Source organism: Thalia democratica, chromosome 8 (assembly GCF_965202585.1).
Source record: "Thalia democratica chromosome 8, ktThaDemo2.hap1.1, whole genome shotgun sequence".
In the NCBI taxonomy this organism is placed as follows: domain Eukaryota; kingdom Metazoa; phylum Chordata; class Thaliacea; order Salpida; family Salpidae; genus Thalia; species Thalia democratica.
This window is the reverse complement of record NC_139172.1, coordinates 6,930,492-7,002,580: the sequence shown is the minus strand read 5'-3', so window position 1 is coordinate 7,002,580 and position 72,089 is coordinate 6,930,492. Positions and strand designations below refer to the sequence as shown.

Below are 72,089 nucleotides of genomic sequence, written 5' to 3'. Positions count from 1 at the left end.
AATCTAATTATAAACACAGTGATGCAATGTATAAAACAAACACTTAATGAAATTTGATTCTCATTTCTTCGTCTTCTCCGGCTTCTTAAAGTATTTTTTAAACATTTTATTTCGTCTTTTGTGTACAGTAGATGGCCATTTGATGCGGTAATTTGTAAGCAACTCCCACTAATCAGTTGTAAGCAATAATCCTAGTTATGCTGAGAACTACCTGGATAGTAGATTAGAAATTTAATCACCATGATACTCAAACAAATACAAGGCGTTTTTTAAAAGCGTATTTGATCTTATAAATATTTCTTACTATTAGTTTACTAGCTTTTATAGGTTAAAAGCTGTATACATTTGGAGTAAAAGTTTTTAACTTAAATCAATTTTTACACATTTCACTTAAAATTAGCTTAAACAAATAAAACTACTTTAAAAATAAACTTCAAAAATCAATTTATGCTTTAATAAATAACGACAGTAGAAATATTATACTATATATTTCTATAACAAAATATAAACAAGAATGGATAAAAAAGTTTTAAGCTTCTGTTTACGAGTATAAGTTAAAACATAAATTAAAAAAACGAATGAAAAGTGGGAATTAGATATTAAAGAAACTTATAAAAAATTAAGTCAAATCAATGGAAAAGCTAAAAATTAACAATTAAAAGTACACTCTGTAATTACTCTAGAATGAAACCAAAACGAAACATTGTTATTTCAAACTGAATTTAAAACTTCGTCTATAGATTACATATGTTTAAGAAACCTTTTTAATACTAAAAATGACATTATTTATCGAGGTGTAAAGAATCCATAAGGTATCAATAATATTTTCAAATCGAAAAACATACAAGTATTGTAAAATATTTTTAACAAACCTATTTTGAAATTAATTGAAACACTAATAATACTTAGATGTAATGGTAAATTTGTTTGTTAAAGTTTTATGTTAAACATTTGAATATTCTTTATCTTTTGATAAGCGTTAATAACAAGATTACCTTTAAATTAACTTTAAAATTTTCAAATTTTTTAAACAAAATAGTAGAAATTTTGTTTATATACATATATCACTGAAAAATTTGAGATTAAGTTTTAGTTATATTTTTCATTAGTTGTGTTTCAAAATTAGTTGAGCTAAAATACTAAAAAATCGTTGTTATTTTTAAATAGTCACTTTTTACTTAAGGTTTTTCATTAGGCTAGTCTTAAATGCCATATTTACTTTTAATTTAGAGTTTACTTGAAAATTTAATTTTATTAAACACATCTTTTTAGAAAAAGAATATTTCCAGACGGATAACTAAAAAATACATGTAAACTATACGTCTTTAAAAAATTGGCTAAAATTTTATGTAGAAATGGATAATAAGCAGATCGGTCGTCACTGCCTTTCATAGAAGCAGACACCTTCCTAAATAGTTGGCTCGTATACGTAGTTGACAGTCTTTTCATGTAGCACTATCACAACGTAGTTATTTATAAGTTAACTTGAAAAAAAATTATAGGCTGGCAGGTCTGAAAAGATAAAAAGCAAGAACAAATTATTTGCCGGCCGAAAGCTGACGCTTAGCTTGAGCACAAAGTTTGCCTTGTTGTAAACTAATGCGATGTAAGATACACAAATCTCTGGCCCGCGACGTTTTTTCTAGCGTAAAAGCATTTTGTAATAATCAAACAAAGATGACGTTTTTAATAACATAGTGTTCTCTCAATGTGATTTTTATTACATAGTAGTGGTTGCTAAATTCCTACATCATAGAAATTTTAATTTTGAAGTGTTTTTAATCTATAAAGTGTAGCTTTTCAAAATTACCTGTCCCGTTTAGACTTCTCTAACAAGTCCGACCACCTAAAAAGATTTTTTAATAAATCTTCCCCTATTCTAATCATTTGTAAAAAACTCATTTAAATATTTTTTTATACTAAATTACAAATTCTCTGTTCATAATTCTAATATCTACTTGAAAATTACTTATTGAAACTAGCTGTAGATTTTTAAGCAAAAATATTGCAGATTTATTTTATAATTTAAGAAGTACAACTTCCAAAATAATTAATTACGATTAAGAAAAATAAATCCAATAAAAAAAAATATACTGTGCTGGAAGGAAAGATTTAAGGTAATTTTAAATTAGTTTGTATTCTGTTTTAAAATAATTTGCAATAATTTATTAATTTTGATGCAAAACTTTGTTTTGAATATATTTTCAATATTTTTATCAAAAAAAAATTAAACTTACGTACGTCATAATTAATATGTAAAAGTTTATTGGAAAGTTTCAAAAAACATTAATTTTTAATAAATCCAATCCGAATTCGTTATAGTTGAATAGAAATACTTAAACACAAGCTGTAAAAGATGAACCCTTGTTTTGCTTCAACTATGAATTTTTCCTATGGAGATCAATTTTTAGTTTATGTGAGTTTTTACTTCATTTAAGTCTTTGATAATTTAGTAAAGTATAGTTTTCAAAAAAATTTATTATCTTTAAACGCAAGATACTTCATATTTTTGACATTATTTGAATTGTGTTAATAAAATACCAAATTACAAATTAAATTTTTTATGTTTATTCTATTTATTGTAATTTTTTATTAAGTTATAAAATACACGTAGCTATTTGCATGAAAATTATTAAGAATAAAATTAACTATAGGCTAGTGAATACATGAATATGGTGAACGAGCTAGCAATGTTGAGAAGAGAGAAAGCTGCCTTGACAGACAGCAATCAAAATAAAGACGAGATAATCTTGAGTTTGAAAAATGAAAGTAGCCGTCTGTTGAAGAATCACATACGTGTCATGGTTGAGAAAAGGGAGGTGGTAAGAGAAAAGAACAAATTAAAGGAGGAGTTGGATGAGGTAAAGTGTCAGTTGGAGGAAAAGATTTTGGAAGATGAAAAAGTTAAAGACGAGTTGGTGAGAGAAAAGAAAGTATTGGAAGAGGTCAAATGTAGTTTGGAGGAAAAGGTTGAAGAAAATAAAAGAGTAAAAAAAGAACTGCTCACTGCCAGGTTTGTTACTATTTTATATAGATAAAACAATCAAGGACTTGTGTTGTGTAAGCAAAGTTTAAAAACCTAAAGTCGATTTAAAGTGTATGCGTTATTTATATAGCATCAAAACTAAATAAAAATTTTCAATGATCAGAGCGCAATACGAAGAACAAAAAAAGAAAACAGACGAGTTGTTAACAAATGCAGAACAACATGTTAAAGAACAAGTGAAAAATTCTGAACTGATAAAAAATGCTCAAGTTGAGTTGGAAAAGAAGGAGCATCTTCTTCAGCTAAAAGAAAGTGAGATTGAAGAGTGAGTTCAATTTACAAAGTTTAAACTTTCTTTAAACTGAATATAAAAAATGTAAACAGACAAGATGCGATCATTTTGTTTGCAAAAAATAACTTAAGCACTGTGATTAAATTTGTGAGTTAAACTAAATTTATAAAAATTTAGTGAGAAATTCTGGGCTGATAGGCACTCTAAAGAAAACAGAGATTTGTATCACGAACTGAGCCACGCAAAAGATGCTAATAAAAAACTTTTCGAGGAAAACATAAGTTTTGGAAAGGAGCTAGTAAGTTTAAACTATTTAAGTATTCTAAAAGTTAGCTTAAACCTTAAATTGTTAAAAATTATAATATTTATTTAAATCCAATAGACTTATACCCTTGCTTTCGCTACTTTTTTTTAAAATAGTTTAAAATAAAAGGAATAGTTACTTAGTTAATGATATTTATATAGTTTAAAGAGTGTTATAGTATTGGTGCATCGGATTAAATTTAAAAAAAACAAAACTTGAAATGTTTGCTATCAAACACAGGCTTATGAAATATTGAAAGCTTAAATTGTTTACGTTGAAATAAGAAATAAAAAAAGAAGCAAAAAATTAAATTATTAATTTAAAAAAAATCTATTGAAAAATAATGACAGGTTTACTTTCTTTTAATTATGTTTTTTTATGTATTCTTATTTTTTTAAATACACACTTTTTCTCAGGGTCGAATGAAAAAAGCAGGATGTTGGAGTTAGTTTTTTTATTGTTTTTTCTAGTTGCTAAAATAAACAATAAAAATGTTTTATAATGTTATAAGTATTTGTTTATTTGAAATAAAAACGGGTTTAAAATATATACAAATGTTTTTTTAATAAACTACGAGCCAGTGAAATAAAAAAATATGATAATTTTATTACAGAACGCCTGTTAAAAAGGTGGTGAAGTCCAAAGAAGCTGCATGTTTGATGTTTTATGTTGTTTTTGATGTATTTCTATCAAGGATATATGTCATAGATGTTTTGTCAAATACTTTTTGTCTGTTTTGTTAGTTTGCCACGACTACAACCTTGAAAAATAAAAACTTTCTAACAAAAAAAAAGAACCAAAGTTAGTTTATGTTTTTAAAATATAAATATATAAAGTTTGTATCATTTTTGATATTCTTTAAAACGATATATTTAACTGTGTTTAGCAAAAAATACTATGTAAGTTTGTTATTATTACTTAAATAAAGTTAATATTGTTGGATATAACGTTTAAAACTGAGATAAATTAATTCTGTGATACGTAAAATACTTTTTTTTTTTTAGCTATCTAAGATAATTGCTTAATAAAACTAAGACTGTCAAATTAATTAATATAAAAACCAAACAAAGTCATTCACTCAACAGGTAAACAAGCCAGTGTTTAGAGGGGTGCTAAACATCGGTTTTGTTGAAAATTACTGAAGACAAAACATCGTCTTGAACTAAACAACAGAACATAACAACAGAAGACGAAACATTGTCTTGAACTAAACAACAGAAGACAAAACATCGTCTTGAAGTAAACAACAGAACAAAACAATAGAAGACAAAACATCGTCTTGAACTAAATAACAGAACAAAACAACAGAAGAAAAAACATCGTCTTGAACTAAACATCAGAACAAAACAACAGAAGACAAAACATCGTCTTGAAGTAAACAGCAGAACAAAACAACAGAAGACAAAACATCGTCTTGAACTAAACATCAGAACAAAACAGCAGAAGACAAAACATCGTCTTGAAGTAAACAGCAGAACAAAATAACAGAAGACAAAACATCGTCTTGAACTAAACAGCAGAACGAAAGAACAGAAGACAAAACATCGTCTTGAAGTAAACATCAGAACAAAACAACAGAAGACAAAAAATCGTCTTGAACTAAACATCAGAACAAAACAACAGAAGACAAAAAATCGTCTTGAAGTAAACATCAGAACATAACAACAGAAGACAAAACATCGTCTTGAACTAAACATCAGAACAAAACAACAGAAGACAAAAAATCGTCTTGAATTAAACATCAGAACAAAACAACAGAAGACAAAACATCGTCTTGAACTAAACATCAGAACAAAACAACAGAAGACAAAAAATCGTCTTGAAGTAAACAGCAGAACAAAACAACAGAAGACAAAACATCGTCTTCAACTAAACAACAGAACAAAACAACAGAAGACAAAACATCGTCTTGAAACCAGATGTCGAAACTGAGTCGTGCTGCCGACAACCATTTCATCATTTTAAATCAAAAAAATAAATCAGGACAGACAAAATAACAACCTACAATTGAATTGTATTACATTATAAAACTGATTAAATAAAATTTAAATTGCTAATTTTCTCAAAACCACTAATAAAATATTATACAAAGCAAACTTGCGTGTTTTTTGTTACTACTCTTAGTTTAAATTAATAACTTATGTAAATAAAAAATGATTTTTGGAAAATTTTTTATAGTGTTAAACTTTTATGGTGTATTTCATAACTAATAATTTTATCAATAATGTTAATAGTTAAGCAGGTTTTACTATAGCCGAACAATAATAACATCTAAAATATGGGTCTTTGTAAATTAACGCATAATTTAATCCTTTTTACGCTTTAAGTATAAAAATTGTTATACACCTAACCAATCATAAATTCATTATTTTTCAAGTAAAATAATTACAAACTGTGTTATGTTTATTGTCACTTCTCATTTATAGAGTCTCACTTTTTGCTGTACCAGTTAAAATAAAACTTTTTACTTGTTCAACTACTGAGCTTTAAATATTTACCTTAATGTATACATTTTTTAAACCTAATGCAACAGATTCTCTTTGAGCTACTACAGTTAGTTTGGGTGCTAATTTAATTAATTTTGACGGCTGCTTTAATATTACTTTTAAGATGTACTAACTATCAATTTGTAGTTAAAAAAATTTAAAAGCAACTTACCAGGGTTGCTAAAAACACTGAATTCTTTTATAATTGCTTACATCAATTTGTAACTTATAAAACCAAAACCCTTTAATTATGTTCAATAAAATGCTTCTTTTTATAACAAAGAATAAAATAAAAAATGTAGTTGAATAGATTGCTTGCAAAAAAATATTTCCTGATTTTTATACACCCTAATACCATTTAGAAACTTAAGATTAAATTTTTCCATCACCTGAGTTTGATTGACTTATTTTTTTTATAGTTTTTACAAGCTAGTTTAATCTAACAATATTTTTCAAGTCAAATAACTAAATAACTTTCAATTTTAGATTTGTAAACCAATTTGATACTATAAATAATTATTTTATCCATTTATATTGTTTGGTTTAAAAAACTGCATTGCGTGTACACTAGTCTGTAAATTAATGATTAATTGTCTTACTTCATAACATTCCACTAATTGCAGTTAAATATAATAAAAATACTAAATCCCGATACTTTACGTTGAAACAAACAAAACTCTCAAATAATAAAGTTATTATCAATAATCAAAACAAAACTTAATGATTTTGCAATCATTACATTTGACAATAGATGTAAATTTTTAACTTTTGTCCGAAGATGTTTTATAATTTTTTGGTATTTGTTTCTAAAATCTCACTGGCTGCAAAGATTTTTTCTGATAAACAAGAAAATTAATAGATTTTTTACAAAACTGTCCTGTCACTTAAAAAACTACATACCGACTCCTCTAACTTACCTCAGTTTTTACTAATATGTACATACGTACTTTAGTCTATTTAAGTATAAAAATAACAATCTGAGTCAATTTATTAGATTTTACAAAAGTTTAATAATACTAAAAAAAAATAGAGTTTACACGGAATTAAAAGTAAGCCTAATTAAAAAAGAAAAATTTAGAGCTTTTACAGAATGATTATTTACACTAAACACTTTTAAATTCAAAAAAACATTATTCTTATTTATTTATTTATTTAATTAGAAATAAAGACAAATAACTATTTGGCTTCAATAAGTTTCTTAACTACATAAATGTTGTGAATATAATACAATAATGATTAAAGTTTTAGAGTTGAAAACCAACATATTTTCATCTTAAAGTTTGATTAATAAATAAAAATAAATTTATTTTTACGTTACGTTTATTTTCTTGAGTGGCCTATACATAATTATGGGGAAATTAATAACATAACTATAAAAAACAATAATCATTTTTTTTTTTAAGCAAAAGCTTGTTTTAATCCAATTTAAAATGGGTAGGTGTCAAAAATGCCACTTTTGCACGAGAGATCTTTTTGCACGAGTTAAAATTTTATTTATTCTTTTTATTTTTCTCTTTTTTTTACTATCACTGTTACCCCTAACCCATGATCGGTAATTAACTTTATTAATATTTTTTACTCTCGTGCAAAATTGACCCTTTGTGCAAAAGTGTTTTCGAGCAGATTTGGACCGTCCACATTTAAAATACATATTACTTATGTATACGTTAAGTAGTTTAGACTTTGTTTTTAATCGACTCCAATAAGAATTACATATTTATCATGTAAAGTTGTTTTTGTTAAAACTAAACTAAAAAATAATTTTAAACATATTTGAAGTTTATTAAATGCTATCACCAAAACAAAAATATATATTTTTCTTTTTTTTGGTCATATAATTTTTATTTTACTTAAGTATTCCCAAAAACTTTCAATTGTTGGAGTTTTTCAAACACCAAATAATTTTCCAAAACACTCTTTTTAATACAAGATATTGTTTAGGAGTTCTGTTACACTATACTTATGAAAGTTTCTATCTAAGTAATTGACCACAGGTTTTGAATTTTTTCTGTATTTTTGAAAGTACGAGTTCTTTTGTCTGTTTATACTTTATAGTAAAAAATAAAATTTTAGGTAAAAAACTGTCTTAAATAGTGTAAAATATTTAAAAAGTTACTGTAAAGCTACTTTAAATGTTTTGTATAAGCAAAGTTTTAAATGATACAAAAAAAATATTGTGTATGATATACTTTTAGTTTCAATCTAAGTTTCATTATTTTAATGAAAAATTGTTTAAAATTCTAGTTTTTCAATTATTTTTTGTTAAAAATCATTTTTTTTATTTTTAGAAAAAAAATTTAAAATTAATTTTTGTTAGATTTGAAAATATACAATATTGAGTCTTCAATAATTTTTTACAACTCTAAAAATATTACTTTATAAAAATAGTTTTAAATAAAAAACTTAACCTGATTTTATAGTCTTTTTAGCCTGTATTTTACATATTAGTTTGAAATAAAACATGATTGATAGTAAGTCGTAATTTAAGACCGTATAACAAAAAAATGTGCTTTATATAAAAAAACCAAAACTAAAAAGTTAAAAAACAAAACTTGTAAAAAAACTTAAATGTAACATAAAATAAAAAGTTTTCGTAAATCAGTTTAGATGACTATATTTGTTGAATTTTTTTTTTATTAATCTCAACACTTTTTTAAAATTATTGAGTTAACAATACTAAAACTATGATTTGATGCATTTATAAAATATATACTAATTTAAAATAAATGTAAAGTTAATCAAACTTGTTTTAAATTATAACCAATTAGTGATGATATTTGTCTATTAAGAAAAAATATATTGTTTTTTTTACAAATCATTTTTTTTAAACTGTACAAAAATACAATAAAAATATAATGAATGGCAGAAAATACACAAAACTGTTTTTCACAAAATAAAGCTACACATGTTTAACAGTTTCACAGTTTAAGTTTTTTACATTAAGCACTTAAAAATTGAAAACTTAAAAAGATAACTCATTATTTAAAACAAGTTTATAAAATGAAAAAATAAACATTCGCCAAAAAAAGTACAACTAATTATATTATTAATGTAAATAAACTGTTAACTATGATTGAAACATTACTGAAAAAATTTAAAGAAAATAAAATAATAAATACTCCGTTAATCGATGACATATTGGTTGACCATAAAAAATGAACATACAAATATTACTTTTACAATATATATATATTATTTTAAATGGTAGACACAATATTTTAGTAAGTATTTACTAATTATAAAAGTAACTCAAAAATTCTTTTTTAATAATTTTTTTAATTATAAATCAATTGAACCTTGCATTATATATAAATAAACGATATCACTATTTAGTAGAATAACTTTAGAAGAATAACTTAAAATATTTTATTAATTGGCTAATCACACAGACTTTTAATTAAAAGCACCGTTTAAAGCAATTTTTAAAGACAGGTTTTTAAAACTAAATAAATTATGCTACAGCAGTTATTATCTACAAATACTAAGTTTAAAACTAAAAACTACTCATAAATATTACTAGTAAAACAAATGTAAAGTATTACAAAATTATAATTCAAATTAAAAAGTTTTATGTCAACAGATATTTTGACACTGTCAGATGGTTCTGACAAAAGTCATTGAGAAAGTTTAATGAAAAACAAAGTGTTTTAAATTCTAACTTTTCAAATTAACACAAAAATCAACTTGAAATGTAACTTACAACCTGTCAAAAGTTAACATTATATTACAAGTAAAGTATTTCTAAATAAAACACAACAAAGCACATTGAGTTTGAAGTTTAACAACCTTGACCACCGTATCCCTCAAAACTTCTGACTTTTCCAAACTGCCTTTGAGCATTTGGTAGCTGTTGTCATATATTTTACTTTTACACTCCTCATATTTGCTTTCTTCCAACACTTCGTTTTTCAAAGCCTTCTCCACTTCTGCAGTCAACAAATCCTCCAGTGTTGCTTCTTTCTCTTCTTTTTCAAGCAATTATTTTGCCTGTTTTTTCACTTCCTCTTGCATAATTTGCACTAGACCCCTAAAACTTCTCAAAGTCTTTAACTTTTCCAGGCTTTTATTGAAAATTAACTCGTTATGCTCATGATACTTCTCATCAGTTTTCAAAACACCATAATTTTTCAAATTCCAAAAAGCAATCTTCTACAAGTAATTAAAACTGATTTTTTTTAAATTACCAGGCAGCAGCCAGAGTGACGTGCAAATATCGATGGGTCTCGTCAGTGACGACATGATGACCCCTTCCAAACACGTCGACGCGCAGAAAGCTCCCCAAAAACAAATAAGAACCCCCAAGAAAGCCGAAGCGACCGAGCATGGAAAAAATTTGATTAAAAGTGATTGTTATGAAAATAAATGATTTTTATACTGCCCACGTGTTTTATAAACGCTCGTTGTTTGTTTTGAAAGTTTTTTCTACTAATGTTTTTTAAATTAAAAATTAAAATGGTTGTCATTTTTTTTATTTTCAGAGAATGTCGTTGTAACTGCAAGCTATGTGGCTGGCCTATCAGTTAAGTTAGTGTTTTTCAATTATATTTTTAGAGTCTTTTTATTTCTAAAATAACTCAAACCTTTTTTGTTTTCTGTTGTTACAGCATTCTTGTTAAAAGTAAAAATATTTTTTATTTTGTAGAGTTGTATTTTACATGTGAATACTTAATATTTCAAAAGTTGTTGATGAACCGTAAATTATGCCTTTTCAACATTATGATAATAATATATTTTACTATATTATGTTTGCATTAACAGAGATTTTAGTGAAATAAAAGATGCAAAGACGTATAAACATTACAATGATGTTGGTGCCATGCTTGAGATACGATACAGAGAACTAGAATCAGAGGTATTTGGAAAAACGTTTGTCAGTTGTTTAAAAGTTTTATTCAATTAAAAAAAGTGTTTGTTTTAGTTATTTAAAATTGTTTTTTTCTGATAAACCAATTAGAAAATTATTTTATATAATTGAATTATTTCACTTCTTGTACAAATAAAATCTGTCAAAAAATTTCAGATAGCAGAAATTCAGGAGATCATGTGGGCGATGACGAACAAATACAGAAATACAAAAAACTTCTCTTCCGACGTCAACCGGGCTTCGTACAAGGCCAGAATTGAAAAAAACGTCAATGAAAAAAAAGAGGTTGCAGTTTTTGTGTTTGATATTTTATATCCCTAACTTGTTTCATTTTTTGATTTACTCTTGGTTTGGGTTAATATAAATGATTTTTAAACAGCATTTTAGAATAGTTGATCAATAGTATTTTATAAACCAAATTTTATCATCGAACTGAATTTTTTATAGGTTTTTGTTAAACAAGAGTTTACGTTTAAATTGTAAAAGAAATGATTTATGGACTAATGTTATGTGTACTTACAGGATTGCAACTTTAATTGGAAACCTGAAAAACATGGAATTTGACAATTTAGGCAAAAAAAAAAACTTGAAAACCTGGAATTTTAACATGTACAGTAGTAAAATTTCGATTTTACTCTAAAGATATATCATAAAAAAAAATCATCATCGAAATTTATTTTATAAAAATCATATTTAAAGTAGCTTTATAGTATCTTTTCAATGTTTTTATACTATTTAACACTGTTTCTTACTTTAAACTTAACTTTAAACTAAAAATAGACCCAAAAATGTGTACTTTTAAAAACCTGGAATAAAAGTAGAAAAAAGGATTGGCAACCCTGTACTTATTTTAATTTAGTTTTCATACAAAGTTTATCTATCTATTAATTTTTATTTTTTTTGTTTATAAAAATTAAAGCTAAACATTTAAATAAAATAGAAATGATACAAAAAACAGAATTTATTGGACAACCTTTCGACGCTTAATTGTCGTCATTTTAAATATTTGAAAGAACTATAATAGAAAAATATGCACTAGTAAATCAAAGCATATAGTATTGTTGTTTATAAAATTCAAAATTTAGTCTGATATAAACTGTAAATAAAAATGGTCGAACTAAAATATATAAACACTGTTTAACCAAATAAGTTAATACTTTTTACAAAAAAAAATAAATAAAATAAACAAGAAAAGTATATTGAAATTTATTAAAGTGTAAGGGTAATTTCTTGTTTTAAAAGTTGTTTGTTCAAACTTCGTTGTTTTATTAAGATGTTTATGTTCACAGTTTGTCCTAGTTTTCAGTTTTGTTCGACACTCTTAAAAAAAATTAAACTAAAAACCAGTTATCTTTAGATTTTTACAAACACTACAATCCCAGAGACAGTCGTTTTTAATCTTTAAAGCTTTATAATAAGTGAATGCAATGCATATATAATAATAACATACTTGGAATTTTTTTCTTAAAATCAATAATATTAAGACTACATAAGAGTTGAGTTCATGTGATATTTTATCTTTTTTGTAAAAGTGTTTGCTTGTTATATATGTGACTTTAATGTATTTAAAATACTCTGAGAGTAATTTTTACAGTTTCCATTACTACACTTTACTTAATTTACCAATACTTTCAATATTTTGTGATCCTTATTGCTCATTTTAACTTTATTTATACTTTACATCATTAATGATTCTGACGGGTTATTTTTTCTTTAAAACAGTGCTTTTGATTTCTTTATTTCCTGATAGTAAACAAAACTATTTGACAGCACAATCATTTTGTGACTACTTAAGAGAATTGTTTTGTTTGTTTTTAGCAGTTTTGTTGCAGTAAGTTTATTTCTAGCAACTTTAAAGGTCTCAACTAAAAAGAAGGGTAATCAACAACAATTATTTAAACAGGTGTTCTACAAACTCTTACTCAAATAGAATAACTTCTATAGAACAAGAGTTTATAGCTTGAAAATTCCTGTAATTAGATATATTATCGCTTAACAAGCTCTTTGAATAATTGTTATTTACTTAGTTGATACATTTTAAGTTACACTTTAAAATAGACTGACTTTTGTATGTTATAAATCAAAACATATATACTTTTATTTACTAAACACATCTATTTAATGTAATTCTAGTAAATCTTAAAAATAACCAATGAAGTGTGGAAACCTCGTCCAGTAATCAATAATCTTTTTATTGAACAATTTAAAAACTAAAGCATCTTATTCTTATAATAAAGCAAATGCTAAATTTAGTAATATTTCTATGTAAAATGAATTAATTTTTTTGAAATTCCGTAGCTAAAATTTTAACAAATATTAAAATATGGTGTGAAGAAATTCGCAGTAAATTTTAATATTTTCAAAAGAATTTCACGAAGCTCGTGAACGAGCACCGGAAGATTCACGCCAAAATAACCGCGCTGCTCGCGCTCATACGCCGCTATGACGTCACAAGGGGCTTGGAGTGCAAGGAGGAGGGGGTGGAGTGGCTGGTGCGGAGGAAGGTGAAGAGCGCGGAGAGGTGCGCCTACATCAACCAGATTTGCAGCAAGGAGCAGATGGTGAAGATGAGGGAGAAGTACGCGGCGTAGAAGAAAGTTGAAAAATCTGCAACTAGTTTGCATGTTTGCTTGCATAAGTTCTATTTTAATGTTTTTTTATTACAAGTATATTAGGAAACTGAAACAAAAAGACACATAACGAAATAATTCAAAAATAAAAATAATTTTAATTTAGTGATTTAATTTTTTTTTTTTATTATACGTTATATGTTTGGGTAAGGCGGGTTGGTGCCAGATTAAATAAAATTATGAAATGATAAAAAATTAAATGATGCAAGCTCAGCAAATGTGCAAATTAGTTGCAGGTTTTTGAAACAAGTGTTTGAAATGAACTTGAATTATAAAATGCCCGGGAACCTTTTTTGTTTGAAAAATACGTTGTTTTCCATTATTGGTTTGTTGTATTTTACTCGGTAACATGTTGGTGACAAAATTGTTTTCTTACCCCTTCCTCAATTCTTCCGTGAAAAATAAATTTAGTTTGTAAAACTGCCTTTATAGTTCATTAACTTTTTTTTTCTAAGTTATTCTTTTGCAATTTCTTGCTTTAGCTTGTTTAAACGTAGCGTAATTAATATTGAATAATGTAGTTTTTAAAATGATAGATTTTGAAAAAAATACCTTGGAAATTATTAATTTTTTTTATTACCGTCCAAAATATTTTCTTGAATACCATTGAAAAATAGTTTGTTAATTTTAAGACTAAAGTATGTACTATTGTTTTTGAATAATTTTCTGAATATTTTAATTTTTATGTTGGTTAAGTTAGAAAGTATTATTTGAGGGTAATCAAAAATAGCTAATGAACTAAATTTTGTCACTAAATACTTTTTAGATTTTGATATTAAGTTGGCTTTATGATTAACTTAATAAGACTAAACTAGAAATGGTGTAATAAATAATTTTCCATTTAATTAAATGCCATTATTCTTATACTTTTGTGAGACAAAAACTATAAAATTTTTGTTCATTTTTATACTAAAAGTTGAATAGGTTTTTATAATTTCCAAATTGAATTATTAGTGTTTTTAGTGTCTTTAAATTTAATCGGTGTATTAGTATTAATATTTGTACTTTTTTGGTGTTTTATTTACAAATAAATAGAACCATGCAATATTGTTTTTCATTTAATTTACATACTATTTTTTAATGTTTATTAATAGAAAATGTTCAAAGAATAATGAACAGCTGTTGATGGTTAAAATTTGTTTTTTTATATACATGTTTATATGATATTGTTTAGAGTATATGTAAATATCATATTTAAGCGAATGTACAATATTGTAACAAATTTTTGATTTTTTTTAATAATTGATTATTTAGTTTATTCATAAAAAAAAAGACGCTCAAAACGTTTGGTCCAAGACCTTGTGCAGGAAAAAACTTTTCGGCTATCGAGTTGAACACCCCTTGGATACAGTTTAAGATCATGTTAAGGACAACATGTTTTTTTTGTGTGCAATCAATTACTTTTTTTGTTGTTGAATTGAACATATGTAGTTAATACTATTCTTAAAATAATTGACAGTAATAATTTATTGAACAAGTTGCATTTAAACAGTACTTCAAAATAAAAAATATTATTAATCAGCTTTTTAATGGTAATTTATTAATACAAGTATCACTTTTGTACGTAAACCTTGCAGCAATAACTAACTGTAGAAAACAGAAACTTATAAAATACCTAATGTTAAGTTCTTAATAACTCCTCGTTAAAATTGTTTAAACGATACTGTTTAAAGTTAAATCAAACGAGGAGTGTTCTACTCTAAAAAGAGTATTGTACCAAAACTATAAATTAATACAAAAGTTGGACAATAAATAGTATAAAGACCATAATCGGCCAAAAAATAATTTTATCCGGTCAGCTATATTGTTTAGTAATGTAAACTGGTGCAGCCAAAAAAATAAAAAAATATGTTTAAAAACTTTTAATTTGTTAAAAAAATTAAATTTTGTTGTGAGATATTTATATTTTTAAAAGTTTTTGATAAAATAAAGTCAGGTTGCAAAAATAATACGGTACTAAAAGCTTACTAATGTGTACCAGAATAAAAATAATATAAAATACTTTTTGTTTTCAAAATTAATTTACATATCAATTTTGTTTAACTGTTTTACTAATATTAATAATAGGCCCGCTATCAGCCAAAAATGGCTATGCGTATTGTTCATAGAAAATTTCATGTACAGATTACACTGCCATAAATCTAATTATAAACACAGTGATGCAATGTATAAAACAAACACTTAATAAAATTTGATTCTCATTTCTTCGTCTTCTCCGGTTTCTTAAAGTATTTTTTAAACATTTTATTTAGTCTTTTGTGTACAGTAGATGGCCATTTGATGCGGTCATTTGTAGGCAACTCCCACTAATCAGTTGTAAGCAATAATCCTAGTTATGCTGAGAACTACCTGGATAGTAGATTAGAAATTTAATCACCATGATACTCAAACAAATACAAGGCGTTTTTTAAAAGCGTATTTGATCTTATAAACTTTTCTTACTATTAGTTTACTGGCTATTAGGTTAAAAATTAAACATTTGGAGTAAAAGTTTTTAACCTAAATCAATTTTTACACATTTCACTTAAAATTAACTTAAACAAATAAAACTATTTTAAAAATCAACTAAAAAAATCAATTTATACTTTAATAAATAACAACAGTTGAAACATTATACTAAATATTTCTATAACAAATATGAACAAAAATAAATAAAAAAGTTTTAAGCTTCTGTTTACGAGTATAAGTTAAAACATAAATTAAAAAAACGAATGAAAAGTGGGAATTAGATATTAAAGAAACTTATAAAAAATTAAGTCAAATCAATGGAAAAGCTAAAAATTAACAATTAAAAGTACACTCTGTAATTACTCTAGAATGAAACCAAAACGAAACATTGTTATTTCAAACTGAATTTAAAACTTTGTATATAGATTACATGTGTTTAAGAAACCTTTTTAATACTAAAAATGACATTATTTATCGAGGTGTAAAGAATCCATAAGGTATCAATAATATTTTCAAATCGAAAAACATACAAGTATTGTAAAATATTTTTAACAAACCTATTTTGAAATTAATTGAAACACTAATAATACTTAGATGTAATGGTAAATTTGTTTGTTAAAGTTTTATGTTAAACATTTGAATATTCTTTATCTTTTGATAAGCGTTAATAACAAGATTACCTTTAAATTAACTTTAAAATTTTCAAATTTTTTAAACAAAATAGTAGAAATTTTGTTTATATACATATATCACTGAAAAATTTGAGATTAAGTTTTAGTTATATTTTTCATTAGTTGTGTTTCAAAATTAGTTGAGCTAAAATACTAAAAAATCGTTGTTATTTTTAAATAGTCACTTTTTACTTAAGGTTTTTCATTAGGCTAGTCTTAAATGCCATATTTACTTTTAATTTAGAGTTTACTTGAAAAGTTAATTTTATTAAACACATCTTTTTAGAAAAAGAATATTTCCAGACGGATAACTAAAAAATACATGTAAACTATACGTCTTTAAAAAATTGGCTAAAATTTTATGTAGAAATGGATAATAAGCAGATCGGTCGTCACTGCCTTTCATAGAAGCAGGCACCTTCCTCAATAGTTGGCTCGTATACGTAGTGGACAGACTTTTCATGTAGCGCTATCACAACGTAGTTATTTATTAGTTAACTTGAAAAAAAAATGAAGGCTGGCAGGTCTGAAAAGATAAAAAGCAAGAACAAATTATTTGCCGGCCGAAAGCTGACGCTTAGCTTGAGCACGAAGTTTACCTTGTTGTAAATTAATGCGATGTAAGATACACAAATCTCTGACCCGCGACGTTTTTTCTAGCGTAAACGCATTTTGTAAAAATCAAACAAAGATGACGTTTTTAATAACATAGTGTTCTCTCAATGTGATTTTTATTATACAGTAGTGGTTGCTAAATTCCTACATCATAGAAATTTTAATTTTGAAGTGTTTTTAATCTATAAAGTGTAGCTTTTCAAAATTACCTGTCCCGTTTAGACTTCTCTAACAAGTCCGACCACCTAAAAAGATTTTTTAATAAATCTTCCCCTATTCTAATCATTTGTAAAAAACTCATTTAAATATTTTTTTATACTAAATTACAAATTCTCTGTTCATAATTCTAATATCTACTTGAAAGTGACTTATTGAAACTAGCTGTAGATTTTTAAGCAAAAGTATTGCAGATTTATTTTATAATTTTAGAAGTACAACTTCCTAAATAATTAATTACGATTAAGAAAAAGAAATCCAATAGAGAAAAATATACTGTGCTGGAAGGAAAGATTTAAGGTAATTTTAAATTAGTTTGTATTCTGTTTTAAAATAATTTGCAATAATTTATTAATTTTGATGCAAAACTTTGTTTTGAATATATTTTCAATATTTTTATCAAAAAAAAATTAAACTTACATACGTCATAATTAATATGTAAAAGTTTATTGGAAAGTTTCAAAAACATTAATTTTTAATAAATCCAATCCGAATTCGTTATAGTTGAATAGAAATACTTAAACACAAGCTGTAAAAGATGAACCCTTGTTTTGCTTCAACTATGAATTTTTCCTATGGAGATCAATTTTTAGTTTATGTGAGTTTTTACTTCATTTAAGTCTTTGATAATTTAGTAAAGTATAGTTTTCAAAAAAATTTATTATCTTTAAACGCAAGATACTTCATATTTTTGACATTATTTGAATTGTGTTAATAAAATACCAAATTACAAATTAAATTTTTTATGTTTATTCTATTTATTGTAATTTTTTATTAAGTTATAAAATACACGTAGCTATTTGCATGAAAATTATTAAGAATAAAATTAACTATAGGCTAGTGAATACATGAATATGGTGAACGAGCTAGCGATGTTGAGAAGAGAGAAAGCTGCCTTGACAGACAGCAATCAAAATAAAGACGAGATAATCTTGAGTTTGAAAAATGAAAGTAGCCGTCTGTTGAAGAATCACATACGTGTCATGGTTGAGAAAAGGGAGGTGGTAAGAGAAAAGAACAAATTGAAGGAGGAGTTGGATGAGGTAAAATGTCAGTTGGAGGAAAAGATTTTGGAAAATGAAAAAGTTAAAGACGAGGTGGTGAGAGAAAAGAAAGTATTGGAAGAGGTCAAATGTAATTTGAAGGAAAAGGTTGAAGAGAATAAAAAAGTAAAAAAAGAACTGCTCACTGCCAGGTTTGTTACTATTCTATATAGATAAAACAATCAATGACTTGTGTTGTGTAAGCAAAGTTTAAAAACCTAAAGTCGATTTAAATTGTATGCGTTATTTATATAGCATCAAAACTAAATAAAAATTTTCAATGATCAGAGCGCAATACGAAGAACAAAAAAATAAAACAGACGAGTTATTAACAAATGCAGAACAACATGTTAAAGAACAAGTGAAAAATGCTGAACTGATAAAAAATGCTCAAGTTGAGTTGGAAAAGAAGGAGCATCTTCTTCAGCTAAAAGAAAGTGAGATTGAAGAGTGGGTTCAATTTACAAAATTTATATTTTTATTCATACTGAATATAAAAAATGTAAACAGACAAGATGCAATCATTTTGTTTGCAAAAAATAACTTAAGCACTGTGATTAAATTTGTGAGTTAAATTAAACTTATAAAAATTTAGTGAGAAATTCTGGGCTGATAGGCACTCTAAAGAAAACAGAGATTTGTATCACGAACTGAGCCACGCAAAAGATGCTAATAAAAAACTTTTCGAGGAAAACATAAGTTTTGGAAAGGAGCTAGTAAGTTTAAACTATTTAAGTATTCTAAAAGTTAGCTTAAACCTTAAATTGTAAAAGACTATAGTATTTATTTAAATCCAATATATTTATACCCTTGCTTTCGCTACTTTTTTTTAGATAGCTTAAAATAAAAGGAATAGTTACTAAGTTAATAATATTTATATAATTTAAAGAGTGTTATAGTATTGGTGCATCGGATTAAATTTAAAAAAAACAAAACTGGAAATGTTTGCTATCAAACACAGGCTTATGAAATATTGAAAGCTTAAATTGTTTACGTTGAAATAAGAAATAAAAAAAAGAAGCAAAAAATTAAATTATTAATTAAAAAAAAAATCTATTGAAAAATAAATACAAGTTTACTTTCTGTTAATTATGTGTTTTTATATGTTCTTATTTTTTTTAAATACACACTTTTTCTCAGGGTCGAATGAAAAAAGCAGGCTGTTGGAGTTAGTTTTTTTATTGTTTTTTTTTAGTTGCTAAAATAAACAATAAAAATGTTTTATAATGTTATAAGTATTTGTTTATTTGAAATAAAAACGGGTTTATGCTTTTTTAATAAACTACGAGCCAGTGAAATAAAAAAACATGATAATTTTATTACAGAACGCCTGTTAAAAAGGTGGTGAAGTCCAAAGAAGCTGCATGTTTGATGTTTCATGTTGTTTTTGATGTATTTCTATCAAGGAAATATTTCATAGATGTTTTGTCAAATACTTTTTGTCTATTTTGTTAGTTTGTCACGACTACAACCTTGAAAACCATAGAACTTCCAACAAAAAAAAAAGAACCAAAGTTAGTTTATGTTTTTAAAATATAAATATATAAAGTTTGTATCATTTTTGATATTCTTTAAAACGATATATTTAACTGTGTTTAGCAAAAATTACTATGTAAGTTTGTTATTATTACTTAAATAAAGTTAATATTGTTGGATATAACGTTTAAAACTGAGATAAATTAATTCTGTGATACGTAAAATACTTTTTTTTTTACTTTAGCTATCTAAAATGATTGCTTAATAAAACTAAGACTGTCAAATTAATTAATATAAAAACCAAACAAAGTCATTCACTCAACAGGTAAACAAGCCAGTGTTTAGAGGGGTGCTAAACATCGGTTTTGTTGAAAATTACTGTAAACAAAACATCGTCTTGAAATCAAACAAAACATCGTCTTGAAATCAAACAAAACATCGTCTTTAACTAAACAGCAGAACAAAACAACAGAAGACAAAACATCGTCTTGAAATCAGACAAAACATCGTCTTGAACTAAACAGCAGAACAAAACAACAAAAGACAAAACATCGTCTTGAACTAAACATCAGAACAAAACAACAAAAGACAAAACATCGTCTTAAATTAAACAGCAGAACAAAACAACAGAAGACAAAACATCGTCTTGAAGTAAACAACAGAACAAAACAACAGAAGACAAAACATCGTCTTGAACTAAACAACAGAACAAAACAACAGAAGACAAAACATCGTCTTGAACTAAACATCAGAACAAAACAACAGAAGACAAAACATCGTCTTGAAGTAAACAGCAGAACAAAACAACAGAAGACAAAACATCGTCTTGAACTAAACAACAGAACAAAACAACAGAAGACAAAACATCGTCTTGAAGTAAACAGCAGAACAAAACAACAGAAGACAAAACATCGTCTTGAACTAAACATCAGAACAAAACAACAGAAGACAAAAAATCGTCTTGAAGTAAACATCAGAACAAAACAACAGAAGACAAAACATTGTCTTGAACTAAACATCAGAACAAAACAACAGAAGACAAAAAATCGTCTTGAAGTAAACATCAGAACAAAACAACAGAAGACAAAACATCGTCTTGAACTAAACATCAGAACAAAACAACAGAAGACAAAAAATCGTCTTGAAGTAAACAGCAGAACAAAACAACAGAAGACAAAACATCGTCTTGAACTAAACAACAGAACAAAACAACAACAGAAGACAAAACATCGTCTTGAAACCAGATGTAGAAACTGAGTCGTGCTGCCGACAACATTTCTATCGTTTTAAATCAAAAAAATAAATCAGGACAGACAAAATAACAACCTACGATTGAATAGAAATACATTATAAAACTGATTAAATAAAATTTAAATTGCTAGTTTTCTCAAAACCACTAATAAAATATTATACAAAGCAAACTTGCGTGTTTTTTGTTACTACTCTTAGTTTAAATTAATAACTAATGTAAATAAAAAATGATTTTTGGAAAATTTTTTATAGTGTTAAACTTTTATGGTGTATTTCATAACTAATAATTTTGTCAATAATGTTAATAGTTAAGCAGGTTTTACTATAGCCGAACAATAATAATATCTAAAATATGGGTCTTTGTAAATTAACGCATAATTTAATCCTTTTTACGCTTTAAGTATAAAAATTGTTATACACCTAACCAATCATAAATTCATTATTTTTCAAGTAAAATAATTAGAAGCTGTGTTATGTTTATTGTCACTTCTCATTTATAGAGTCTCACTTTTTGCTGTACCAGTTAAAATAAAACTTTTTACTTGTTCAACTACTGAGCTTTAAATATTTACCTTAATGTATACATTTTTTAAACCTAATGCAACAGATTCTCTTTGAGCTACTACAGTTAGTTTGGGTGCTAATTTAATTAATTTTGACGGCTGCTTTAATATTACTTTTAAGATGTACTAACTATCAATTTGTAGTTAAAAAAATTTAAAAGCAACTTACCAGGGTTGCTAAAAACACTGAATTCTTTTATAATTGCTTACATCAATTTGTAACTTATAAAACCAAAACCCTTTAATTATGTTCAATAAAATGCTTCTTTTTATAACAAAGAATAAAATAAAAAATGTAGTTGAATAGATTGCTTGCAAAAAAATATTTCCTGTTTTTTTTTACACCCTAAAACAACTTAGAAACTTAAAATTCAAGTTTTGTATCACCTGAGTTTGATTGCATTTATTTTTTTTATAGTTTTTACAAGCTAGTTTAATCTAACAATATTTTTCAAGTCAAATAACTAAATAACTTTCAGTTTTAAATTTGTAAACCAATTTGACACTATATATGATTATTTTATCTATTTATATTGTTTGATTTAAAAAACTGTATTACGTGTACACTAGTCTGTAAATTAATGATTAATTGTCTTACTTCATAACATTCCACTAATTGCAGTTAAATATAATTAAAATACTAAATCCCGATACTTTACGTTGAAACAAACAAAACTCTCAAGTAATAAAGTTATTATCAATAATCAAAACAAAACTTAATGATTTTGCAATCATTACATTTGACAATAGATATAAATTTTTAACTTTTGTCCGAAGATGTTTTCTAATTTTTTGGTATTTGTTTTTAAAATCTCACTGGCTGCAAAGATTTTTTCTGATAAACAAGAAAATTAATAGATTTTTTACAAAACTGTCCTGTCACTTAAAAAAACTACAGACCAACTCCTCTAACTTACCTCAGTTTTACTAATATGTATATACGTATTTTAGTCTATTTAAGTATAAAAATTATAATCTGTGTCAACTTATTAGTTTGTACAAAAGTTTAAGAATACTAAAAAAAAAATCGAGTCTACACGGAATTAAAAGTAAGCCTAATTAAAAAAAAATAAAATTTTAGAGCTTTCACAGAATGATTATTTACACTAAACACTTTTAGATTCAAAAAAACATTATTCTTTTTTATTTAATTAGAAATAAAGACAAATAGCTATTTGGCTTCAATAAGTTTCTTAACTACATAAATGTTGTGAATATAATACAATAATGATTAAATTTTAGAGTTAAAAACCAACATTTTTTCATCTTAAAGTTTGATTAATAAATAAAAATAAATTTATTTTTACGTCACGTTTATTTTCTTGAGTGGCCTATACATAAGTATGGGGAAATTAATAACATAACTATAAAAAACAATAATCATATTTTTTTGTTTAAGCAAAAGCTTGTTTTAAACCAATTTAAAATGGGTAGGTGTCAAAAATGCACTGCGCCACTTTTGCACGAGAGATCATTTTGCACGAGTTAAAATTTTATTAATTCTTTTTATTTTTCTCTTTTTTTCACTATCACTGTTATCCCTAACCCATGATCGGTAATTAATTTTATTAATATTTTTTACTCTCGTGCAAAATTGACCCTTTGTGCAAAAGTGTTTTCGAGCAGATTTGGACCGTCCACATTTAAAATACACATTACTTATTAATACGTTTAAGTAGTTTAGACTTTTTTAATCGACTCCAAAAAGAATTACATATTTATCATGTAAAGATGTTTGTGTTAAAATGAAAAAAAAAAAAATTCAAAAATATTTGAAGTATATTAAATGCTATCACCAAGACAAAAATATGTTTTTTTCTTTTTTTTGGTCATATAATTTTTATTTTACTTAAGTATTCCCAAAAACTTTCAATTGTTGGAGTTTTTCAAACACCAAATAATTTTTCAAAACACTCTTTTTAATACAAGATATTGTTTAGGAGTTCTGTTACACTATACTTATGGAGTGAAAGTTTCTATCTAAGTAATTAATCACTGGTTTTGAACTTTTTCTGTGTTTTTGAAAGTACGAGTTCTTTTGTCCGTTTATACTTTATAGCATAAAATAAAATTTTAGGTAAAAAACTGTCTTAAATAGTGTAAAATATTTAAAAAGTTACTGTAAAGCTACTTTAAATGTTTTGTATAAGCAAAGTTCTAAATGATACAAAAAAAGAAATTGTGTATGATATACTTTTAGTTTCAATCTAAGTTTCATTATTTTAATGAAAAATTGTTTAAAATTCCAGTTTTTCAATTGTTGTTTGTTAAAACTTCCCTTTTTCTTTTTTAGCAAGCCTTTAGTCAATACTATTTTCATTTTTGTTAGAATTGAAAATATACAATATTGAGTCTTGAATAATTTTTTATAACTCTAAAAATATTACTTTATAAAAATAGTTTTAAATAAAAAACTTAACCTGATTTTATAGTCTTTTTAGCCTGTATTTTACATAATAGTTTAAAATAAAAAATGATTGATAGTAAGTCGTAACTTAAGACCGTATAACGTGAAAATGTGCTTTATATAAAAAAAAAACCAAAACTAAAAAGTTAAAAAACAAAACTTGTAAAAAAAAATAAAATATAACATAAAATAAAAAGTTTTTGTAAATCAGTTTGATGACTATATTTGTTGAATTTTTTTTTTATTAATCTCAACACTTTTTTAAAATTATTGAGTTAACAAAACTAAAACTATGATTTGTTGCATTTATAAAGTATATACTAATTAAAAATAAAAGTAAAGTTAATCAAACTTGTTTTAAATTATAACCAATTAGTGATGATATTTGTCTATTAAGAAAGAATATATTGTTTTTTTTACAAATTATTTTTTAAACTGTACAAAAATACAATAAAAATATAATGAATGGCAGAAAATACAAAAAACTATTTTTTACAAAATAAAGCTACACATGTTTAACAGTTTCACAGTTTAAGTTTTTTACATTAAGCACTTAAAAATTGAAAACTTAAAATAAAAAACTCATTATTTAAAATAAGTTTATAAAATGAAAAAAATAAACATTCGCCAAAAAAAGTACAACTAATTATGTTATTAATGTAAATAAACTGTTAACTATGATTGAAACATTACTGAAAAAATTAAAAGAAAATAAAAGAATAAATACTCCATTAATCGATGACATATTGGTTGACCATAAAAATGAACATACAAATACTACTTTTACAATATATATATTTTCTTAAATGGTAGACACAATATTTTGGTAAGTGTTTACTAACAATAAAAGTAACTCATAAATTCTTTTTAAATACATTTTTTATTATAAATCAATTGAACCTTGCATTATATATAAATAAACAATATCACTATTTAGTAGAATAACTTTAGAAGAATAACTTAAAATATTTTAATAATTGGCTAATTACACAGACTTTTAATTAAAAGCACCGTTTAAAGCAATTTTTCAAGAAAGGTTTTTAAAACTAAATAAATTATGCTACAGCAGTTATTATCTACAAAATACTAAGTTTAAAACTAAAAACTATTCATAAATATTACTAGTAAAACAAATGTAAAGTATTACAAAATTATATTTCAAATTGAAAAGTTTTATGTCAACAGATATTTTGACACTGTCAGATGATTCTGACAGAAGTCAGCGAAAAAGTTTAATGAAAAACAAAGTGTTTTGAATTCTAACTTTTCAAATTAACACAAAAATCAACTTGAAATGTAACTTACAACCTGTCAAAAGTTAACATTATATTACAAGTAAAGTATTTCTAAATAAAACACAACAAAGCACATTGAGTTTGGAGTTTAACAACCTTGACCACCGTATCCCTCAAAACTTCTGACTTTTCCAAACTGCCTTTGAGCATTTGGTAGCTGTTGTCATATATTTTACGTTTACACTCCTCATATTTGCTTTCTTCCAACACTTCGTTTTTCAAAGCCTTCTCCACTTCTGCAGTCAACAAATCCTCTAGTTTTTCTTTTTTCTCTTCTTTTTCAAGCAATTCTTTTGCCTGTTTTTTCACTTCCTCTTGCATAATTTGCACTAGACCCCTAGAACTTCTCAAAGTCTTTAACTTTTCCAGGCTTCTATTGAAAATTAACTCGTTATGCTCATGATACTTCTCATCAGTTTTCTTTAGACTATAACTTTTCAAAGCCTTCTCCACTTCTGCAGTCAACAAATCCTCCAATTTTTCTTTTTTCTCTTCTTTTTCAAGCAATTCTTTTGCCTGTTTTTTCACTTCCTCTTGCATAATTTGCACTAGACCCCTGGAACTTCTCAAAGTCTTTAACTTTTCAAGGCTTTTATTGAAAATTAACTCGTTATGCTCATGATACTTCTCATCAGTTTTCTTAACACCATAACTTTTCAAAGCCTTTTCAACTAAGTTCCTAAGAACTTCCTTGTTTTTGCCAGTTCTTTGTTTATCCTTTGTTGTGAGCTTCTTCTGAGAATTAACTGAGCTGGGTACAGACGGCGCGGAGCCGCCACTCTTTCTTTTAACGCTGTGTGCTTGGTCTAACACCCCTGATTTGAGCTTTCTTGGAGTTGAACGCAGTGTCATTTTATGGGAAGATCCAGAAACTGTAGACCTGGGAGACAGTGGCTCTTGATAAACTGGCATTGACTTGCGATTCTTTATTCTTTGTGCAATTTTTAAAAGGTTTTCCTTTCTTTCTGAGTCATTTTTCGAGAACTTGACTATGTTTTCTATCATCTCTTTAGTATAGTTTGGAGGCTTATAAAACTCCATTGAGCCCAATGACAAAGTGTCATAAAAAATGTGCTGTTGCTTCGTCTTTAAAGCAGTCAACTCAAACTTTTCTCCTTCTTTGTCACAAAGATGTTTTTTGTAGCCGTTCCTTAAATTAGACTTAGCTCCCTGTTTTGATAGAACATCATTTAAACTGCTTTTAATTTTCTCCTTGTTTTGTTTTGTGAACAACATCAACAATTGACCATTGTTTTTCTTGTTTAAGTCATCTTTTGTGACAAGCTTGTCCGGCTCAAAAACAGGAACAACTCGTTTTTCTCGCTCACCAAGAGCCCTGTGAACCGGATTGTTCAGATACTCCTCGCTTATTTCGTGCTTCTGGTAAACATGATCAACATCAACCTCACAATTCGGGCACTCAACTGCAAATCTTTCAAACATTGCACCAACTATACTCTTGTTGTAACATTTCAACAGGCTGCTGTATACATCTACAATGTCTCTATCGTTGGGTTTTTTGTCTGCAAACTCACTTTTAATAACTTCATCAAAACAAGCTTGCAGATCAAAACTGGCATCTAGCAAAATATCTGACTTTATCTTCTTGTATGGAAGTATCTCCTGACATTTTTTAATGGACTTCACTGGATTGGTAGCTTGCTGTATTAAAAAATCCATACACATTTCTTGTGGGATGTTAAGAGGCTGCATTTTATAAGTTAGATAACCATCACTTACTTGCCTTGGTAAAGAAAGTAGAAAATAAATTGTGTTGGTGGGAACTTGTAGCTTCAAGTCTGGCATTTTCAACAATGAATTGTTGTCACCAGTACCAAGGCTTCTCTTCCAATGGTCTGACTTGTTTTTTACAGAAGCAAAACTAGAATCTTTGGTCAGAGAAAACTGCAAGGAACACAAAACTGCATCTGTTTCAGTTAAGCAGTCATTCAAATTTTGTCCAACTTTGCAAGTGTTGTTGCATGACAGAGTCATAGTATCACCACTGAGAAGCAACAAAGGGATTGAAGAAACAGTGACAAAATGTTCTACTTGTAAACAATGGTCAAACCAGAAGTTTTCTTCAACTTGAATTTTCTCAGAGCTTTCAATGTTTAAAGCTTGGTGAAAAAGGCTACTCATATCATTTATGTGATCAAATTTAATTTCAAAAACACTTTCACTGACTATATTTTTCTTTGTTTCAAAGTTGTAAAAACCAACTGAGCCTTTCCACAGGACATTGTTGTCTATGTTTATACTTGTTAACTTATTATAAAAAAGTTCAACTTTCAACAAGGTCAAATAAGGTTCTACAAACTCGCTATGAGCTTCTGTGACAATGTGTATGTCAGCATTGTGCCAAAACTTTAATTTTAAAAGCGGGTTGCTAATCTGAGGAAGCACCTGCAAGTTACTTGAATCAAAAAACCAGTACACGTTTAAAATATATGAGTTAGGGGTAGGAAGCTTATCTGAAAGTTTCAGCACAACTTCAGTGCATTGATCAATACTCATTATGGTTTTTAAAAATGGCTTATCAACATTATAAGATTCCCAGTTTGGAACAGAATGTTTCCTGGGAGTTGTTTCTTCTGTGATATTATAGAAATTTACATAATTGTTCACATTCTTTAACCTAAGCATCTTCAAAAACTCTCCATTTGTGTACACACCATGATTTTTGATTGGTGTTACCGCTAAATTTAAGTCGTCAGTATCTCTACGATGATCCAAGATTAGTGTATAAGAATTCATTACTTTTATAATTATATATGTGTTTCTACAGAAAAAACATTTAAATTGATTGATAACTTATTTTGGAACGCTTTTTATAAAAATAAGTTTATACAGGGAAAAATTAATCATTATAATTGTTTTAAATTTTAAATGTACTTATATGCAAAATATTTAGTTATAATTATTTTATATATGTTATCAAAAAACTGTAACATTTAATTAAGGGAATATGGGTGGGAGGGGTAAATAATCTTTCTTGCAATTTGATCTTGTTTTGTTGAGTTTTAAGTAAGCTACAAATTGCTTTTCACAGATTTTCTAAAATTAAAATAGTTTATGAGATATACCTGGTCAAAATCAAAGACTACAAAAGATTTCTTATGGGGGGCACAAACTAAAAAGAAAAAAAAGACTATTTTCACATAAACTTAAAATCTATCTCCTCTCTCAAAGGAGATTAAGGCTATTCTCCTTTGAGTTAAATATTTTAAACTTTCAGGAAGTGTTACTTGGAATGTTTAAAAAATTCTGTTGTAAAAAAACTTTAAAAAAATGAAAAAAAAAATTATAACAAAAATAAACAAAAAACAATATTTTTTATTTGGTTTTTAGACTTAAATTTACATTCTATTTATTATTTTATTTTAGTACAGGATTGTATAAAACACAACTTGATTGCAATAAAGCTTTTATACTTCATTAAAGCTCTCTAATATGGTTGTTGCAACTCTTTAAGGTAGAAAAAAGTTAGCCTAATCAAAACTAGTTGTATTTTACTTAAGTTTAACATAAAATTGAAAAATATAACTATTATCCCAGAGATTTATAAAAACTAACGTTAAAAAAGCTTAAGTATTTATAAATCTTGTATATACATTTTAAATTTTCAACAACAAAAAGACTTTTTTTTTGGTTGTACAGCTTTTATTTTAAGTCTTTTGAATTTTATGATTGAACTCTAGTTATGCAAAAAATAATTCCTAATTCCTGAAATTTTAAGGTCTATAGAAAAAAAAAATCAGTATTTTTTAGTTTCTGAGATAGTTAGAGAACAACTTTTAGTCCTTTTCATTTCAGAGCCATTGTTTACTTAAGTATAAAAATGTTGCCCTCAAATGGTTTTTCCCTGCTTTCTAAATTCTATAAGATTTTTTGATTTTATACCAATCTTATTAATGTTTAAGTTTCTTTATAGTAGAAAATTAAGCTCAAGATTAAATGGTGATTTTTATTTTTAATAGTTCTTTATAATACTGTAACCTTTTTAATGTGTTTTATTCTTTGCAACTTGTACTATTTTTTAAATAACGTTTCTTGAGTCCTTCTCATAAAAATAGGTTCAAGTTATAGCACTGATAAAATACAAACAGTGGTAATACCTAGTTCCTATTTAAATTAAGATCATAGGGGATCTAATACTGTTTTTTATAAAAACTAACATTGACACTTATTGAAAGCTTAAATTATAAATTATAAGAAATTTTTCCTAGAAATAATAAAAATTATCTGACTTATGAGATAGTTAATAATCAGTTGTATAGAAGGTTTCCTATAGAAACGTGTGAAGGAGAATCCTTTTATTACTATTATTCTCAGAAATTTGAAAAATTTACTAAAAGTTTATCGTTTTTTTCATTTTTGATTAACCTTAAATTTTCAAAAAAAAAAATCTTGCAAAAAGTTAAAATCCTATTGTAACTATTTTAATAACTTTAAAATTTAAGAATTTTATAAAGAAAAAGCACATCATACATTAACTTTTTTTTTAATTACCTAAAATTAAAAAATATCCTACTATAGTTATCATTATTATTAAGTTAAAATTAAACTGAAAAAGTTTCAGAACTATTGCTTAAAAGCTTCAGGAGAAGATGGACTTATAATGATATAGTTTTGTTTTTTTGCTTTTTTACCATTATCTAAAGCAACCTATTTAAACTCTTATAATTACTGAAAATATACTAAAATGCTACTTCGAATATGTTTTTTTAATAAATAGAAGTGTAGAATAGTGTACATAAATTAAATTGTATAAAATAGTTATTTCTAAAATAATATATGTATCACATATAAAAATTGTTCAATTTTTTTTTTGCTTAAATTTTAAAACTATAGGTTAAAATAGTTACCATGTCTTATTAGGGTTGCCATAGTTCTTTTTGAAATTTTTCCAGGTTTTATTAATTTATTCTTGGTTTTTAAATTACAATATTTTTTGTTAATTAGTAGTATAAACTTAAACTTAAGGTAAAAAATGGCCTAAAAATTATTAACTAAATAAAATATTGAAAAGATACTGTAAGTTGCTACTTTAAAGTGTTTGAAAGTAAAAACATTCTAAATATCACAAAAAAAAACTATTGTATATGGTTTATTTTTTAGGTTAAATCTAAATATTTTTGTTTTGTATGTAAAAATATTTATAATTCCAAGTTTTTCTAGTTTTATTGATAAATTTGAAGTTCTACATTTTTTAACAAAGTTGATAATTTTCAGGGTTTTATTAATGTTGACATATTGTGTTTGGCAGCTTAGAAATAAGTAGTTCAGGACTTCAGTAAGTCTTTTAAAATATTTATGAACTTGATCAATGTGAGGTTGTATAAGGAAATTATAAAGATGATGTGATAAACTTTCAGATGCTTTTGGTAGTACAGTCTTTAAGCTTACTTTAATTAAACTTTTAGCAGGGTTGCATCTCTTTGAGACAGTAATATGTCCTGAGTAACCAAAAACTGTCCTTAGTGACTTTAACTGTCTTGAGTCATACTGAGGTTTTTCAAATCCTAGTTTTTTTTTCAAATTTAATAAAAATTAAGTTCTGTTACAAAACATTTACAAAACAAACTAAATAACAAAACATTGCAACCTAATCAACTGTATCTCATTCAAAATTTTCCAAGTAGTTTTCAAATAGATTTTATAAAAAATCAAAACTATCCTGAGTCAGTCTGAGTTGTAATATAAGTATCAAATTAACCTGAATTATTCTGAGCTGTCCTGAGTTATCTTGGTATTTTTAAAAACTACAAAATATCTTGAGTTATCTTGAGTGTCCTTAAAGTGTGACAACCATATTACAGTAATTTTTAGTTGCATCATTAGTAAACACTTGCTTGGGATTTGAGCTTCAAAATTGTTACTAATTTAAAGGTAGAAAAACATCAGTCTCACTCTTCCTTCTTCAATAATAAACACAATCAAATTTAACCCAAAACCAACTATTGTTAGTTTAATACAGGGGTTCCCAACCAGGGGTGCTCGCACCCCTTGGGGGTGCGAGACAGCATTCCAGGGGGTGCGAGATGGCTTTTATTTTTTGTATGACAAATAAGGGGATTTTCACTCTTTGATAAAGTTTATAAAGTTAAAAAGTACATTTTATTATAAAAAAAAGTTGGCGCTCATTTTCTGAATAAATTAATTTTATTAATACGTCATACAGCAAGAGCGGATTTCTAGAAGTAAATTATTTTAACTAATTTCATTTGATAGCTGTTAGTTTAGAATTAACATTTCAGTAAAGCTTTCTTAGAGTTTTACACCTGTGAACTTTAATCATCTTTAAATATTTTATTTTCTTAACTGCCCATTAATTGTTTAAAACAGTTAATGAGCTAGCATCTCTTTTAATTGAAATACTTAGATAACAATTAGTATCTTCAGCAAGTTTTTTATTAGCTGTTAAGAACAGGTTCTTTTAAGTCTATTACATTTATAATGTAATCTTTTATAAAGATTAGTTGTGCAGAAAGTGGTGCTCAAAGATTTAACATCAATAAATTGTAAAGTTTACAGCTACTACTGTATGTTATACCATTTTAGAAAACTTGTCTTTAGCTTTACTGAAACCAATCTTTATAGAACAGCAAAAGTATTCAATGCATCAACTTTATTTCTATTCATACCTTTTTTGAACTTAAACCGTTTACCTTTTTCAATCTACTTTTTTCTATTTATGTTGTAAGCATACAAACTTTTTTTGTATTTGCTTTTGTACCTATCTTTTGACAATTTAAGACTAAAATCTTTTAAATTTTAAAAGTTTTAACTCAAACCTTTTTTTATTTTGAAACCTCCTAGCTGCAAATAGTTTTGAAAACAATACATTACATAAGCTTAACTTAGAACAGCTTATTTTTATATTTTAAGAAGTACATATATTCATAACAAAATGTATAAAAAGTTAAGTTTAAGCCTAATATTTATTACTTTTCTAGACGAAGTCATAGGCTGAAGTATTGTTTTAGTATAAATTTTATGACAAAAAATGTCATAGTAATCGACTTTTTTATTTTTTTACAGTACAGTTTATTTAATTAGTACTCAAACATGTCTAAGATAAGGAAGTGGAATGAAAGTTTTGTTCAGTTTGGTTTTACTTGCACTGAAACAGTTGAAGGCCTGCAAAAACCGCAATGCATGTTATGTAACATTGTATTTTCGAACTCAAATTTGAAGCCATCTAAATTGCAAGAACATTTTAACAAACGACATGGTGGAGCAGATATTTCAGGTCAAGACTTTGAGTCATTAAAATCTAAAAGGATCCGCTATGAATCACGAGGAATACTTCCAAAGTTCGGTTTTGTATCTGCTGGCAAACCTCTTTTATTGGCTTCTTACCATGTGGCGTATAACGTAGCTAAATCCAAAAAGCCTCATACAATTGCTGAAGAGTTGATAAAGCCATGTGTGTTACAAATGACAGAAGATGTTCTTGGAAAAGAAGCTTCAAAAAAGCTTGAGTTAGTGCCGCTATCTAATAATATTATTCAAAGTCGAATTAAAAATTTAAGTTCGGATGTTTTGGATCAAGTCATAGCTGAAATCAAAGCTAGTTCTTTAAAAATCTCTCTCCAGTTGGACGAATCAACCGATGTTGAAAATTGCAGTCAATTGATAGCAGATATGTGCATGATGGTTCGATAAAAGAAGATTTCTTATTTTGTGAAGATTTCAAGAGAACTACAAAAGCAAAAGACATCTTTCAATGTGTCAAGAATTTTTTTGCGAAACATGACTTAGACATGCAAGTTATTGGTTCTGTATGTACTGACGGTGCCCCTGCTATGTTGGGAAATAAATCTGTTTTTTTTGCTTTGTTAAAACAGGATATTCCGCATTTGCTGGGTACTCACTGTTTTCTTCATCGACATGCCTTGGCATCAAAAACATTGCCCTCGAAATCTAAAAATGTCCTTGATATTTGTGTGAGGACAATCAACTGGATAAGAGGTCGTGCTCTTAATCACCGTCTTTTTAAGTCCTTGTGTCAAGACTATGGTAGTGAACATTCAGTTTTACTTTTCCATACGGAGGTCCGCTGGCTATCACGTGGAAGAGCTTTAACGCGCTTTTTTGAATTGAGGAAAGGTGTAAAAGTTTTTCTTAAGGAACGTAACTATGACCAATTCAAAGAAATGGAGTCAAAAGAGTTTATTCAGATACTAGCTTACTTAAGCGACATTTTCAGCCGGTTGAATGACATGAGTGTTTCCATGCAAGGGAGAAATGAAAATGTTATAAAATGTCGTGAAGTAATAAACGCTTTTAAAAAAAGTTAAATCTCTGGTGTCGACGAGTTGAAAGAGGAAATTTATCAAACTTTCCATTACTCGAAGAAGTGACTGATGAAGACGAGTGTTTCGTTCCAAGTGTGCGTGAAGAAATTATGAACCATTTGGAAATACTATCCAAGTCTTTTGACGGATATTTTAAAGTAGGAGAACTGGAAATTTCTGAAGAATGGATAATAAATCCATATTCTTTTAATTTAAATCACAAGTCCGATGATGAATCGTTAAAAGATAAACTTATTGAATTATGCATGAACCGTTTTATCAAAATGCAGTTTGAAAGCAAAACTCTTGAGCAATATTGGTGTTGTTCAATGAATATGTTTCCAAAACTTAGTGAAAAAGCACTAAGTACTCTCATTCCATTCGCAACGACTTACTTGTGTGAGTCTGGAATTAGTACTCTTTTGTCTATAAAAACTAAATCAAGAAACCGTTTGAATGCACAGGCAGACATGCGAATTGCCATCAGCAACAAAATGCCACGTTTTCAGAAAGTTTTGTACAATAAACAGGAACAAAAAAGTCATTAACTTTAGAGTAGATTTAAAATTAAGTCCTTAATCTTTTCAAAACAATATTGCATGAATAGTATTTTAATAGTTTGTTAAATACCTTGTGAGGATAATGAGGTGTCATTTAGGACTTTTTATTAAATATGTAATATTAGTTTAGTTTTTTGTTAATGTTACTTGAAAAAAAAAATGTTTTTTATAAAGATAGATTAGTGTTTTTTTCGTTTAATTAAAAAGTAATTAATTTTTTTAGTTTGTTTATAAATGAGCAGGTAGAATTACAAGTGATGAACTCACTTGCTTGACCTTCATAAAACGTTTATCGTTGCGAAGGGAAGAGTGAGTTCTGATGTTTTCTACCTTATAAAAAATAGATAAAACTTGTTCGAATATAGTTTGTTGTGTTTTTAAATTTGCAAGTGTTTTATTTTTCTTAATATAGTACCTTATCATAAAAATTAAAGTACAAATTATTAATTCATGAAATCAATGAAATTATAATAAAATTATTAATAAATAATTAAGTATATAGTGTTAGGGGTGCGAGATCAAATTAAGAGATTTTAGGGGTGCGGGGCATCAAAAAGGTTGGGAACCACTGGTTTAATACCTTAACCACAAAGTTTTGTAAAAACTATTTTTAAAAAGTACTAATAAGCAGTAGGTTTTAAATTGTTATTAAACTGATAAAAATGTAAATTTTTACTTATATCTTTAATCTTGAGGGAACATAGAATTTTAACAACAAAAGTATAAAAAACAACTTTTATAAATCATATACAATATTTACTGGTTTATAAAAAAAAAAGAATAAAAAAGACTCAGAACAATCTGGTTTCAACTCTTAAAGACAAATAAGATTTAAAGAATCATTATACCAAAGAATCATTATACAAAGTAACTCAAGTTTCATCTTTAATATTGCCTGAGTGACCAAACGTTTGTTGAGTTTTATCAATCTAGGATGAATAGGTGTAAGTTGATTTAAAAAATAATTTAGACAAAAGCTTGAAAACTACTATTTCTAAGATTAAATACCTACAGCATATATATACAACAACTATATAAAAAATGAGAGTTTAAGTAAAAATATATTAGTTTCTTATTTAAGAAAAGTATCCGAACTAGCAGGAGTTTTGCAAAAATGAAATTAAATAATCCTGAATAAAAAAAAATCCCAATAATGATTAATGCTTCTCAAATATTTGGAAGAACTGTGGATGATTTTAGCAATCACGGAACAATAACTAGTGAGGGACAAAAAAGTCATGGATAACTATACAAATAGTATAAATTTTTTTCTGCTGAGTGGGCCAGTGAAAATGAGTTTGGTAACATTGATATTTACAGCTGGTATCAATTTAATAATAGGTTATTGTGACAATACTTAAAATAATCTTTTTTTGAGCTTTTTTAAACTTTCTGGGTCACTAGACCAAAACGTGAGACCCTAAATACCTAAATGAGTTTAGGTCAAGTCTTGTTGTCATTTTTCCAGTTACATTATTGTCTATATTCTAAAATGTTCAACCTGTATAAAAAACATTCAATGTTGACTATAAATTGTGAATCATTTTAGGGCAGTTAAAGTAAAATTGAATAAATTTGCTTGCTTTACTTTGATCATTGATAAACAGGAAAGAGTAATTAATAATATCTTTCACTATACTTTTTAGTGGTAAAAAAAAAAACAATACAAAATAACTAAATAGTAGATAAAATGAGTACTAGCTTTTACTTAAACACTTAAAATATAGATGCAAAAATAACAAAAATTGAAATTTTAACCTCAAACCTCCATAACAAACGTAATAAAACATCAGTCTCACTTCAACTGTTTAAAACATTAAACAATGCTGGGCAAAAATTTCTACAAAAAAAATCAAAAACACACATCAGCTAAAGTTTTATGACTATACTCTTGAAAACATATTCAAAAATTTATTACTTACACATTATTACGTATTTTCCTAATTTAATATCAAAATCTAGCTATAGCAGTTTCAATCTTGTCTAATATTTAAAGTTAAGTTCTAGAGCTTAAATAACGAGCATAAAGTTATTGTTATAGGAAAATTTATTAATTTTTCAAAAAACATAAAACTTTAATGTCAATTATTTTCCTTATCTTAAAAGCTATCTAAAATTTTTTTTTTATTTTAGAGAACGCACCTTTGCCTTTAATTTAAAAAAAAATTTATTTAATTTGGGGTTGGAATTATTTCATGGGGTCCCTCCAAAAATAAAGGTTTTTTTTCGTTTTTTTTCATCAAATGGTATTAAAACCAAAAATAAATATTTTTTTTTAATTTTTTTTTTTGATTTCCCTTAGTTTGCATGTTATAAAAACTCGTAAATAGTTATTTTATAAATAATGTTAATATCTTTTACGATTTGGCCCAAAATCAAAATGTAGTATATTACACTATCATTTGCCTTGGCCATTTCCTAGATAAAAAATTGATAAAAGGAAAAAAAAAGTTCCATTAGAAAATTACATCAAACTAAATTAAAATAAAATAATTTAATTAAATTTGTTGTATATTCACATTCTTATTAACTTTTTTTTTCCTTTTATCAATTTTTTATCTAGGAAATGGCCAAGGCAAATGATAGTGTAATATACTACATTTTGATTTTGGGCCAAATCGTAAAAGATATTAACATTATTTATAAAATAACTATTTACGAGTTTTTATAACATGCAAACTAAGGAAAATCAAAAAAAAAAAAATATTTATTTTTGGTTTTAATACCATTTGATGAAAAAAAACGAAAAAAAACTTTTATTTTTGGAGGGACCCCATGAAATAATTCCATCCCCAAATTAAATAATTTTTTTTTAAATTAAAGGCAAAGGTGCGTTCTCTAAAATAAAAAATAAAAATTTTAGATAGCTTTTAAGATAAGGAAAATAATTGACATTAAAGTTTTATGTTTTTTGAAAAATTAATAAATTTTCCTATAACAATAACTTTATGCTCGTGCTTAAATAACCATATTTTGAAATGTGCATCTTGAATATTTTAGTTCACAATTCAAAGTCTAAACTTTTCAAACATGATCAGTATCTAAATCAATTGGTAATATTTTACTAGATTACAACAAATTTACAGAAGTGTATAAATTTATAAATATCATTTGAAAATACTTTAAGTACTTTTTTTTAACAGTTAATATCATACTTTGTTGAATTTTGATAAAAGTTTTAATCGACATGTCGTAGAAACGTATGTGATGACATTTTACATTAATTTATAAGATTTGTCACTGTTATCTATCAAATTTACTGCATAAGACAACTCAAAAAGTAAAAGGAATTCAAGATACTTATAACACATAAAATTTATGAAGTTATCTATAATTTTTTTATTGAACACTTTAAGTTAAGGAGTTTAAATAAAAGACAATTACATAAGTATTAAATACAAACTATAACAACCGTATAATATAAACAAAAGCAAGATTTACTTGAAATCTAATTTTGAAAGCATTTTGTTTTAAATTGTAAAAAACGTCGGTAAACAAAATATTGTTTTAAATAGCAAAAATATTGTAATGTTATTTTTTTACTCATAGTTACACTTTTAAGTTGAAGTTTATATGAAGAAATTAAATATTGTTTTTACTAAGCTTTATTTAAATAAACGTAAAAGTAAAGTATCATACTTCGGAAGCTTTAAAAAATTCACTACTACCTACCTAAGCTGTCACTTATTAAAAATGAAACAATTGTACTTGGTAATAAAAAGGTATTTAGTATTAACTATGTTTTAATTTTTTTTACCAAACTAAATTAAAACGTAATACAAACTACAAACTTAACAACTGTCTTTGTTAGACGTTAAAAGGTATCCGTGGTGTGCAGCTCGATAAGCTAAAGGATTTTTTTGTTCACCAGGTCCTAGGAACAAACACTTTTAGCCTTTTTGTTTGTCGTTCAATAAACTATTCTATAACATATACAATAGGGGTCGTAAAACTGCAAACTTTTTCAAAAGATTATTTGTGCCTTTTAAACTTGAATAAGTGTGTACTTGTGCTTTTTTTTTTGTTTTTTTTTTTTATAAGATTTTATACTTTATTAGCCTTTTTCACTAACTTCTTAAGTTATTATGAAAAATTTTGAAACAGAGTGCGTCTTACTATAAACTTCTTTTTAAAAAACAAACCTACAACTATTAGTAAGTTTCCGCCCTACAACAAAACAAATCTAGCGAATCAAGTTTAAAAGAAAACATTAATCAAAATTGTGTTAAAAAAAATTTAATGAAAACATTTCTAAACGTACAATCGTTGACTATTGACTTAAACAAGATATTTTATCTGGTTTAAGTCAATATCTTGATATTTATATCTATTTTACAATTTGGAGTTTCTAAAAAAAAACTATGATAAGTCAACTTTGTAACTTTTGAAACTAATTTCTATTTTACAGCGTTTTTTTGTTTTTAGAAGTTAAACATAGTTATATATACATATCTTTGTTCTTATAGATTTATCAGATCAGTTGATTATGACCTAGTCAAAACTAGATTTGGGTATTTTTCTACGAGATCCGGTTGTAGTTCAACTTTATATACTACAAGATTCTAAAAAACTTGTGCATACTTGTTTTATCATTGACTGTTAAATACCTGAAAATATATACTAGTCTAATACCATTTTATGAAATTTCTATGAAAACTAACTAAAAGAACATCAGAATTAATAATTTTCGTTTAAAATTGTAAATATTTAATTTAAGAAACTATGATATATATTTTTCAGGGAACGGGTCAACCATGCACAAAGACTTTTTTGCACAGAGTGTCATATATGGACGAGGAAACACTTTTGCACGAAGGGACATTTTCGCACGAAGGGTCATTTTTGCATGAGAGTTAAATCAAATAAATAAAATTCAAAGTAAAAGAAAGTTTTAATAAGGAAAATTAATTAATTAAATTAAATAAGTTAATAGAAAAACTAAAATAAATAATAAAGTTTACCGACCGAGGGAAAGGGTTAGGAGTAAAATTGATAGTAAAACAACGCATATAAATTAATAAAACTGTTAACAAAAAAAAAACAAAAAAAAAAGTTAATAAAAAAGCACAACAGGAGTTAAAACAAAAGTTACTGATCGATAGTTAGGATTAAAGGGTAATAGTTATAGTAAAAAGTAAAAAACAAACATTAAAAATAATTAACCGTGTAACTATGTCTGCGTGAAAAAGCTAATCTTAGTTTTCAATTTAATATATCGTCTAATAATATATTAAAGAAGTTAATCAAAAAACCATAACTTTAGAAATAGTCTTTTATTGTGTCAACCGTTTAATAATAATTTAAAAAGTAATTTAAAGTTTCGCACCAAACTCGACTGTATAAAAGCTTTTGATTTGCATAAAACAGATTTTTATCTGTAGAAGCAACTTTATTTTGTGTCTATTTAATGATTTTTTCAATATTTTATTACTTTATTTAAAATTTCAATCGTTAATTTTATTAAAAAAAAAAGTTAATTTTATTAAAAGTTTTATTTAATTTTTCAACGTTATGTTACAACATATTATCATCACATTTGTTAGTGTGCTATGGTTTAAGTAATATGTTTAATAATTTATCAGTTTAAAAAGGAATATAAGAGCTTATGAATTTATTATGTCGATTAAACGAAATTTCCTAAGGTACACTGTTTAAAATTTGGCGAACATTCTAACCGGTGTTAGCACAAGTTTATTAAAAAACTTCGTACAATAATATAGTTTATCACTTACTGTATAAGATTAAAACTTATGATTTTAGCACAAGGCACCAGGTAGCTTGGCACGTTTCTTCAAATCTGCAGCAGAGTTTTTACTTTCGATATTTGCTCTTATTTTATATCTGTTTAAATGAAACGGGTCAAAATTACACGAAGACAATTTTGCAAAACAAAGGGTCAATTTTTCACGGAGGGTCATTTTTGCTCGAGAGTAAAAATATTAAAAAAACTAAAAGATAAACTAATAAAAAAAAACAACAAAATAAAAAGTTACTGACCGAGGGTAAAGGGTGACAATAATAAAAAAATATACATATGACTAATAAAAATTTTTATTACAAAAAAATAAACAAATAAAAACAAATTAATTAAAAATAAAAATAAAGTACGACCAAGGGTAAGGGTTAGGGGTAACAGTGATAATATAAAATAAAAAATTACAAAAAAAAAATTAAAAATAAATAAAAATAACTTATCGACCGAGGGTAGGTAACAATGATAGTAAAACAAAATAAATAAATAAACTAAATTAACTTAAAAAAAGTTAAATTTAATAAAAAATATAAGTAAAAAATTCGACCCGTGGAAAAATTTCGCCGTGCAAAATTGTCTGCTCGTGAAAAAGAGTCTTCGTGCAGTTTAGTCCCCTCGCGCAATTTTTTTTGCTCGTGCAAATTTGCCACCTACCCGTATGGATTTGTATCTAATTTAAAATTGCTAAGAAGTAAGTTTTAAATACAAAAAAAAAATTCATTAGCTTTTAAAGTGTGTTTAGGTATAAAAAAGTTATTTTGAACTTTTTGATTTAAAGTTTTCTTATAGATTTTCTTAATAAAAATAACTCTATAAAAAATTTAAAAAAATTTAAGACTTTTTATTATGAGGTAACAGGAAATAAATTAATGAACTATGTGAGATATAAAGAATCAAAGTTAATGAGATAAATAAATTTAATATACAAATATAAATAACAAGAAGATTAAATTTTATATTAGTTTCCTGGACAAGACCCTAAAATTATCTTGGTGTATGACTCAATAACCAAAAGGTTTTTCGTAAACCAAAACAGTGAACCATAATTTTTGAGCGCTTATTTTCTGTCGTACAATAAACTTGTAACTTAGAAACTTTAAAAATATTATGTAAAAGGTTTTTAATAAATATCTACAAGAAAACTTATGTTATTTTCAGTGATAGTATATTTTTTAAAATTTAACAATGTAATCAATTATTTTTAGTTTTTCTTATTTTTAGTTTTTTTATTGTAATTTTCTACTAAGGATCAAAACACTCTTTAATGATAAATAACAAATATAATAGATGTTAACTTTTTTTTCAGAATTGTATAGTTTCTAGTTACAGATAAATCAGAAGCCACTAAACATAAGTAAGATAATATAATAATATCTTAAAAATATTATTTTATATGAGGATTATTATAAATTATTGTAATAATTTAATAATTTTTTATTTATCTAGAACTTTGAACTTTTATTCTTTTTTGTTAAGGTCTTATTTGAGCTTTATATTTTTTTTTTACATTTGACCAGTATTTTATGCTTATCTAATAAGCCGCAACTTAACTGCATACTTTAATGTTAAATCAAAACATTAGTAGGTTTGATTTTAAAGTTTCGGTATTTAGTTTTAATTCAAACCATAAAATTTTTTGTTTTTGCTTTGAAGAGCGTGTCTTTGGCTGTCAAATTTTACTTTATTCTCTTTTTAGTTATTGAACCGTTTTTTTTAATGGTGACGTTTATAATACATTGAAGTGCCTTTGGTACTTAAATTTTAAGCTTTGAAACTTTTTTTTTTTGAATCTTTTAAGGTCTTATGTAAATGTCAAATTTTATTTTGACATTTAGATTGTTTTTGTATAACTTGTGAAACACTTTTACTGTTGATTTCAAAAAAATTTACGGTCTTAAGCCTTTAATTTTAGTTTTTTAGCTTCTAGTAATTTTAAACATGCTACGTTTTGCTAAACACCATCACTGTTTTGTTCCAAAAAAAATTTAGTGATCTACAGAATACGGATCTTTCGGATAACACCTTTTTGGATCCGGAACTGGTAGAATATTAATTCAAAAATATTCGAATCCACCCGGGTAGAGATACTTGTGAGCTTGCAAAATTTTAAAACTAAACTAGCTAGTTTTCTGAACAAAACTTTAGTGTTATGTTTAAAATTAGTATATTGTTTATTATTTGATATTAAAACTTTTTGGTTATAAAATTGTCTAATTGAATACTAGTATTTCAAACCCAGGCCATTCTTAAACTATGCACTCCTGTACAAAGATTTAGAAGAAAACATTTAACTCGAAAAGCTAAAAAAGAACTCTCTTTATTTTTTTCTTTGGTTAGATTACATAAAGTAGAGAATCTACAAAAAAAAATTTTTTATATATTAAATTTTAGACACAAAACTATTTCTAAGCGCTCTGTAAACAAAACTTAAAGAATATGTACGTTTTTTTTTCGTAAAATTAGGCATTTTAAAGTAAATTTTTAGTATTAAAATAACTACCGTATTTTATGACGTATACATACAAGCTCTCGGAAGTCTCAGTCTACTGAGAGCTTGTGGTAAGATGATCAAGTTGTGTTTTAACTACTTGAGTTTACCTGACGGCACATTAAAGTCCGAACCATAGCTCTGATGACTTTTGTTAATGCTTAGTTTGATTTTTATGTTCTAATTTGTATATTTATTTTGTTTTAATCAGTTTATTCAGCTAACAGAGTTTAATAAAAAGTCTACCTCAGTTAAAATACAAGTAAAGAGTATTTACTCTTAAATATAAATATTTGATTGATATCGAAATTAGTGATTTGAGTTAAACTTAACTTTTTACTTAACTGCGTTATCAAAATTTTAGATCAAGTATCTGGATCCGGCCGGATATTGCCTTTTTAGATTCGGATTCGGAAACAACTAAATCTCAAATTGAAAAAAAAAAGGCTGAGCCGGATCCGATATAGCTTAAAAAAAACATCACTTATGTACAAAACTTATACACTAATAAAAGAGTAATTTTAATAATTTAAAAGTCTCAATATTTTTTATTCAAAATTTAGCGAAAATGTTTACTGCATTAAGTCTTATTTGTCTATTAGAAGAAAGTTTCATTTAAAGTTTGATAAGAAAATGTTCTTACTTAATAAAAAAATGCAATGTTTGTAACATTACTGATTCTTTGAAAACAATCAATATTTATAAATACATTTAGCAAAATATCAACTGTCATTTACAGTGGTGAGGTTGATGATGAAAAGTTTGGTTAGTAATAAAAACGTTTAAACTTTAATTTGTGAGGTACAATCATACACACTTTTGTATAATTGTAATTTTCTATAAAATGTTTTCTAAAGAAAACACCCGCAAAAGTCTGTTGGAGCTTAAGCCTAGATTTACATGTGTCGTGAGACAAGCTCAAGTGAAACCCAAAAAAAGAAACCTGGTTTAGTCTAGTGAAAGCTTGTGATCTGATGATTGAAGTGGTATAATCAAACCTTTAGTTTAACTTTAAAAAAATATGTTTTATAAAGAGTACTAGTTGTTTTTTTTTGAGTACTTTAAAGTTTTACTTCAAAACAATATGTAGGTAAGGGCAAACGAGTAACGTAATAAATATTAAACACCAATTTACTTTTAAGCAAAAAAAAAAAAAGTAAATTTTAAAACTTTTGTTAAAAAAAAAAAAAATTTTTACCACGTCAGTTTTTCAGTTGTCAAGTTTCATTTAGCCCAAAGGTTTAATACCTGGTGTTGAACTATATGATCATGTTAAAATGTTCTAATTGTAACAAAGATTTTTTTTTAACCATTTAAAAAATAGACTTGTTTATAATTATATCCTTATATCTAAATAGATAACTATTACATCTTGAGATTATAATCTTTTGAGCCTAACAACTATTGAATTTGATCTGAAAGTCTGTAAATTGTAAATATATAACTTTCTAGATAAAAACAATGCAGTGCTTTACGAAATACTTGTTTCAACAAACATATTTTTCGAAAAGTTATAATAAATAATTTGCTTTTATCAAATTTACTATTAAATAAATAATTACTAACTAATTTGATAAACACAAGTCATAAAGTTGAGTTTGCCCTTGAAACTTCTTAAATACAAATTTACACTTCTTATAGTTATTTCTACAATTAAAGTAGTTAAATCTAAAAATCACTACAGAATTAATTTTTAGGAGTAAAACTTCAAAACTACCCTATAATTATTTACAAAAATTTTTTATCAATTTTTGTACTTTTTCATTAAATCATAACATACTTCACAAAAATAGCTTCTTAGGCAACTTCTTACAAATAATTTGTTTAAACTGAGGTTATTCCCTACATAGCTACATTTTTATATAAATTAGTTTGTTGGTAGTACTAATTTCATACTATTATAAAAAATTATTAGCAAAATCTAGATTGAATCAGATCACTTTTTTCATCGAAAAAGAAATGTTTTTTTTTATGTTTTAAAAATAACAGTTTGTATTTCTGATTTAATCGTTAGCAGGGTTGCCAAAAAATTTAAAAATAAAAATATCTAAATACTAAAAAAACGTTTATTTGTTTACAACTTAAAATAACATTACCGAGTAAAATTTGTATCTTTAAGTTCTAGCAACTACGATCGTTAACTTATTTCAAGAAAAAAAAGTTATCACTGAACAGTTTAGCAACAATATTTACAAATATATAAAATATGCTTTCGACTTAGGTAATATAAAATGATGTAAAATTTATACTGTAATTTTTTTTTCAAGTTGCCGTGAATCAAAAAATATTAAAATATAATAGTTACTATAAAAAAAACTTTTATGTTAAAACGCAATTTAGAAAAACACATAACAAAACTTTTAAAAACGATATTATTTTATTAAACGTCTTTGAAATAAGGTCTCTGTTTCATAAACTCTAATTCAAAAATTTTAAACTTCTAGTTTTACTTTTTAATTCAGTATATGATCTCTTGAAAACTACACTCAAAGTTTCATTGTACACGAAGGTACACTTTTGTACTTTTAAAAGAATTTAAGAAGGAAAATTGTAAAAATTTATAAGTTAGGTCACTCGATAGACCTTAGTTTAAAAAAAAAAACTTTTTAATGAGCAAAACACCATTCGTCAGTTTTATAAATTAAATTTTTTTTACAATAATTCATATTGTTAGCAAAAATTACAGTATTCATCTTATTTTAATTTAATTTAGTTTTAATTAAAAGATTTAAACATAGGTCACTCATTTAAAAACGTTTATTAATTAATTTCATGTTGCGCATCATCGGAATTAGCTTGCTAACAACTTATAAGAGTATGGTGTAAATTTAATTATATGTAATTATTTTTGTATGACTAGCTAAAAGTAGTTACTTCATAAAAAGTTAAGTGTAAAAATCTGTCTAAGGTTTAGAGCTTAGTTATACTTTGCTGATTTGAAGTTATTTTAAAGACAATTGTTAAAATAAAAAACATTTAAGATAGGAGAAATTTTACTTGAAACTAAATTAAAAAGTACATTTCAAAAAACAACAACAATAATACTAAAAACACGCTGTTTATAAAGTTTTAAGTCGTATAAATTTTGTTATTTACAAGTTTTCGGTTCACGAGTTCTAATAAACAATGATTCTAGAACTGAGAGATGGTAAGAGTTTCTTCCTCGGATAGAATTTCAAATCTACTATCCAGGTAGTTCTCAGCATAACTATAATTATTGCTTACAACTTTTTTTTTAAATTTATATCTAATATGTTTAGTAAGGTAAGGTGGGTTAGGTATAAGGGTATAAATGAATAAGAAAAAATTACAACTATAATTTTCTAGTTTATGCTAGTTGTAGGCACATTCTCAATCTACCCAAACAAAATTATTTACATTATTGCTTTAATGTTTGTTTTGTGTTACATTGGTTTCACAAATATTTTAGCTTAAATGAATAAAATAAAAATAATCGGTTATTGATAAAGTAATTTTTACTTCCACTGTATATATGTATACTAAACGCCATAATGTGAATGCTAAAGTACTACTCTTAAAAAGCTGTTTTATTATTTTTACTGCAGCAGCTTTAAAACTTTATTCACTAAATTTCATTTAAGCTTAATGAGTAATACTTATAACGCATTGTTATATCAGCTAAAGTTAAAAAATATTTAAAGGCGAAAAAAAGTAATAGTGCAGATTTGTAGATTTACCTTTAAACCTTAATAGTTAAACTAGTTGTAACGTAAATTATCAAAAGCTTAAAATTATCACAGAGCAACAAAAGATTACCAGCAAGGGAGTGTTGAGACGTTGTAGTCTTATCACGATGCACTTTTCTCTCAGTCAACGCAGGCTTTGCTAACTCGGTCAAGTTCTATAGATGGTTAAAGAGCGAATCCTAAAGTCTCTGTTGTATAGCTAGTTAGTTGTTAAATATGCGGTTGAAACTAGTTTGACAAAGGAATCAATTAAAGATGAAGATTCATGCATTTAAAAATATCTATTGAAAAACTCAGACAGTTACTGAGTTTCACTGCAAACGAATTACTTGGTCATTGTCAAACGCAACCGAGGTCGTTCAAGACTACGTTCTATGGATGTATGCAAGCGCGACCTAAAAATCCTGAACATAAGAACTAATTAGTGGGAGTTGCTTACAAATGACCGCATCAAATGGCCATCTACTGTTCACAAAAGACTAAATGGAAGGAAAAAATACTTTAAGAAACCGAAGCAAACGAAGAAATGAGAATCAAATATTATTAAGTGTTTGTTTTATATATTGCATGACTGTGTTAATAATTAGTTTTATTGCAGTGTAATCTGTACATAATATTTTTTATGAACAATAAGCATAGCCATTTTTGGCTGATAGCGGGCCTATTATTAATATTAGCAAAACAGTTAAAACTAAATTGTTATACAAATTCATTTTAAAAACAAAAGTATTCTTTTTTTTCTGGTATTCGGTACATTAGTAAGCTTTTAGTGCCGTAGTATTTTGCAACCTGACTTTTTTTTATCAAAAACTTTTAAAAATATAAATATCTCACAACTAAATTTAATTTTTTTAACAAATTAAATGTTTTCAAACATGATATTTCAAATATTTTGGCAGCACCAGTTTACATTACTAAACAATATAGCTGACCGGATAAAATTGTTTTCTGGCCGATTACGGTCTGTATACCATTTATTGTCCAACTTTTGTATTAATTTATAGTTTTGGTATAATACTCTTTTTAGAGTAGAACACTCCTTGTTTGATTTATTTTTGAACAGTATTGTTTAAACAAGTTTAACGAGGAGTTATTAAGAACTTAACATTAGGTATTTCATAAGTTTCTGTTTTCTACAGTTAGTTATTGCTGCAAGGTTTACGTACAAAAGTGATACTTGTATTAATAAATTAACATTAAAAAGCTGATACTAAGTTTACTGGGTGTAAAAATATGTTTCAAACTTCAAATAAAGTACTTAAAATTTCACTTTTACATGTTTTGTTTATATTAGCATCCCTGTTTAATTAATTATAATCAAAGTTCATGTTTATTTCATGTATATAAAAGATAATAATCTTTGTATTAGCTATCCAATGTTGATAGTCTATCATTAATAAATCCGTCCCGTTATGTAGGAATAATTGCAATTTGTCTAAATAAAAAATATGATTTTAAGTTTAAAAAGTATTAATAAAAATATTTCACTTCCTTTGATTACATACCATAATAGTACACTACAGGGCAATTATTATATAGTAGTTCAATTATTAGTTTTAAAAAGCTCGATTTATAAAACAATTTTTACATTTTATTCTTATCTTAACTTTTTATTTCAACTAATTTTTATTTTAAAGTATTGTTAAATTGCAACTTGTTCAATAAATTATTACTGTCAAGTCTATAACTACATATTTTCAAGTCAACAACAAAAAACAAATGAGTTGTTGTCCTGGACATGACGTTAAACTGTATCCATGGGGTGTTCATCTCGATAACCGAAGGATTTTTTCGTGCACCAGGTCTTGGACCAAATATTTTGAGCGTTTCTTTTTAATTAATAAACTATTTAAACAAAAAAAATCAATATAATACCATACATTCGTTTAAATATGATATTAATATATACTCTAAAGTTTAAACAACATCATATATACATGTATATGAAAAACAAAACTCAAACATCAACAGCTGTTCATTATTTTTTTAGTATTTTCTATTTTAAACAATAAAAGATACTATCTAAATGAAATGAAAAGCAATATTGCATGGTTCTATTTATTTGTAAATAAAACACCAAAAAAGTACAATTATTAATGCTAATTAGTGATGTACCGGACTCACTATCCGGGTCCGGGTCCGGCCGGATATTGCTTTTTTGTCTGATATCCGGATCCGGCCGGATTCTAATTTGAAAAAAAAAGTCCGGATTCGGTTCCGGCCGGATTCTAATTTGAAAAAAAAGTCCGGGTCCCGTTCCGGCCGGATTCTAGTTTGAAAAAAAAGTCCGGATCCGGGTCCGGCCGGATTCAAACAGAGATCCGGCCGTACCCGGATCTAGTTAGTAAAAAAGAGCATACTGAAAAGTATTTTTTCAAAAACAAACCATGTGTAAATTAATAAGAGTCATTTTCGTCAGTTAAAATTAAACACCTACCGTGATTGGCTCATTTTGTACACGTGACTAATTTACATTTGTTTACATTTAAACTATGAAATAAACATTTCATGAAATGCAACTCTTTACATATGTTGTAAAATTGAAAACTTGGAATGAATACTTGCATTATTTATTGTTTAAAGTTGAGCTCAGAGAATATTTAGAGTTAATACGGTTGAATGTACGAGCCAATGAGAATCATATGACGAAATTTTTCAAACTAATTACTGATGTAACAAAACATCAGAACATGACAGGCAGTTTATATGTAAGCAGTTAGTTAGTTTGGTGTGTAGCTTGAAGCAACAAAATATTTTGAACGTTTTTGTGAATGCTTATTGTAAGTAGTGTTTTGTTTTAAAAGTGAATATTTCAACGGGTGTTTAATTGTTTAAATATTTAAGCCAGGTTTATAGTTAAATAGTTTATTAAAAATTTTACAGTTTCTTGTTTACCAAAAGTTTTATTTAATTTTTAGTTTTTTGTTATAAGTCTTTTGATATAGATTTAAATAGCTTCCAGTTTTTAAAGTGTTACCAAAGTATTTAATAATTTTGTATATGCTAGTATTTCTTGTTGTGTTTTATATAAAAGATTCATCACTTAAAACTGTCGTGTCTGATTATAGAAATTAGTCTCAGTTAGAATTTAGTATTTGTTAGAAATTAATTAAATAAGGTAGGATTTAATTATGATGGGTAGTACTAATAATTTAAGTGTACCACAATCAGTCCACAACTTTACTACCAAATTGTCAACCTTTGCTAGCTGTTCTACTGATTATTAGATTAAAGTATTTTTTTCAGTTTTTAAAAACCTCATTCTGACTCAGGCTTGTTTATACTCACTCTAGCTAGTTTTATTGACTTAAACAGTGGCAACCCTGCTAGTTTGAAAATTTTTGGGAATTTTAGAAAATCTTGGACTGCCTAAGGCTAGTTTAGTTTTTTATAAAAACTCAAGCTAGTTTTCTTTTAGATTTTGAATGAGTTTGATCTGATCCAGTTTTCAATATTTTGTAATTTTCTAGTGTATTTTGTTCAAGAACTTGATTTCAGATTTTTAATTGTAAATAACACCTAAACTTGTAAACCGTGTGGCTAGCTGTTCTACTTATTATTAGATTAAAGTTCTTTTTTATTCAGTTTTTAAAAACCTCATTCTGACTCAGGCTAGTTTATTCTAGTGATGTACCGGAATCACTATCCGGGTCCGGGTCCGGCCGGATATTGCAATTTTTGTCTGATATCCGGATCCGGCCGGACTCTAATTTGAAAAAAAAGTCCGGATCCGGTTCCGGCCGGATTCTGATTAAAAAAAAAAAGTCCGGATCCGGGTCCGGTACATCACTAATACTAATACACCGATTAAATTTAAAGACACTAAAAACACTAATAATTTTATTTGGAAATTATAAAAAACCTATTCAACTTTTAGTATAAAAATGAACAAAAACTATCAAGGTTTTTTAGTTTTCATTTTACAAAAGTATAAAAATAATAGCATTTAATTAAATAGAAAAGTATTTTTACACCATTTCTAGTTTATTCTTATTAAGTTAATCATAAAGCCAACTTATTATCAAAATAGAAAAACTATTTAGTGACAAAATTTAGTTCATTAGATATTTTTGATTACCCTCAAATAATATTTTACCAACATAAAAATTAAAATATTCACAAAAATATTCAAAAACAATAGTACATACTTTATTCTTGAAATTAACAAACTATTATTCAATGGTATTCAAGAAAATATCTTGGACGGTAATAGAAAAAATTAATAATTTCCAAGGTAATTTTTTCAAAATCTAGCATTTTAAAAACTACATTATTCAATATTAACTACGCTACGTTTAAACAGGCTAAAGCAAGAAATTGCAAAAGGTTAACTTAGAAAAAAAAAGTTAATGAACTATAAAGGCAGTTTTACAAACAAAACTTATTTTTCACGGAAGAATTGAGGAAGGGGTAAGAAAACAAATTTTGTCACCAACAAGTTACCGAGTAAAATACAACAAACCAATAATGGAAAACAACGTATTTTTCAAATAAATAAGGTTCCCGGGCATTTTATTATTCAAGTTTATTTTAAACATTTTTTTCAAAAACCTGCAACTAATTTGCACATTTGCTGAGCTTGCATTATTTAATTTTTTATCATTTCATAATTTTTTAATCTGGTACCAACCCGCCTTACCCGAACATATGACGAAAAATTAAAAAAATTGCTTTTTCAAGTGACGGGACAGTTTTGTAAAAAAAAAATTAATTTTTTTGTTTATCAGAATTTTTTTGCAGCCAGTGAGATTTTAAAAACAAATACCAAAGCAATTAGAAAACATCTTCGGACAAAAATAAAGAATTTATATCTATTGTCAAAAGTAACAATTGCAAAATCATTAAGTTTTGTTTGAAACATTGACAATAACTTTAACATTTGAAAGATTTGTTTTTTTTTTCAACGTAAAGTATCGGGATTTAGTATTAAATGCAATTAGTGGAATGTTATGAAGTAAGACAATTAATCATTAATTTACAGACTAGTGTAGACGTAATACAGTTTTTTAAATCAGACAATATAAATGGATAAAATAATCATTTATAGTGTCAAATTTGTTTACAATTTTGAAATTAAAAATTATTTAGTTATTTGACTTGAAAAAGATTTTTAGATAAAACTACCTTTAAGAAACTATAAAAAATAAGCGCAATCAAACTCAAGTGATATCAAACTTGAATTTTTAGTTTTAAGTTGTATTAGGGTGTAAAAATTCAGGAAATATTTTTTGGACTGAAATCTATTCAACAACATTTTTTTATTTACTCTTTGCTATAAGAAGAAGCATTTTATTGAACATAAATAAAGTGTTTTGGTTTTATAAGTTACAATATAATGTAAGCAAGTATAAAAGAATTCAGTGTTTGCAATATTTTAAACTACAAATTGATAGTTAGTACATCTTAAAAGTAATATTAAAGCAGCCGTCAAAATAAAGTAATTTAACACCCAAACTAACTATAGTAGCTTAAAGAGAATCTGTTGCATTAGGTTTCAATAATGTATACATTAAGGTAAATATTTAAAGCTCAGTAATTGAAGAATAAAAAAGTTTTTTTAACTGGTACAGCAAAAAATAAGACTCTATAAATGAGAAGTGACAGTAAACATAACACAGCTTGTAATTATTTTATTTGAAAAATTATGAATTTATGATTGGTTAGGTGTATAACAATTTTTATACTTGAAGCGTAAAAAGGATTAAATTATGCGTTAATTTACAAAGACCCATATTTTAGATATTATCATTGATAAGTTATAGTAAAACCTGCTTAACTATTAATCATTAGTTATAAAATACGCCATAAAAGTTTAACAATATAATTTTTTTTTTTACATTAGTTATTAATTTAAACTAAGAGTAGTAATAAAAAACACGCAAGTTTGCTTTGTATGATATTTTATTAGTGGTTTTGAAAAAATTACCAATTTAAATTTTATTTTATCAGTTTTATAATGTATTTCAATTGAATCGTAGGTTGTTATTTTGTCTGTCCTGATTTATTTTTTGATTTAAAATGATAGAAATGTTGTCGGCAGCACGACTCAGTTTCGACATCTGATTACAAGACGATGTTTTGTCTTCTGTTGTTTTGTTCTGCTGTTTAGTTCAAGACGATGTTTTGTCTTCTGTTGTTTAGTTCTGCTGTTTAGTTCAAGACGATGTTTTGTCTTCTGTTGTTTAGTTCAAAACGATGTTTTGTCTTCTGTTGTTTAGTTTTGCTGTTTAGTTCAAGACGATGTTTTGTCTTCTGTTTTTTTGTTCTGCTGTTTAGTTCAAGACGATGTTTTGTCTTCTGTTGTTTTGTTCTGCTGTTTAGTTCAAGACGATGTTTTGTCTTCTGTTGATTTGTTCTGCTGTTTAGTTAAAGACGATGTTTTGTCTTCCGTTGTTTAGTTTTGCTGTTTAGTTCAAGACAATGTTTTGTCTTCTGTTGTTTTGTTCTGCTGTTTAGTTCAAGACGATGTTTTGTCTTCTGTTGTTTTGTTCTGCTGTTTAGTTCAAGACGATGTTTTGTCTTCTGTTGTTTTGTTCTGCTGTTTAGTTCAAGACGATGTTTTGTCTTCTGTTGTTTTGTTCTGCTGTTTAGTTAAAGACGATGTTTTGTCTTCCGTTGTTTAGTTTTGCTGTTTAGTTCAAGACAATGTTTTGTCTTCTGTTGTTTTGTTCTGCTGTTTAGTTCAAGACGATGTTTTGTCTTCTGTTGTTTTGTTCTGCTGTTTAGTTCAAGACGATGTTTTTTCTTCAGTAATTTTCAACAAAACCAATGTTAAGCACCCCTCTAAACACTGGCTTGTTTACCTGTTGGATGAATAAATTTTTTGGTATTTGTAATAATTATTTTATCTTATAGTTTTTGTTTTATTAAGCAGACATCTTAGATATCTACAGTAACAAAAAGTTCATGTATCCTAGAAGTAGTTTATTTCAGTTTTTTAAATTAATCCAACAATATTAACTTTATTTAAGTGAAAAAACTTACTTACGAAGTAATTTTTTCTCAAAGTTAAATACATTGTTGTGAACAATATCAAAAATTACATAAACTTTATATATTTATATTTTAAAAACATAAACTAACTTTTTTTTTTTTTTTGTTGGAAAGTTGTTTTTATTTTTCAAGGTTGTAGTCGTGACAAACTAACAAAATAGACAAAAATTGACAAAACATCTATGAAATATTTCCTTGATAGAAATACATCAAAAACAACGTAAAACATCAAACATGCAGCTTCTTTGGACTTCACCACCTTTTTAACAGGCGTTCTGTAATAAAATTATCATATTTTTTTTATTTTACTGGCTTATAGTTTATCAAAAAAACATTTGTTTATGTTTTAAATCAGTTTTTACTTTTAAATAAACAAATACTTATAACATTATAAAACATTTTTATTGTTTATTTTAGCAACTAGAAAAAACAATAAAAAAACTAACTCCAACAGCCTGCTTTTTTCATTCGACCCTGAGAAAAAGTGTGTATTAAAAAAAAATAAGAATACATAAAAACACACAATTAAAAGAAAGTAAACTTGTCTTTATTTTAAATAGATTCTTTTAAATTAGAAATTTAATTTTTTGCTTATTTTTTTAATTTCTAATCTCAACGTGAAACAATTTAAGCCTTCAATATTTCATAAGCCTGTGTTTTATTGCAAATCTTTTTAGTTTTTTGTTTTTTTTAAATTAATCCGATACACCAATACTATAACACTCTTTAAACTATATAAATATCATTAACTAAGTAACTGTTCCTTTTATTTTAAACTATTTGAAAAAAGTAGTGAAAGCAAGGGTATAAGTCTATTGGATTTAAATAATTACTATAGTTTTTAACAATTTAAGGTTTAAGCTAATTTTTATAATACTTAAATAGTTTAAACTTACTAGCTCCTTTCCAAAACTAATGTTTTCCTCGAAAAGTTTTTTATTAGCATCTTTTGCGTGGCTCAGTTCGTGATACAAATCTCTGTTTTCTTTTCGGTGCCTACCAGCCCAGAATTTCTCACTAAATTTTTTTAAATTTAATTTAACTCACAAATTTAACCACAGTGCTTAAGTTATTTTTTGCAAACAAAATGATCGCATCTTGTCTGTTTACATTTTTTATATTCAGTTTAAATAAAAAAAAAAATTTTGTAAATTGAACTCACTCTTCAATCTCACTTTCTTTCAGCTGAAGAAGATGCTCCTTCTTTTCCAACTCAACTTGAGCATTTTTTATCAATTCAGCATTTTTCACTTGTTCTTTAACATGTTGTTCTGCATTTGTTAACAACTCGTCTGTTTTATTTTTTTGTTCTTCGTATTGCGCTCTGTTCATTGAAAAATGTTATTTAGTTTTGATGCTATATAAATAACGCATACATTTTAAATCGACTTTAGGTTTTTAAACTTTGCTTACACAACACAAGTCATTGATTGTTTTATCTATATAGAATAGTAACAAACCTGGCTGTGAGCAGTTCTTTTTTTACTTTTTTATTTTCTTCAACCTTCTCCTCCAAATTACATTTGACCTCTTCCAATACTTTCTTTTTTCTCACCACCTCGTCTTTAACTTTTTCATTTTCCAAAATCTTTTCCTCCAACTGACATTTTACCTCATCCAACTCCTCCTTCAATTTGTTCTTTTCTCTTACCACCTCCCTTTTCTCAACCATGACACGTATGTGATTCTTCAACAGACGGCTACTATCATTTTTCAAACTCAAGATAATCTCGTCTTTATTTTGATTGCTGTCTGTCAAGGCAGCTTTCTCTCTTCTCAACATTGCTAGCTCGTTCACCATATTCATGTATTCACTAGCCTATAGTTAATTTTATTCTTAATAATTTTCATGCAAATAGCTACGTGTATTTTATAACTTAATAAAAAATTACAACAAATAGAATAAACATAAAAAATTTAGTTTGTAATTTTGTATTTTATTAACACTATTCGAATAATGTCAAAAATATGAAGTATCTTGCGTTTAAAGGTAATACATTTTTTTGAAAACTATATTTTACTAAATTATCAAAGACTTAAATGAAGTAAAAACTCACATAAACTAAAAATTGATCTCCATAAGAAAAATTCATAGTTGAAGCAAAACAAGGGTTCATCTTTTATAGTTTGTGTTTAAGTATTTCTATTCAACTATAACGAATTCGGATTGGTTTTATTAAAAATAAATGTTTTTTGAAACTTTCCAATAAACTTTTACATATTAAGTATGACGTATGTAAGTTTAATTTTTTTTAATAAAAATATTGAAAAATATTCAAAACTAAGTTTGCATCAAAATTAATAAACTTATTTTAAAACAGAATACAAACTAATTTAAAATAATAATCTTTCCTTCCAGTACAGTATATTTTTCTCTTTTGGATTTCTTTTTCTTAATCGTAGTTAATTATTTTCGAAGTTGTACTTCTAAAATTATAAAATAAATCTGCAATACTTTTGCTTAAAAATCTACAACTAGTTTCATTAAGTCATCTTCAAGTAGATTTTAGAATTATGAACAGAGAATTTTTAATTTAGTATAAAAAATTATTTTAATGAATTTTTTACAAATGATTAGAATAGGAGAAGATTTATTAAAAAATCTTTTTAGGTGGTCGGACTTGTTAGAGAAGTCTAAACGGGACAGGTAATTTTGAAAAGCTACACTTTATAGATTAAAAAACACTTTAAAATTAAAATTGCTATGATGTAGTAATTTAGCAACCACGGCTGTGTAATAAAATCACATTGAGAGCACACTTTGTTATTTAAAACGTCATCTTTGTTTGATTATTACAAAATGCTTTTACGCTAGAAAAAACGTCGTAGATTTGTGTATCTTATATCGCATTTGTTTATAACAAGGCAAACTTCGTACTCAAGCTAAGCGTTAGCTATCGGCCTGCAAATAATTTGTTCTTGCTTTTTATCTTTTCAGACCTGCCAGCCGACAATTTTTTTTTCAAGTTAACTTATAAATAACTACGTTGTGGTAGCGCTACATGAAAAGACTGTCAACTACGCATACGAGTCAACTATTGAGGAAGGTGCCTGCTTCTATGAAAGGCATTGACGACCGATCTGCTTATTATCCCTTTCTACATGAAATTTTAGCCAATTTTTTAAAGACGTATAGTATTCATGTTTTTTTTAGTAATTTGCCTAGAAATTTTCTATTTCTAAAAAGATGTGTTTAATAAAATTAACTTTTTAAGTAAATTCTAAATTAAATGTCAATAAGGCATTTAAGACTAGCCTTATGAAAAACCTTAAGTAAAAAGTGACTATTTAAAAATAACAACAAATTTTTAGTATTTTAGCTCAACTAATTTTGAAATACAATTAATGACAAATATAACTAAAACTGAATCTAAAACTTTTCAGTGACATATGTATATAAACAAAATTTCTAATATTATTTAATTTAAAGGTAACCTTGATTTCAACGCTTATCAAAAGACAAAAAAAATATAAATATGTAAAATAAAAACTTTGGAAAAAAAAATTACGATCACATCTAAAAGTTTTAGCGTTTCAATTAATTTCAAAAGAGGTTTGTTAAAAAGTTTACATTACAGGTATGTTTTTCGGTTTCCAAATATTATTGGTACCTTATGGATTTTTTTCACCTCGGTAAATAATGTATTTATTAGTGTTTACAAGCTTTCTTAAACACATTTAATCTTATATGACATTTTAATTTTAGTTTAAAATGATAAAGTTTCATTTAGATTTCTTTCTAGCTAAATTAAAAAATGTACTTTTAATTGTAATTTTTTGGTTTTTCCATTGATTTGACTTAATTTTTTATCACTTTCTTTAAACTACTTCGCACTTTTCATTTGCTTTTTAATTTATATTTTAACTTGTACTCGTAAACAGAAACTTAATTTTTTTTCATTCATTTATTTTATAACATGTTATAGAAATATTTAGTATAATATTTTTACTGTTGTTATTTATTTAAATACAAATTGATTTTGAAGTTTGTTTTTGAACTAGTTTTATTTGTTTCAGTTAACTTTAAGTTGAATGTGTAATACATGATTTAGATTAGAAGCTTTTAAACCAAATGTATATGATTTTTAACGTAAAACCTAGTAAATGATTAGTAATAAAATTTTATAAGATTTAATATGCTTTTAAAAAAGGCTTTGTATTTGTTTGAGTATCATAGTGATTATGCTAAAGTTGTTTACTAATGTTAGGCCATTAACAATCTAAACAAATAAAAAGGTATCTGTTAAGGTTGACTTGGAATTTGCAATCTACTTTAATTTTTTTTAAACCACATTTATACAAATTTTAAAAGTTTTATAAAACTAAATTTAAAAAACATTTAACTGAAGAGTTGATCCATAGTAATAATTATACTTACTTTTAAACTATTAAGTGAAAGTTTTTTAAACAAAAGTTCCAAATAAGTTTTTTAGCAGTTATTCTTAGTTTTCTTCTTGTTCAGACCTCTTAAATAAATAAACGAATTTTAAATGTTAACTAAATAATGTTTACTTTTATAATAAACTTAAATTAAATTTAAACTTAAATGTTGTATTTTAAATTTCAGAATTTTTTAAAACAGTTTTTTTTGGTACATAAAAAATAAACTTTAAAATCATGTACAAACTTGTAGCTTACTTAAATTTTATAAATCGAGAAAAGTTTTACTGTTCTATAATCAAAAAAACTGTAATAACTAGTAGAGTACAGTGTAATAAAATAGTCATTATATATATATATATATAGAAGTCTTACAGCCTTAAATTATACAAGAATAGTAATTGAAGTTTATTTCTACTACAAATTTTAATTTTTTTTAAGTTTACAAAAACATATTTTTAGTTTTGTTGCTTTTATAAACCTTTAGATAGAAAGAAGATAGAGTTTAAAAACCACTTTTATTTTATAGCTTATAAAAACTTCAAACATTAATACTTGTAAACACAGATTCATAACCAGTTTTCAAATGAAGACAGTAAATTTAAATGAAAAAATAAATGTATAGTACATTAAATTCGTTTCTTCATAAATTTTCGTAAAATAAAAATATATTGTTCCTTTAAAAAAAAATTTCGTTTTGTTGTTTTTCTAAATCTCTTGTAATCAAAATAAGATTTCAAATAATGTAATTTAGTTTAGTTTAACAATACATATTCGTTCAAATTCCTGATTGATACTTAAATCTTGAAGTTTTAACATAAACTAATATAGTTTGATTTAAACTAAATTCAATAACGTTTTACCAAAGAATAAAATAATATAGCATCGAAACTGTTAACTCGTGTATATGATGTAGATGCTATCCACTGAAACAAATCTATTCCTTTTTTTTCGTGACTTTTTTGATGTATCTGAGGATCGTTACTCTACTCGAAAAAAAATCTTCTAAAAGATAATTTACAAATACTCATTCAAAAGCTTAAGTTGTTTTGTTCGTGAAAACACCAGAGTTGTTTGTCATGGTGAAAAAAAAAACAGAATAAAAGCAAATGTCAAAGATGACGAAAACTTTATGAGCTCCTTGAAAAAACATATTTTTGGACTAATACGTTGTGAACAAGCTTGATTTGTTCCTTTTTAAATTCGACATTATAGATATTTTTAAGACAGGTTCTCGGAGGAAGCAAAAAAATTATAATTTTTTAGAAGAAAATTAGGAGTTTGCTACAGTTTTATTCTGCCTACTTAGCGGAGTATTTCTTGGTTTTTTGCAAACAAAATTCAACGACATATTTTTCTGCCAAAGCCCTCGCCGTGTTAGTTGTTGTAAATTTTATGTGATATCAATGCACACTTGTTTGCTAATTTCCGATGCAAAACTGCACCTGACAACTTAGCTGCAAAGTTACGCATCACCTGCTGACAAGAGCAACTGACCGTGACTTGACTGCTGTCGGTTGCTGCTTGATAAAAGTGTTACTTCAAATATTTACTGATCACTTCTCTTTTGTGTTTAAATCATGCTGCATAGTTTGCTGTCAAATAAAAGTCGCAAACTGTAAAGTTATAAAGTAAATCGGATTCTAAAATTGAGAATTATGGAAGTGTTGAGCGAAAAGCCGATGAAAAACTACTTTAGTTTTAAACCCGAATACTTTTGAAAGTAGCTGAAATGTAAAGTCCTTTTAGTTTTGAAAAAGTAAACAGTCGGAATTTATTTTAAAAATAAACTGATAAATACTGACGACCCTAATATGTTACTATAAAGTTTGTTATTATTATATATTCCAGTGAATTTGTTTCGCTAGGATCTTTTGTTAACAAAAGCTTAAGTTTCTCTTTTGAATAGTTAAATATATTATTCACTATTTTATTAGATAGAGTAGTTATTTAGTTATAAACAACCGCTAAAAATATTTTTTTAAATCTATACAATACGTACATACTAACAAGGTGAACTGTTTTTTATAAGTTTAAATATATATAAGATCATAATCTTCGAAATATGCTTACTGTACGCTTAATGCATCTAAAGAGTTAAAGATGATGTTTATAATTATAAAAAGCTGGTATTTCTGTTTGAGTTAGAACTATCTGTGAAAAAGTGTATATATTCTAGAGTATTGTTTTACTATTTTATTGTTAGGATAAACAAAAGTCATGGTTTAAATTAATTAATTTTTTTTAAACAGTTATATACAGTAATTTAAAAAAGCAAAGTTTAGATAAAGATTAATTCAAAATAGTTAAACTAACTAGTTTTTGTTTCGCTACAAGAAAACTTTTTTTAGCTAAAATTAATTTAAAATTTAGGATTTTTAAATTAGTACATAGATAAAATATGTCTAAAGTTAAATATTTTGTAAATACAGAGTTTTACTTAAACTTGTATTCGTTAAAAATAATATTTACGAAACATTGAAAATTACAAAGCTAAGGTATTAAGGTTTTTTTTTTAAACTTAAGTTTTAAATAATATATTTAATTTTAACAGTTTTTTATATATATAAAAAAATTATTTAACAGACCTTAGCATCTAAAAAAATCAAAAACAAAGATAATTGATAGTTTTATTAATGTTTGAATTCCAAAATCTCAAAATTATCACTATTGAAACGAAAAATGAATTAGTCTCTGAAAACTTTGAAATGTTTAAAGTAATAAAAACATTAAAGATGCAAGTTAATACATCTTCCCATGCAAATGCCAATTAGTATTTAATTAGCATTTTTTCTTTCAACAGAGAAAACTTTCCCAGCTACGTCTTCATTTACTTCCCGTACTTATTATGTTACGTTCAATAGAAATTTTAAAAACATTATTAATTAAGACTATCTCCCAAAAGTTGATTAATTTTTAAATCTTCAGCTAATCTATTTGTTTTGAATAGTTTAAAAAAGTTGTATAGTTTTTAACGTATATTGATTCAAACTTTTTATATGCAGTTATCTATAACAAATAAAAACTATACGAAAAATTAAACACTTACACATGGTGCAACACACTCACTTTTGCCAAGAAAGTTTTTATCATTGCTAAAGGGTTGTTAAGACCGATTAATTTAGAAATTATTTATAAAGTGCTTTTCAATGTTTAAGTTCTTTTAATCTAATAAGACCTCGTAAACAAGAACAATCTTCAACTCATATTCCTGACTTTATTTTTCGAATACTTTATGAGTACTGTAAATATTAAAGGATTTTTAATGCCGACCAAGAAGTTTTTTGAAAGCGTGTTGCTGTGGAATCACCCAAAAACAACTTTTAACAAAAAAGTTGCTTTAAGGGTAGTCCCAAAACACCACGTCCACTTTATTTTTTATATGAAACTAAAACTTGTAACATACTTTGTAAGCTACAAGTTTTTATTATTGATTAGTTGTAGTTCATGACATCCCCATATGACGTCGCAAATGCTTGTGTGATATTGTTTTCTGGTAACTCATGAGATCCTCATTATGACGTCACAGAGCTCACACAGCGCGGTTCATGCCAACCGAGCTGCTTGTTTTCGGCAGCTCGAGTTTAACATGGACCCGGCCGTAGTTGGAGCCACTTTTAAAAATTTAAAATGTTTTTCAACCTTAGTTTAGTTTTATTTTAGTTAACTGTGTTTTTGTAGGGTAAAAAAAAATCACTAAAAGATTAAAAAAATAACAATAAGTATAATAAAAATTAATAACGAACACAACTAAACTAAGAACCTTATATTATTATTTAAAATCTGTCTAGTACTTATTAATAAAACAAAAAAAGAGTTTTTAGTTTAATGTCGTAACAGGTCACATTCGATCGCACTAATTTAAACTTATAATTACTTTAATGTTATCTTGATTACTTGTATCAACATAATCATTTTTTTAATTTTGACCCTAACAATTTTTTAAGTAGTATAATTGAAACTATGACTGCAAGTCTTTCTAATTTATTTAAGTTATTAAAAAAAACTGCTGTTTTTTTAATATAAACTGTACTTTTGTAATTTTATTTTATGATGAGTCAAAATATTTTAAGCTCAAAATATAAAGACTAAATTGAACAATCTAAGTAAGGTAACCGAGAGTATTGGTAGAGACGTTGCTTAACTTGCTAGAAGGATCGTAGAAACACAACAACGATCCTTATTGGCAAGTTAACCAATGTAACACCAACTATTGGATACCCATTTAATCATTTAATCTTTAATTTTACTGCAGAATGTTTAATAAACACCAGTGAGGAGATAAAAGCATGTTATAGCTTTAAAACAAAATTTAGGTGATACAAATACCATAAAAAAAACATTTTTGTACTTCAATTGTGACTTAAATTACTAAGAGTTACTTTTCTTTTTTTTTTTTTAAACTGCAAACTGACATAGATATAACTCACTAAGAAAATAATCTCATAAGTCTATCTATGGGAACTATTTTTTAATTTTAATTTATTTCTTCGTAACAATTAAGTTTTTTTTTCAAAGTAAAGCTGTCAACAGTCTTTTTTGTATAAATTTTAAAATAACTTATTTTTTTGAAGTTGATAATGTACGTTATGTGGTACTGCAATCTCTAACTAAATATGAAGAAATAAATATTTTAATTTGAGTGCATTTAAAACAACAGAAAAAGTGGAACTCTCGACTTTTTAGTAATAAAATTCGTTTGTTATTTCAGTAAATATAAAGCTTTACTGTCTTACTGGTGTCATAAAACTATAATGATGTCTAATTACTTGTTTTAGTTTCTGGCGTATTACGAACGTTCGTTAAATATTACTACTTCCTTTACTGCCAGTTTTCATTTCGAATTATGATTTACTTATGTATGTGAACTTTTTTTTTTGGTATCTTAATTAAAAGTTTAAAAGTTTTAATAAGATAATTTTAAGAAGTATTTTTCATAGTGAATAAAGTATGTACTAATTGATGTACACAGTGAATTTTATAAACATTTTGTTTTTAAAACAAAAAAGTTTTTTTTATTAGATTGAAATATATCAAATATAAGGGTTATAGACAACATAATTTTGTGTTTGATGAACATGAAGAAACTGAAAAAAGTTTTTTCTAAAATTTGTAAACATAAAAAAATTAATCGCTTATAGTATTTAACGAAAAAGTATATAAAAATTTTTAAATATGTGAAAACAAAGTAAAGCATATGTTAATTTTTCTTAAATTTATAAAGTGTTTTTACATTTTTAAACAAAAACAAAAGTATTAATTGTTGGTACAAAATATAAATTTTTGTTCGTATATTACAATAATCTATAAATTTCTTTAATTGCATCGTAAGTTTTAATCTAACTTACTTTGTAACTATATGCTTAAATAATGTTAAAAATAGTTTTTAGGCTATTCAAACTTAAAACCTTATTTAGGTGATTTTGCAAATAAGTCTACATAAGAAGTTGACCAAGGAACTTAAAGTTTATAAAAATATTATCAAATAATTAAGAACGCAAAAAAATAATTATTTATTTAGATCTATAAAAAGAATTTATAGTTTATAAACACTAAAAAAATGAGTCTTTTTTTAATTTTGTGGTGAATGATATACTTCATAAAATTTCTTAAAGTTTTAGATTTTACAACAACTATAAAGATGAGTTTTGAAGTATTTAACATTTTAGCAACTGTAACAACAATAGAAATTCTTTTAGCTAATTATAGAATAATTAGAAGGACGATTTGAAGATAGATGATAAAAATTATCTTAAACAAACTTTCTTTTCAAATAAAGTTTCTCTTGGAAAAATAAAAGTAAAACAGAATAAAGTTTTTTAATCTAGCTCCATGAGAGTGAAATATACTTTAAAACTTGGTTTTTCTTTAGTTTTTTGGTTTTCTTTTTTGAATATATAAAATCTTTTTTGTTCTTAAAGGTACAAACTAAACTATAAAGACTTATAGCACGTCCATTAAATTAATTACTTAATTATTTGCAGAATCCGTTTTTTAAATATATAAAATTCTTGTGTTCATTTATGTTATTACGCTATCTCAAGCTTTTAAATAAAACAAGTTTATTTTCACATTAATACAAATCATTACTTATTCAACTTCTCAGCGTATTTGTAAATGGTAGATAAGCCTAGAAAATTTAATATTTATGCTGTTAATGAAAAACTATAATTTTTATTTTTAACAAATTTCACTCGTTTTTAGTAATCTAGACCTTTACAAAAATCATATTTGAAATTTTTTTAGTTTTTATCCACAATTCTGTGAGCAGTCAGGTGATAGTTAATATTTTTTATTTAAATACTAAAGGTTGAAGTATTTTATTGAACAAAACAAAACTTATCTCTTATTTTTTTCATGTTTATAAAATTTAATATATCTGCATACATACATACATAGTAAATTATCTTTTCTAATTTCGTTTAATAGTTATACTTTAAAAACGCAATTACAATATTAAAACTAAGTAATACACTATTTCATAAGTTAAATAAAACTAAGGTTCAAACTAAACTTAACGAAAACTTAGAAAAGTCTTACTTTTATGTGAAGTTAGTGAAAAAATAGTAAATGGTACTCATAGAAATAAAAAAAAATAATGGAATGCTTAAAAAACTACAATAAAGTTTATTAAATTATATACAGTTTTGAACAACTCAACATTATAAAATTAAAATTCTAATTTGCTGGAAATACGTTGGTTATATGATTGATTGAAATTTTCAGACTTTCTTAAAATTTGACTTAGACTTTGATTAAACGTTAAAGTTATTTTTAGACAAAATTGAATAATATCTAGTGGTACGTACGTAAAAATATAGAAGTAAAAATCTAATAAATAACATCATTAAGTTTGATATGAAATAAAGTACATAAAAAAATGATTATTACTCTAAATAAAATTATTATGAAAAATATAAACTAAACTTAATAGTTTTAAGAAATGCATAAAAACTTTATTAAACTTTGATTAATCTATTTATACAGTTAAAAGTGTGAAAACAAAAGTAACAACTTACATAATACTAAGGTAGTTCTAGAACAGGCAATTTTTAAAGTTGGTGGAACGAAAGAAGTCCAAAAAATTTTAAATCTTTTGAAAACAAAATTTGTTTTAGAGTTTTTATACAATAAACTTTTATTTATAGTGAAAATCAAGTCACAAGTGTATCTGAATATATTTGTTTTAATAAAACTCAACTTTACTACAAATTGTATTCAAGTTAAAATACGTTGCGGGCCGGGCCCGGTCGGTATTTTTTTATCTTAGAGTTGCTTTTTTTGAACCGTTACTTAGTTTAAGTTGTGAGTTGTAAGAAAAAAAAGTAATATGTTTTGAGTTTCAAATTATGGAACAAAAATTTGTTGGTACCCCATTTTGAAAGCTTTTTAAAGCTCTCTAAGCTATTATGAATTGATTATATAAAAAAAGTGATACTCAAAGTTAAAAGGGTCTTTAAGACGACTTTTAAACATGAAATAATTGAAAATTGTAGAACTGTAACCCGTTAGTCTATACAAATTCAAAAAAACAATATTATATATATGTATATATATCCATGTTTCATATATAAAATGTAACTGAATATTTTTTTATCAAAAATAAGTAATCATTCTAATAACAAAAGAAATAATTTTATATCCTAGAATTTTAAAAAAAGTTAATATTATTAAATTAGCATCGTATAAAGCTGAAAACTCATAAACAAAATTTAAAATTTCAATACTTCAGTTATGTTATTTGATTTATGTATAAAGGAAACTTGAAGATAGCAGGCAGTGTAAACAATATATTATTTTGTTTAATTTTCTAATCATCGTGTGCTAAAAGTTTTTCAATTAAAGTAAGACTTATTCAAACAGAATTGATTTAAGTAACCTTTATTATATATGCACAAATTTATAAAACAAAAAGTTTTAGTTATGTAGAACTAGCTAGATTAAGTTAAATTTGAGAATCAAAACTGCAACATTGTTTTTAATTTCTATAATTTCTAATTTTATATCTAAGTCTAATAAAAAGGTTTAAGACTTACATTTAACACCATAAAATAGCTATAAGTTTATGACTTACATTTAGTCATAATATTTAATGTTTAGATGTCTGTGCTATGAAAAAATTTATAAATCTATAAACATTTTAAAAAGTTTTCTTTATTTTATTTTTACAATTTTTTATAACTTTATTTTTACTGTCCCATATTTTCAAAATAAAATTTAACATCTTTTATGAGCTGTAAAAACTTTAAAATTTTTTGAACTTGTTTAAAACTAATGTTACATTGTTTTATTGTTTTGTAGATGACCTTGCTAGTTTCTAACACTTTCTGCAGTGCGAAAAAATACTTCAGAGATTTTCTAAGTTAAAAAACAGCTTCAGATTTCCAAAAAGTTTTTTTTGTTAATTTCTAAAATAACGATGCAACTTGTTTAAACATTTAGGTGTTTGCAATAGTTTTTCATTAATCTAAAACAAAGTTTCCCACACTCATGATTATCATCGCCCACTTAGCAGAACGTTAAAATAATCGCCCTCTTTAGTAAACAATCCCTTTACTATTTTTCCCATTGACGTTTTCAACTTCTTACCAATTAACTACCCTAACAACAAAAATTTTTACAAAAGGCAAGCAATTTCCGCTTAGGGAACTTCTTCTGAAAAAACTTAAATTTGACTTTTTATTTTGAAAATAATAAAAAGTATCAATATTAATAAAAAATGAGTCTATTTTTAATGATAAAGTTTTGTTTAGTGTATTTAAAAAAAGATTTTTTTAATTGTATAAATATTTTCAAACTTAGAGTTTTATACTTGTTTGAAAAGTTAGTTTTTAAAAAATCCGTTTTATTTGTTGAATTTTTCTTCTAATTTGATTATAAATGAATTCGATTGTAAATAAATAAAAATAAATGATTTCTTATTTAATTAAACAAGTAAAAAAACGTTTAAAAAAATTGGTTGTGAAAAATAAATTAGGACAGTGGGAATTATTTATAAAATGTTATTACCAACTGTTAAAAACGCTCACATGAGCTGGTCAGCAAATAATAAAAATAAAGACAACTAATAATACTCACACAGAAAGTTTACTTTTAAAAATATAAACAAAAGATGTAACATAAAGTTTGAATTAATCTTTAGTGCTGGTAATTCTACTGTAACACAAATATTTTTTATGTCGGTTGTTTTTGTTTTTATAAAGAATTTGTTTATAACTTACAATAGTAAAAATAAAATAAAAACTACTTTAACATGCAAAGTAAATTTGTACTAAACCATCTTTCTTAAAATAATTGACGAAAAACAGAATTTTTTCATTTGCAACTAAAGATTTTTTATTGTTTTTGATAGTACTGTGTATGTAAATACTTACTGTATTCTATACATTTTTTACAGATGGCACTGCAGATCTATAAAAAGTATAGTACCGTACTTTCCATATTTAATTATACTTAAAGCTATTTTAAGTTTATTAACCTTACATCAAATTATTACGTACTGTTGTACAAGTACAAAAAATTATCCTTTGAATTATTTGTTTATTATACTTTGACTATCTAAAAAATCTTATTTTATAAATTATAAAAAAAAATTATTTTGATAGCTTTAATTTAAGGTAAACTTCTTTATAGTAAATTAACCTAAAAAAATTATAAAAGTAATTAAATTTACACCAAACATAAAACAAGTTCTATGTCTAAATTAATAGCTATTAGCTGTAACTTATTTTATTTTGGCTCGGAGTAGTAGACTAATGGTGAGTTAGACACAGAAAATACTTGAAGTATTACTTAAATTAAAAAAAAACATATATTTTATATAAAATGTTTTTAAAAAGTATTTTTTATTTGAAATGCAAAAATTGCAAATTTTAAGGTATAATAAGTTACGAACAAATTAGTTTTACACATAAGAAGTTAAAGCATCAAAATTAAAAGAAATACAACTAACGCTAATTTACTTATAATTTTTTGAAGATATAGCACAACACAAAAGCTAGCTTAACTTAATAATGATGGTATATTTTAATAAAACTGCAGAAATCAGTTTTAGCTTTTTATTTTGAAAATCCAACTGCTTTACATTTAAACTGACAAATACACAATTTTAAAATATCTTTCGCTTTAAATAATTTGAATAAATTAAAGGTACAGTAATAATTATCTATATAAATCTACATAATTACAAAAAAAAACTAGTATTTTAACTATTCTTTAACTTACTAAATAGTTTACTACTCAGTTTTTTATCGAGTAAACTTGAAGTTTTGTTAAGGTTACCATTATGAATTTACTTAGTAAACTAAATTGCTCCTTATATGTAATAGAAAGAAATTAAATATATGTTGATTTTGATTTTTCTATTAATCAAAACAACAAATTTAAAATAATAGTTAAAAAAACCATAATTTAACAAGTTTACTTAATTGTTAATTATTTATTAAGTTCAAATCAATATTATTGAAGAAATATATTTATTGATTTTGTTAAAAAAAAAAATTTAAATTTTAACTTAAAGTTTGTTCTAAATAAAAAATCAAAAATTTTATTTAGTTGTTATTTAGTCAAATATAAGTCAATTAATTTTAAATTTATAAAACTAAGGTATTTACTAACCTACGTTTTTTAATGTTATTTTTTGAAAAATTTATTACTTCTTTAACAAGTTTTTTTATGTTATAAATAGTTGTACATAATAAATCATATAAAATACTTAAATAAAAGAGCTTGTTTTAATTTACTTTATTTGAAACGTTATAAGAATAAATGGTTAAAACACTTAAAAAACTTTTTATTAAAATAAAAAAATTGTTTAAAACATTTTTTTTGACTAACTATTTTTACTAAAATCAAGAATGTTTTTTATTTAAGATAATGAATGATTTGTCTTTAAATTATATAAATAAATTTTTGTGCAAAATTAATTAACTAAATTTATTCAAAATTTCAAGCTAATAATTTACAGATCCTAGCTAAACAAGTTCACAATAAAGACAACTTACACAGTTTATTTTTATGTAGTTCATTGAAGAAAAAGTACTTTTCAAACTGTTTAAATTATATTTAAAAGTCTTTCTAAACTTCAAAATAAGCTTTTTTTTCTACTTTTAATTCCTTTATAAAGTCTGCCTATGATTTAAAAATAGCACAAAAAAATTTCATACAAAAACTTATTTAACTCAAATTTTGAGCTTTGTATTTTCTTTTGTTATATAAACAGTACACATTTATTTAAATTAATTTATGAACATATAGTTTCTAAAACTGATTTATATTTCAAATTTAAGTTTTTAGTTTAGTTTCAGGTAAGATTTTTATCAATATAGCTTAACTTAAAGTTTTTATTTGTTAGTTAATATTTTTTTCTTACAATAAGTTTTTTTTTTGTTACCTCAGACTAAAAAAATATTTTTTTAAATATATTACTTGAAGTAATAATTAAATAATCAACTAATTCAATGAAAAATATTGTATTCTTTTTATTCTGATTAAAAATGTATAATACCGCACTTTCCATATTTAATTATACTTAAAGCTATTTTAAGTTTATTAATCTTACATCAAACTATTACGTACTGTTGTATAAATACAATAAAATATCCTTTGAATTATTTGTTTATTAGTTCTTATGTTTACTTTCTTAGTTATTTAAGCATTTAAAAAAATTATATTTTACAAAAAATAAAAAATATTATTTTGATAGCTTTTATTTACGGTAAACTTCTTTATAGTAAATTAATGTAAAAAAAATAAGTTAAGTAATTAAATTTACCAAACATAAAACAAGTTCTATGTCTAAATTAATAGCTAGTAGCTGTAACTTATTTTATCTTGGCTTGGAGTAGTAGACTACTGGTGAGTTAGACACAGAAAATACTTGAAGTATTACTTAAATTAAAAAAAAACATATATTTTATATAAAATGTTTTTAAAAAGTATTTTTTATTTGATATGCAAAAATTTCAAATTATAAGGTATAATAAGTTACGAACAAATTAGTTTTACACATAAGAAGTTAAAACATCAAAATTAAAAGAAATACAACTAACGCTAATTTATTTATAATTTTTTGAATACATAGCACAACACAAAAGCTTAACTTAATATTGATGTTAGATATCAATAAAGTTCAATTTAAAATATTAATGTAAAGAATTTCATTGCTCTCTGAAAAATAAGAAAGGCCTTGGGGTCCGAATGACGGCTTTGAAAACTTTTAGAATTGAATGTTGAAGATCAAAACCCAGTGGTCGACAATACGAAAACATGTTGAGTAATAGCAACGAGTCTTAAAATTCGATTATGCCTGTCTGATGAGTCTTAAAAAGGACGAAACCGATCGTAGGTTGTCTCGGATGCTGTTGTTGTTGGTCGTGTGGTGAAGTTCATTAATTATTTTTGATGGCGCGAACATATCAACTTTGTTGATGGTGGCTGAAATAAATATTGGTTATGATCATTAAGTAACGTTAACTACCATTCATTGCGACATTCTTTTGTAATTATTATACACTCGGATATATTTTTAAATATTTTAAATACTACAAGTAGTTAACAGGATTCCAGCTACACAAGTTCAAAAGTTCAAAAACAAAACTAGAACATTTCAAACATGCTTTCAATTTGTACATTCAAATAATATTTATAGGAACTCGACATGAATTCATCGTGACCTGATGACGCAATAGACGACGTGTTTACAACAAAGTTCATCTGAAGTTGTTTGCTTACTTTACAGGTATGTGGACATCTTAAACTATTTACACATGTTAATTTTGACAATAGAAACTGAATATTCTGCCAATGTAATACAAGACGATTAGTTGGAATGGTAAATCGTCTGGTTTTTAGAAATACTGTAATTAAAAAAACGTTTTTTTTTTCTTTTAACTAACCAATATTTTTGTAAATCAAATATTTTTTCTGGTAAATTCAAGATGATTAAGCTAGTGTTTTTTTGTTTTGTAAAAACATGCTGCGCAAAAATGTTTATAATTTCCAAATTTGTTTTGTTTTCTATTTTTCTTAGTATTTGCATTATGTACTTAAATGAATTTCAATGGGAACTTAATTTATATAATAATGTATTTTTTTAATTATACACAAAAGTATTACGTGAGCAGATTGCTTTTATTAGCAACTACGTAAGCATTTAATTTAATTTCTTTTTTGTTTTGTTAGAATTTAAAAGGGAAATTGAATTAAATTTGTAAAAAGTTTTTATAGCTATTTTTTCGCAAGCATAAATTCCTACAAGACAAATACTAGAAGAAAAGTACAACTTTCAAACAGTAGCGACTTTTTCACAAAAAACTTACTTTGGACAAAAGCTTATTGTTATGATGAGCAAATGTAAAGTAAATATAAAGTATACAAACATGCCAATTAATACCAATTAGTTATTTTTGCATTCATAAATTAAAAACAAGCTATGTTCCTTGTATTTTTAATATGGTGTTTAACACAGTTTAAGAAAAATAACAGTAAAACTATAAACAAAATTTAGTAGTATCTTGACGTTGGCAAATCCTACAATTTAAAAGTATAAGTTTAAAAGTAATTTTTAAACTATCATTTTTTTGCTGAAGAAATTATGAATTCTAATTAAACCGTTTTTTGAAGCTTTTTTTTTTGATATTTAGTAATCGGATTCTAATTTTTTTACAATTCATTGCACATAAACTTAAGAATTGTTTAGAAGAACCTTTTATTTAGAAAGTCAAATAATTTAAAAAAACAAAGTAAGTTATAAACGCTTTCTGTTGATCACTTTTGTTATCTTCTGATAAAAACCTTTTGTGTTCTTTGATGATTTTAAATACCGCACAATAATTTACAATTTTCAAATCATGATTTGTTTTAAACATGTTAATTTCTATGTTAGCGTGTGTTATATGATTAAATTTATTTTGCTTTTCTTAAACGCTCATAACTTAATTACAACTACTTTTGTTTTAATCCGAGTAAAAATAATTGCTTTATTAATGAAACTTTTCATGCCATGGGCAAAAATTAAAGACGCAAACTTGTACTTAAATTGATCAGCTTCCTTCATAACTACTTGCTGCTAAATTGACTTTAAATCTAAATTTACATTTTTAATCTTATTAAGTTTACGGAGGAAAAGGTGTTAATAATCTTTCTGATTATTTTACGTGCACTAATTAATCTGCTTGATACCATAACAGATTAATTTGACTAAAATAGCATATAATGATTTTGTAAATTCTTTTTGCTCGACGTTGAGCAGAAATATTTAATTTTGAACAAATAATTTTTTTGGATTGTACGTGGAGATTTGTTCTAGATATAATAAGACAGACGTCAAAATTGTCCAACATACACTTTGGTCAAATCA

General features: G+C 25.5%; 2 protein-coding genes across 2 annotated transcripts; both read left to right on the top strand.

The window, feature by feature from the left end:
- The first annotated feature begins 32,618 nt into the window (after window positions 1-32,618).
- Window positions 32,619-33,218, top strand: LOC145842850 (protein FAM200C-like). Its single transcript, XM_082950329.1, has one exon. The coding sequence runs from the start codon at window positions 32,619-32,621 to the stop codon at window positions 33,216-33,218; it is 600 nt and encodes a 199-aa protein (XP_082806455.1).
- Window positions 33,219-33,316: 98 nt separating this feature from the next.
- On the top strand, window positions 33,317-46,756 carry LOC145842849 (protein FAM200C-like). The gene is made up of 3 exons (XM_082950328.1): window positions 33,317-33,808; window positions 33,850-34,362; window positions 46,655-46,756. The coding sequence occupies exons 1-3, from the start codon at window positions 33,317-33,319 to the stop codon at window positions 46,754-46,756; spliced, it is 1,107 nt and encodes a 368-aa protein (XP_082806454.1).
- The last annotated feature ends 25,333 nt before the right edge of the window (window positions 46,757-72,089 follow it).

Coding starts and splice junctions, on each gene's coding strand:
- LOC145842850 (XM_082950329.1), top strand. CDS start 32,619: ATGTCTAAGATAAGGAAGTGGAATGAAAGTTTTGTTCAGTTTGGTTTT.
- LOC145842849 (XM_082950328.1), top strand. CDS start 33,317: ATGCAAGTTATTGGTTCTGTATGTACTGACGGTGCCCCTGCTATGTTG. Junction 33,809..33,849: donor TGCAAGGGAGAAATGAAAAT/GTTATAAAATGT, acceptor TTTTAAAAAAAG/TTAAATCTCTGGTGTCGACG. Junction 34,363..46,654: donor AAATGCCACGTTTTCAGAAA/GTTTTGTACAAT, acceptor TGAAAAACTCAG/ACAGTTACTGAGTTTCACTG.